We start from the raw sequence: 69,123 nt of genomic DNA, 5'->3' as shown, positions 1-69,123 counted from the left end.
CTGGACTCCCCCACACTCCGTGACAACAGGGAGCTGGGAAACGCCCAGAGAAGGCACACCAGGCCATCCAGCTCTGGTCCAGGCTGGGAACTGGGTCTGCAAAGGTGTCTGCATCACTCACCTGGGACGGGGCCTTTGGGGCTCTCCCTTGCTCGCAGGTCCTGGCCATCCCCGACAGGCGGCTCTTCCCCCCGCTCCAGCTTCGAGACGAGCTCAGGTTTGGGGCTTGCAGAGCCTGGGCCCAGGGGAGAAGCACAGTTGGTTTCTGGCACTGCCCCAAGACCCCGGCTCAGGCTCTCCTGGGCTGCTCTGGCAGAGGGGCGGGGTGTCAGGTGTGAAACAGTCATCAGAGTTGGCGCTAAAGGGCCTTCTTGTGTGAGGCAGTCAGAGCGGTTAATTCCCCCAGGGGCCAGACAGCATCTCCCCCCAACCCTCCATCATCCCCCGCCAGGGCTCCCCACTCCACCAGCACCTCGAGCCCTCAGACAAGCCTGCCCAAGCAATGCATGGACCAGGGCTACGAGGCCAGACCTGGGCATAAGCCATTCCCCGGGGTGGCTCAGTGCCAGGCACCAGGCACAACCGGGGTGAAACAGAGACAGGGACCGAGTGAGACCCACAAGGGGTCAGCAGGGATATCGCAGGTCACAGATGAAGTGCACGGACAGGAGCTTATGCAGCCCCACACTACCCTGCCCACGCCTTGCCCGCACTGGTGCCAGCCCACTCCACCCCAGTGCCTGACCCACGCCTCGCCCACCCTGGTCCCAGCCCATCCCATGCCTTGCCCACCCCAGTGCCCACCCCACGCCTCGCCTGCCCCAGCCTGCCCTGGTCCCAGCCCACCCCACCCCACGCCATGCCCGCCCCACATGGTTCCATGATTGTCACATTCAATCAGATTTCCCCACAGCAGGAACATCCGAGTTGGGGGCTGTTGCCCACGGCCGAGGGGGGCTCACCCAGCGAGGCCACCAGCTGGTAATTCTCCGTCATCACGTGGCGGTACATCTCCCGCTGCCAGCCTGCCAGTTTCTTCCACTCCTCCTTGGTGAAATAGACCGCAACGTCCTCGAAGGTCACGGGCCCCTAGGAAACAGGGCGCCCCTGCTCAGAACCAGCCGCTCCCGCGGCCTGCGGACACTCGCAGCCCAGGCTCAGGGCCCTTCACTTTGACCACGTCGCCCCCTCTTGCTGACCTCCACCGGCTCCTTCTCTGCGAGTCTTCACCGTCCGTCCCACCCACCCGCCATCTCTCCCTCCTGCTACGCTGCAAACAAGCCCCTCGGAGCCGCCACAAAACGACCAGATTATCCACCTTCACACCGAGCCCGCGGCCTGCCCCGCTCAGCGCCGCTGCATTGGCCCCGTGCGCCCCCGTCCACCCGCCTGGCTCTTGGCTGGTACCTCCGTTATCAGTGCGTGGGCTCCCGGGGCCACAACGCGAACGCTAGCGAACAACGGCCGAGCCGAGGCTGGCCGGTTCCCGCGGCCCCGCGGGCTCTTCGCAGTGTAACTCCCAGGAGGCAACATGTGGTTCCAGCATCCCAGGGCCTCTGCCCCCTTCACACCAAGCCCCGCCGGGCTCCACGGGAGGATGCAGGAGTCACCCTTTGCTGCTGAAGGGAAGTGAGCCAGGCACAAGCTTGGCTGTTCCAAGCGGGGTGTGCTGGGGAGCCCCTGCTCCGGAATGGCAGGGACTGCGGCTGGGGGGGCCTCTGCAGAGGTGGGGAGCAGCCGGGTTTGAATGGCAGAGATGCTGCCAGGTGACCTGGACTGAGATGCCCTGACAGGAGGAGGGGAGAAAATTACCCCTTATCTGTCTGCACTGCCCTGCACCATGTGCAGTTATTCACTTATCCCCATTTTACGGAGGGGAAAACTGAGGCACAGAGACAGGCAAGGACTAAAAGAGATCCCACAGCAAGTCAGGAACAACACCCAGAAGAGCTAACTCCCAGCCCCTGGCCCCTCATCCACTAGGCCCCATTCTTCTCCCAGAGTTGGGGATGGAACCCAGGTGTCCTGGCTTCCCCCGGGCCCAGCTGCCGCACAAACGAAGCAGCAAGTGGCTGCTGGCTGGAGGCTCCGCTAACTCTCGGTGCCTCCCCATGGCACCGCCCCTCCCTTCCCGAGGTGCACCCCCATAGCCCCCCGTGTGCCCCCCGGCCTGGCCCCGCCGTGCGCCCCCAGAGTCCCCCCCGGCCTGGCCCAGCCCCACTGTGCGCCCCCAGAGCCCCCCGTGCACCCCCCAGCCTGGCCCGGCCGTGCGCCCCCAGAGCCCCCCGTGCACCCCCAGGTTCCCCCCCGGCCTGGCCCGGCCCCGCCGTGCGCACCCAGAGCCCCCCATGGTCCCCCCCCGGCCTGGCCCGTCTGTGCACCCCCAGAGCCCCCCGTGCACCCCAGGTTCCCCCCCGGCCTGGCCCGGCCCCGCCGTGCGCCCCCAGAGCCCCCCAGGGTCCCCCCCGGCCTGGCCCGGCCCCGCCGTGCGCCCCCAGAGCCCCCCAGGGTCCCCCCCGGCCTGGCCCGGCCCCGCCGTGCGCCCCCAAACACCCGTGCGCCCCCCGGCCCCGCCCTACCTGCGCCGAAGCCCCTGCAGCCATTTTCCCCGCTCTCCCTGCGTGCGATGGCGCCGCGGCCGCCCAGCGGGCACATGCCCGAGCCCGGCCCCGCGGTGCAGCGTCCGGCCCCTCGCCAGGGTCCCCGGGCCCCGCTGGCGGCCGCCTCTCCGCGCTCCGCGCCGGCTGCAGGCGCTGCCCGGCTTAGACCCAACCTGCCCCGGGCGCAGCCGGCTCCTGGCGCACGCTGGGGCTGCAGTCCCGGCCCAGCCTCGCCTTTGTGTCCCGGCAACACCGGGAAGCGGCAGCCCCGCCTCGGGCCCCGGGGGTCCGCGCAGCCCGGCCCGCCCGCCGGCTGGGAGAGGCGATTGCGGCCGGGCCCTGCCCTGCCCTGCCCTGCGGGCTCACAACCCGGCTGTTCCGGCCCCAGCAGCCGGGCTGGGTTACAAATGGCTCCGGCTCCAATTCAAGCTGCAAAATCACAAGCGTGGCCGGGCCTGGAGCCCGCTGGGTCCTCTCGCGCCGTCCCGCGGCCGGCTGGAGAGGCAGGGAAGAGCCGAGCCGAGCCGGTGGAAGTCGCTGGCCGGGCCGCTGGACCCAGGGTTGCGGGGGGCTCGCCCAGCTGCGGACGCGGTCGGGAGAGGGGTTCGTCCGCCTCGCTTCTCCGGCTGGCGCAGCGAGCTCGGGGCCGCGGGCGCCGGAGGCAGCCGAAAAAGCAGGAAAGTTGATTTTCCTCTGGCAACCTACAAGCCCCGAGGTGCGAGAGGAAGAGCCCCGGTGCTGCCCAGTCCGGGCGGCCCGGCTGGTGAGCCGGTCGCTACCCCCAGCCAACGCGGGCTGCGCTCACGGCTCCTGCCGGCCCTCTGGCGTGGCCGGTTCCTTGCGCATCCCGCCCCGGTCGGAGCGTCCCGTGAGCGCCGGGCTCGGATGTGGAGCCAGGAGAGCCTGACCCAGCTCGACAACACTCGCTTCACGCGGGAAGGCGGGATGTTTCCCTCCCCAGCTTCTAGTACAGATGGAAAACGCCAGACTCGGAAGGGCGCTGAGCCAAGCTGCTCCGGGGAGGCGGCAGGCGCGGGGCGCCCTCGGGCGGCGAAGCATCGCCGGACTCCGCGCAAAGGCCACCTGCAGCTGGAGCCCAGCGGCTACCAACCCGCCGGACCCCGCCCGGCTTCAGGGAAAGGAGCGAAAGGGGCAAGGCCCGGGGCCTACAGTGGTGGTTTAAGCTGAGGCTTTAAATGAAGGTTTCCTATGTATGCACTGTATGTAAGGGAGCAGTATGACTGCTCAGAGCTCCGGTACGAAACTGCAGAAAAACCTGAGTGTCTCTGGATTAAGTTTAGAAGTGTGTGCAACAAGAGTGATGTAGTGGTGGGAGTCTGCTATAGACCACCGGACCAGGGGGATGAGGTGGATGAGGCTTTCTTCCGGCAGCTCACGGAAGCTACTAGATCGCATGCCCTGATTCTCATGGGTGACTTTAATTTTCCTGATATCTGCTGGGAGAGCAATACAGCGGTGCATAGACAATCCAGGAAGTTTTCGGAAAGCGTAGGGGACAATTTCCTGGCGCAAGTGCTAGAGGAGCCAACTAGAGGGGGCGCTTTTCTTGACCTGCTGCTCACAAACCGAGTAGAATTAGTGGGGGAAGCAAAAGTGGATGGGAATCTGGGAGGCAGTGACCATGAGTTGGTTGAGTTCAGGATCCTGACACAGGGAAGAAAGGTAAGCAGCAGGATACGGACCCTGGACTTCAGGAAAGCAGACTTCGACTCCCTCAGGGAACGGATCGGTAGGATCCCCTGGGGGACTAACATGAAGGGGAAAGGAGTCCAGGAGAGCTGGCTGTATTTCAAGGAATCCCTGTTGAGGTTACAGGGACAAACCATCCCGATGAGTCGAAAGAATAGTAAATATGGCAGGCGACCAACTTGGCTTAATGGTGAAATCCTAGCGGATCTTAAACATAAAAAAGAAGCTTACAAGAAGTGGAAGGTTGGACATATGACCAGGGAAGAGTATAAAAATATTGCTCGGGCATGTAGGAATGTTATCAGGAGGGCCAAATCGCACCTGGAGCTGCAGCTAGCCAGAGATGTCAAGAGTAACAAGAAGGGTTTCTTCAGGTATGTTGGCAACAAGAAGAAAGCCAAGGAATGTGTGGGCCCCTTACTGAATGAGGGAGGCAACCTAGTGACAGAGGATGTGGAAAAAGCTAATGTACTCAATGCTTTTTTTGCCTCTGTTTTCACTAACAAGGTCAGCTCCCAGACTGCTGCGCTGGGCATCACAAAATGCGGAAGAGATGGCCAGCCCTCTGTGGAGATAGAGGCGGTTAGGGACTATTTAGAAAAGCTGGACGTGCACAAGTCCATGGGGCCGGACGAGTTGCATCCGAGAGTGCTGAAGGAATTGGCGGCTGTGATTGCAGAGCCACTGGCCATTATCTTTGAAAACTCGTGGCGAACCGGGGAAGTCCCGGATGACTGGAAAAAGGCTAATGTAGTGCCAATCTTTAAAAAAGGGAAGAAGGAAGATCCTGGGAACTACAGGCCAGTCAGCCTCACCTCAGTCCCTGGAAAAATCATGGAGCAGGTCCTCAAAGAATCAATCCTGAAGCACTTGCATGAGAGGAAAGTGATCAGGAACAGCCAGCATGGATTCACCAAGGGAAGGTCATGCCTGACTAATCTAATCGCCTTTTATGATGAGATTACTGGTTCTGTGGATGAAGGGAAAGCAGTGGATGTATTGTTTCTTGACTTTAGCAAAGCTTTTGACACGGTCTCCCATAGTATTCTTGTCAGCAAGTTAAGGAAGTATGGGCTGGATGAATGCACTATAAGGTGGGTAGAAAGCTGGCTAGATTGTCGGGCTCAACGGGTAGTGATCAATGGCTCCATGTCTAGTTGGCAGCCGGTATCAAGTGGAATGACCCAAGGGTCGGTCCTGGGGCCGGTTTTGTTCAATATCTTCATAAATGATCTGGAGGATGGTGTGGATTGCACTCTCAGCAAATTTGCGGATGATACTAAACTGGGAGGAGTGGTAGATACGCTGGAGGGGAGGGATAGGATACAGAAGGACCTAGACCAATTGGAAGATTGGGCCAAAAGGAATCTGATGAGGTTCAATAAGGATAAGTGCAGGGTCCTGCACTTAGGACGGAAGAACCCAATGCACAGCTACAGACTAGGGACCGAATGGCTAGGCAGCAGTTCTGCAGAAAAGGACCTAGGGGTGACAGTGGACGAGAAGCTGGATATGAGTCAGCAGTGTGCCCTTGTTGCCAAGAAGGCCAATGGCATTTTGGGATGTATAAGTAGGGGCATAGCGAGCAGATCGAGGGACGTGATCGTTCCCCTCTATTCGACATTGGTGAGGCCTCATCTGGAGTACTGTGTCCAGTTTTGGGCCCCACACTTCAAGAAGGATGTGGATAAATTGGAGAGAGTCCAGCGAAGGGCAACAAAAATGATTAGGGGACTGGAACACATGAGTTATGAGGAGAGGCTGAGGGAGCTGGGATTGTTTAGCCTGCAGAAGAGAAGAATGAGGGGGGATTTGATAGCTGCTTTCAACTACCTGAAAGGGGGTTCCAAAGAGGATGGCTCTAGACTGTTCTCAATGGTAGCAGATGACAGAACGAGGAGTAATGGTCTCAAGTTGCAGTGGGGGAGGTTTAGATTGGATATTAGGAAAAACTTTTTCACTAAGAGGGTGGTGAAACACTGGAATGCGTTACCTAGGGAGGTGGTAGAATCTCCTTCCTTAGAGGTTTTTAAGGTCAGGCTTGACAAAGCCCTGGCTGGGATGATTTAACTGGGAATTGGTCCTGCTTTGAGCAGGGGGTTGGACTAGATGACCTTCTGGGGTCCCTTCCAACCCTGATATTCTATGATTCTAGGATTCTATGATTCTATCTGCTGATTTCAGTCGCTCTGATTCAAATCAGTTCACCCGACAGCGACAGCTGCCTCTCCCCCGGCCGGGCAGCTCCCGGGGCAGCTCCCTGGTGACAGGGGTGGAGGCAGAGAAAAGCCACTTTCCCCCTCACGCCGCTCTTCCTGCCCCGGGTTTCTGCCCCCTTCCAGCGCCGGTTGCTTTCCCTGTAACGACCTGCGAGCCTCGCCAGGGCCAGCAGGGGGCGTGCCGGGCCCTGAAGAGCAAGGGCCTCGCACCTTGTCCAACATTCCTCCAACCTGGGGGAGGGTGCAGTGGGCTGGGAGCCTGGAGACGGAGTTCAAAGCTCCTCTCCCATGGGGTGGTGTTAGCAATTCTGTGCCATTCACAACCCATCAGTGACCAGATCCTCAGCCCCCTACCTTGGGAGGCAGCAACCATCATTCCCACGGGGTAATGGAGAAATGGCACTAGGTCACTTCTGGCAGTTGGGGGACTAGAACCCCTGTCCCCAGCAATGCAGCGTGATGCTCCCCAAGGGCACCCAAGGTTGGGCAGCACCTCACCCCCACCTGCCCTTAGCACAAAGCAGTCTTGTCTGGTCCTGCTGTGGATCAGCTCCCTGAACCCACCAGCCTCTGACAACACAATCACTGCCTGCCAGGCCCCCACAGGCCTTGTCCTCTCTGTATCGGTAACACCAGGCCCACACCAACCCCGAATCCTCAGAGCGTTCCCCGCCACGTCCAGCCCCTGGCCCCCCTCAGACTGACCATGCTGGCTGTTCCCCGAAGGACCAGGACACCCCCGTTGAACACACAGCCCTTTGATACGTTACTAGTGAAAACAAGGGCACGTTTATCACCAGAGATTCAGGGGATGGTGATAAGAACCCTGGAAACAAATGGTTACGTGTAAAACAAACTGTAAGGTGCTTTCTTGAGACTGAGCCTGGCAGGTTACGCACTCCCTGAAGAAGTTCATCTCACCCCAAATCCTCCGCCGTCTTCTCAAGCCAGGTTGGCTGAGACCCTGCTTCCAAATGCGCCTCCATCCCCGTCCTGGGCGCAGAACCCCCGTGTGTCTCCTCTGCCTTTGAGACACACACCCCGAGTTCACCGGCTTTACCCACGGCCCGGACAAGCCCCTGGGCCGGGTGTTTCCTGTGTGCTCCGTTCCTACTGACCTCGGGTCTCCTCAGTAACATTTGACTTCGTATGTGAGTGGGCAGAATTTACAGCCCAACAGAGAGACAGGATCCCTCCTGCCCAGAGGCGGCACCTTTTGGAGACCACTTTGACCTCACCACCTTAAGAGCACAATTGGCTGGCCCAGACCCATAGCTCCTGCGCCGTGTGTGTGAGACACTTCACAGGGATGTTGACCGGCGTGACCCCGGCTTTCGGGTAAGACCGCGCCTGACATTCGTCTGTGCCCCAGAATGTTCACACCTGATGCAGGAGCTCTCGGTAAGGCCCCCCCCCCCTTGTCAGTTGGGCTAAGCAGTTTTGGGGTCACAGGCTGACCCTAGCACCAGGCACAATCGTGCTACTAAGGAATCTTAGCAACTGCCCCAAGCAGGAGAGCCGGTGAACGGCCCCGGCGCGGCCCCCAGAGCAGCAGGCAGTAGAGCCGCTGTAACTACTGTCTAGTGGCATCGTGGCCCAGACGTGAGAGGAGAGATAGGACACGGAGCTTCCCCACAGCTCTCCTGCCCTCCCTGTGCGAGCAGGGCTGGGTCGCGTCAGGGCTAGCTGTTCTCCCCGACAGGCCGGGACAGAGGGACGACCTTTCGCATGTAACACCCCTGTAACTACTCACCGTCCTCGACACCTACCAGATCCCAGAGCTGCCGCAATCCAGCAGCTGGTTCCAGGGGACACGCACAAGCCAGACGACTGTGGGTCGCTGGCTCTGCAGCAGGAATCGCAGCTGGAAAAGCCCCTCTGACAGGAGAACGGACAGCCTGAGTCCACTGCCCACACTCTCGTTATTGGGTGAGTTTTTCACAGCCCAGCAGCCCGGCCCAGCAACCCAAGATGGCTGCCGTGACTTGTTATTTCGGGCCATCGGTGGGTCCCGTTCAGAGGAAGGCAAAGCAGGGAGGCGGGCTTGGAACAGTCAGCACAGGGGAGAGGGGCCGTGTCAAACCTGCAGAGAGCAGCTGGGGACACCAGGGTTCCCGATTGCTGGCAGCTGCCAGGCTGGCTTCACCCAGGGGCCAGCGCCTCTGTCATAGAGTCCCCGGGCGATGCTCTGGATCTGCTTCCCATGAAGCCAGGCAGGACTCTGGGGCAGTCGCCTTCCTGGGAGCAGCCTGTCTGCAGGACACACAGCTCACCCGGCTCCACCTTCCTGGGTCTGACCTCGGAGCATTCAGCCTCCTCTGCCCCTCCGTGCACTTCCCCCCAGCGAGTCCGCTCAGGCGGGGTCCTGGGGAAGCCAGAGGGTCCTGCTCCCCAACTCTGCAGTCAGACGGGACTCTCAGCCAGCCAGTAACACAGAAGGTTTATTAGACGACAGGAACATGGTCTAACACAGAGCTTGCAGGTGCAGAGAACAGGACTCCTCACTGCACACCCCTGCCCTCTAGGGCTCTGCAAGGATCATACACCCTTACCCCACCATGTAGATACTTAAGAACTGCATAGGGGAAACTGAGGCACCCCCACACTATTCAGAGGAAACATTAAGAACAGTCCTGCTTCGTCACAGCTTCCCTGTGGGTTCATTCCCCCAGCCTGCATGTCTGGGGGAGGGGGCGCCCTGGTCCTAGCACCCTGAGGCCTGGGTCTCCCATACACCATGCTGGGGGGACACAGCCCACACAGGCTAGTACAGTATCTACTTAAGCGGCTTCTGCAGCTACTGGGCCAGCTTCAGCCCAGCTCCCAGGCTCGGGCAGTTCAGAGCTCTGCCAACACCTTTGCAAACCAACCCTCGGCTTTGGGCCCCACAGCCAGGAGAACGGCGTTGAAATGCGCTGGCTTTCTGCTTCCTGTTCCTCTGGAGGGCATCTTCCTGCCCCAGCAGACTCCACACACGCCCCTTGGAAGCGAGACCTCTGTCCTGTCCCCGCCCCAGGGGGTTTGGTGGAGTGGAACACGCGCCCCGGGAGGCCTTGCTCAGGGATGCTCGTTTAGACAGTGTCGGCGAGCGCACATTTCCCAAACCACCCAGCGGGGTCGCTCTTGGATTGCTGCAGCACACTGCCACCGCTCACCATGTGGGCACAAATCGTGCAATATCTGGTGTTTTACATAAAGCCCCAGCTCCTGGAGTCATGTGAATATATGGGAAGCACAGGATCATTGAACTGCAGGACTGGAGGAGTCCTCGGTAGGTCATCCAGTTCAGCCCCAGTGCTGAGGCAGGACTAAGTATTACCTACACCATCCCTGACAGTGTTTATCCCACCTGCTCTTAAAAACCTCCAGTGACAGAAACTCCACCACCTCCCTGGGCAATTTACAGGCAGTCCTAACTTTATGACGTTCAACTTACAACGAACAGCACGTACGTTTCTAAACGGACACCCTGATTCGACTTATGACAGTGGTTTCGACCTGACGATGCCCGGTCTCGCAGTGGAGTTGATTGTGGTTCCGAGTTACAACGTTTTGACTTACGACACAATTTTCAGGAACCGATTGTGTCGTAAGTCCGAGGACTGCCTGTTTTCCAGTCCTTAACCACCCTGGCAGGTAGGGAGTTTTTCCTACTGTCCAACCTAAACTGCCCTGGCTGCAATTTAAGCCCATTGCGTCTTGTCCTGTCCTCAGAGGTTAAGAAAAACATTTTTTCTCCCTCCTCCTTTTACATACTTGAAGACTCTGATCATGCCTCCTCTCAGTCTTCTCTTCTCCAGACTAAACAAACCCAATTTTTTAATCTTCCCTCGTAGGTCATGTTTTCTGAGACCAACCTTCGGTGCCTTCAGCACCCCTGTATCACACCATGAGCCCCCGGCAGGGAATCCCCCTGGACTGGACGCCTGGGAAGGACTTACACATCCAAGGGAATAATGCACCCCCCCCAATTTCCATAGATTGGAGTGACTCTCAGCCAGCGCTGTAAAACAGAAGGGTTTATTAGATGTCTGGAACACAGTGTAGGAAGTTCTTAGTTCACATACAGAGTTACAGCATAGTCCATCCAGGCCAGTCCTGAGCCCTCTGACCTCCAGTCCAGAAGAAGGAATCCTGCTTCCAGCCTACACTAACAACTCAACTGACCCCTCCTTCATCCTTTGCTCTCCAGTTGGTCACTGCTGTCTGGCTTCCCCGCAGAGGGTGGGCCACCCATGGTCGTTAGTTGCCAGGTACCAAAGGGCTGTGCAGTTGGAGTGGCCATTGTCCTCCCCGGGCCCCAGAATCATAGAATATCAGGGTTGGAAGGGACCTCAGGAGGTCATCTAGTCCAACCCCCTGCTCAAAGCAGGACCAATCCCCAATTAAATCATCCCAGCCAGGGCTCTGTCAAGTCTGACCTTAAAAACCTCCCTGGTCTACACTAGGACTTTAGGTCGAATTTAGCAGCGTTAAATCGATGTAAACCTGCACCAGTCCACACAATGAAGCCTTTTATTTTGACTTAAAGGGCTCTTAAAATCGATTTCCTTACTCCACCCCTGACAAGTGGATTAGCGCTTAAATCGACCTTGCCGGCTCGAATTTGGGGTACTGTGGACACAATTCGATGGTACTGGCCTCCGGGAGCTATCCCAGAGTGCTCCATTGTGACCGCTCTGGACAGCACTCTCAACTCAGATGCACTGGCCAGGTAGACAGGAAAAGAACCGCAAACTTTTAAATCTCATTTCCTGTTTGGCCAGCGTGGCAAGCTGCAGGTGACCATGCAGAGCTCATCAGCACAGGTGACCATGATGGAGTCCCAGAATCGCAAAAGAGCTCCAGCATGGACCGAACGGGAGGTACGGGAACTGATCGCTGTTTGGGGAGAGGAATCCGTGCTATCAGAACTCCGTTCCAGTTTTCGAAATGCCAAAACCTTTGTGAAAATCTCCCAGGGCATGAAGGACAGAGGCCATAACAGGGACACGAAGCAGTGCCGTGTGAAACTGAAGGAGCTGAGGCAAGCCTACCAGAAAACCAGAGAGGCGAACGGCCGCTCCGGGTCAGAGCCCCAAACGTGCCGCTTCTATGATGAGCTGCATGCCATTTTAGGGGGTTCAGCCACCACTACCCCAGCCGTGTTGTTTGACTCCTTCAATGGAGATGGAGGCAATATGGAAGCAGGTTTTGGGGACGAAGAAGATGATGATGATGATGAGGTTGTAGATAGCTCACAGCAAGCAAGCGGAGAAACCGGTTTTCCCGACAGCCAGGAACTGTTTCTCACCCTGGACCTGGAGCCAGTACCCCCCAAACCCACCCAAGGCTGCCTCCTGGACCCAGCAGGCGGAGAAGGGACCTCTGGTGAGTGTACGTTTTAAAATACTATACATGGTTTAAAAGCAAGCATGTGAAAGGATTACTTTGCCCTGGCATTCGCGGTTCTCCTAGATGTACTCCTAAAGCCTTTGCAAAAGGTTTCTGGGGAGGGCAGCCTTATTGCGTCCTTCATGGTAGGACACTTTACCACTCCAGGCCAGTAACACGTACTCGGGAATCATTGTAGAACAAAGCATTGCAGTGTATGTTTGCTGGCATTCAAACAACATCCGTTCTTTATCTCTCTGTGTTATCCTCAGGAGAGTGAGATATAATTCATGGTCACCTGGTTGAAATAGGGTGCTTTTCTTCAGGGGACACTCACAGGAGCCCATTCCTGCTGGGCTGTTTGCCTGTGGCTAAACAGAAATGTTCCCCGCTGTTAGCCACAGGGAGGGGGGAAGGTTGAGGGGGTAGCCACGCGGTGGGGGGAGGCAAAATGCGACCTTGTAACGAAAGCACATGTGCTATGTATGTAATGTTAACAGCAAGGTTTACCCTGAAAGAGTGTAGCCACTGTTTTATAAAATGTGTCTTTTTAAATACCGCTGTCCCTTTTTTTTTCTCCACCAGCTGCATGTGTTTCAATGATCACAGGATCTTCTCCTTCCTAGAGGCTAGTGAAGCTTAGAAAGAAAAAAAAACGCACTCGCGATGAAATGTTCTCTGAGCTCATGCTGTCCTCCCACACTGACAGAGCACAGACGAATGCGTGGAGGCAAATAATGTCAGAGTGCAGGAAAGCACAAAATGACCGGGAGGAGAGGTGGCGGGCTGAAGAGAGTAAGTGGCGGGCTGAAGACAGGGCTGAAGCTCAAATGTGGCGGCAGCGTGATGAGAGGAGGCAGGATTCAGTGCTGAGGCTGCTGGAGGACCAAACCAGTATGCTCCAGTGTATGGTTGAGCTGCAGCAAAGGCAGCTGGAGCACAGACTGCCACTGCAGCCCCTCTGTAACCAACCGCCCTCCTCCCCAAGTTCCATAGCCTCCACACCCAGACGCCCAAGAACGCGGTGGGGGGGCCTCCAGCCAACCAGCCACTCCACCACAGAGGATTGCCCAAAAAAAAGAAGGCTGTCATTCAATAAATTTTAAAGTTGTAAACTTTTAAAGTGCTGTGCTTAAAGTGCTGTGTGGCATTTTCCTTCCCTCCTCCACCACCCCTCCTGGGCTACCTTGGTAGTCATCCCCCTATTTGTGTGATGAATGAATAAAGAATGCATGAATGTGAAGCAACAATGACTTTATTGCCTCTGCAAGCGGTGATTGAAGGGAGGAGGGGCAGGTGGTTAGCTTACAGGGAAGTAGAGTGAACCAAGGGGCGGGGGGTTTCATCAAGGAGAAACAAACAGAACTTTCACACCGTAGCCTGGCCAGTCATGAAACTGGTTTTCAAAGCTTCTCTGATGCGTACCGCGCCCTCCTGTGCTCTTCTAACCGCCCGGGTGTCTGGCTGCGCGTAACCAGCAGCCAGGCGATTTGCCTCAACCTCCCACCCCACCATAAACGTCTCCCCCTTACTCTCACAGATATTGTGGAGCACACAGCAAGCAGTAATAACAGTGGGAATATTGGTTTCGCTGAGGTCTAAGCGAGTCAGTAAACTGCGCCAGCGCACCTTTAAACGTCCAAATGCACATTCTACCACCATTCTGCACTTGCTCAGCCTGTAGTTGAATAGCTCCTGACTACTGTCCAGGCTGCCTGTGTACGGCTTCATGAGCCATGGCATTAAGGGGTAGGCTGGGTCCCCAAGGATACATATAGGCATTTCAACATCCCCAACGGTTATTTTCTGGTCTGGGAATAAAGTCCCTTCCTGCAGCTTTTGAAACAGACCAGAGTTCCTGAAGATGCGAGCGTCATGTACCTTTCCCAGCCATCCCGCGTTGATGTTGGTGAAACGTCCCTTGTGATCCACCAGTGCTTGCAGCACTATCGAAAAGTACCCCTTGCGGTTTACGTACTCGCCGGCTTGGTGCTCCGGTGCCAAGATAGGGATATGGGTTCCGTCTATAGCCCCACCACAGTTAGGGAATCCCATTGCAGCAAAGCCATCCACTATGACCTGCACATTTCCCAGGGTCACTACCCTTCACATCAGCAGATCTTTGATTGCGTGGGCTACTTAGAATCATAGAATCATAGAATATCAGGGTTGGAAGGGACCCCAGAAGGTCATCTAGTCCAACCCCCTGCTCAAAACAGGACCAATTCCCAGTTAAATCATCCCAGCCAGGGCTTTGTCAAGCCTGACCTTAAAAACCTCTAAGGAAGGAGATTCTACCACCTCCCTAGGTAACGCATTCCAGTGTTTCACCACCCTCTTAGTGAAAAAGTTTTTCCTAATATCCAATCTAAACCTCCCCCACTGCAACTTGAGACCATTACTCCTCGTTCTGTCATCTGCTACCATTGAGAACAGTCTAGAGCCATCCTCTTTGGAACCCCCTTTCAGGTAGTTGAAAGCAGCTATCAAATCCCCCCTCATTCTTCTCTTCTGCAGGCTAAACAATCCCAGCTCCCTCAGCCTCTCCTCATAACTCATGTGTTCCAGTCCCCTAATCATTTTTGTTGCCCTTCGCTGGACTCTCTCCAATTTATCCACATCCTTCTTGAAGTGTGGGGCCCAAAACTGGACACAGTACTCCAGATGAGGCCTCACCAATGTCGAATAGAGGGGAACGATCACGTCCCTCGATCTGCTCGCTATGCCCCTACTTATACATCCCAAAATGCCATTGGCCTTCTTGGCAACAAGGGCACACTGCTGACTCATATCCAGCTTCTCGTCCACTGTCACCCCTAGGTCCTTTTCTGCAGAACTGCTGCCTAGCCATTCGGTCCCTAGTCTGTAGCTGTGCATTGGGTTCTTCCGTCCTAAGTGCAGGACCCTGCACTTATCCTTATTGAACCTCATCAGATTCCTTTTGGCCCAATCTTCCAATTGGTCTAGGTCCTTCTGTATCCTATCCCTCCCCTCCAGCGTATCTACCACTCCTCCCAGTTTAGTATCATCCGCAAATTTGCTGAGAGTGCAATCCACACCATCTTCCAGATCATTTATGAAGATATTGAATAAAACCGGCCCCAGGACCGACCCTTGGGGCACTCCACTTGATACCGGCTGCCAACTAGACATGGAGCCATTGATCACTACCCGTTGAGCCCGACAATTTAGCCAGCTTTCTACCCACCTTATAGTGCATTCATCCAGCCCATACTTCCTTAACTTGCTGACAAGAATACTATGGGAGACCGTGTCAAAAGCTTTGCTAAAGTCAAGAAACAATACATCCACTGCTTTCCCTTCATCCACAGAACCAGTAATCTCATCATAAAAGGCGATTAGATTAGTCAGGCATGACCTTCCCTTGGTGAATCCATGCTGGCTGTTCCTGATCACTTTCCTCTCATGCAAGTGCTTCAGGATTGATTCTTTGAGGACCTGCTCCATGATTTTTCCAGGGACTGAGGTGAGGCTGACTGGCCTGTAGTTCCCAGGATCTTCCTTCTTCCCTTTTTTAAAGATTGGCACTACATTAGCCTTTTTCCAGTCATCCGGGACTTCCCCGGTTCGCCACGAGTTTTCAAAGATAATGGCCAGTGGCTCTGCAATCACAGCCGCCAATTCCTTCAGCACTCTCGGATGCAACTCGTCCGGCCCCATGGACTTGTGCACGTCCAGCTTTTCTAAATAGTCCCTAACCGCCTCTATCTCCACAGAGGGCTGGCCATCTCTTCCGCATTTTGTGATGCCCAGCGCAGCAGTCTGGGAGCTGACCTTGTTAGTGAAAACAGAGGCAAAAAAAGCATTGAGTACATTAGCTTTTTCCACATCCTCTGTCACTAGGTTGCCTCCCTCATTCAGTAAGGGGCCCACACATTCCTTGGCTTTCTTCTTGTTGCCAACATACCTGAAGAAACCCTTCTTGTTACTCTTGACATCTCTGGCTAGCTGCAGCTCCAGGTGCGATTTGGCCCTCCTGATAACATTCCTACATGCCCGAGCAATATTTTTATACTCTTCCCTGGTCATATGTCCAACCTTCCACTTCTTGTAAGCTTCTTTTTTATGTTTAAGATCCGCTAGGATTTCACCATTAAGCCAAGTTGGTCGCCTGCCATATTTACTATTCTTTCGACTCATCGGGATGGTTTGTCCCTGTAACCTCAACAGGGATTCCTTGAAATACAGCCAGCTCTCCTGGACTCCTTTCCCCTTCAAGTTAGTCCCCCAGGGGATCCTGGCCATCCGTTCCCTGAGGGAGTCGAAGTCTGCATCACTTGCATCACAGCAGCCCCCACAGTAGATTTGCCCACTCCAAATTGATTCCCAACTGACCGGTAGCTGTCTGGCGTTGCAAGCTTCCACAGGGCTATCGCCACTCGCTTCTCAACTGTGAGGGCTGCTCTCATCTTGGTATTCATGCGCCTCAGGGCAGGGGAAAGCAAGTCACAAAGTTCCATGAAAGTGCCCTTACGCATGCGAAAGTTGCGCAGCCACTGGGAATCGTCCCAGACCTGCAACACTATGCGGTCCCAGCAGTCTGTGCTTGTTTCCCGAGCCCAGAATCGGCGTTCCACAGCATGAACCTGCCCCATTAGCACCATGATGCATGCATTGGCAGGGCCCATGCTTTCAGAGAAATCTGTGTCCATGTCCTGATCACTCACGGGACTGCGCTGACGTCGCCTCCTCGCCCGGTATTGCTCTGCCAGGTTCTGATGCTGCATATATTGCTGGATAATGCGTGTGGTGTTTAATGTGCTCCTAATTGCCAAAGTGAGCTGAGCGGCCTCCATGCTTGCCTTGGTATGGCGTCCGCACAGAAAAAAGGCACGGAACGATTGTCTGCCGTTGCTCTGACGGAGGGAGGGGCGACTGAAGACACGGCTTACAGGGTTGGCTTCAGGGAGCTAAAATCAACAAAGGGGGTGGCTTTACATCAAGGAGTATTTCAGGCAGGACTTCACGGAGGGTTCCAATAAGAAATGGTGCACCTAAGTTATTGTTCTTATTGGAACAAGGAGGTTAGCCTGGCCACTGATTGATACATGGCTAAATTTACCTCGCTGCATCTTCTCTGTGAGTGACTGCAGTGTGACTTAGAGGAATGAGTCCCCTAGACAGGGGAGGAGGCAAATGAGTACAAAACAAATCTGGTCTATTTCTTGTTTTGATCCACTCCATCTATCTTTTACATCTTTGGCTGGCAGCAGACGGTGCAGAAGGACTGCATGCCATCCACATCTCATGGCTGCTCGGCAGAAGATGGTACAGTACGACTGCTAGCCATCCTCATCTCTTGCCTGCCTGGCAGAAGATGGTACAATACGACTGCTAGCAATCCGTATCACCTGCCTGCTCACCATAAGACGGTTCAATAGGACTGACTGCAGGACTAAAGAGAATGACCTGGTCAAGTCACTCTAAATTAAGTCCCTGCGCCCATGTCTGTCCAGGCGCTCCCAGCCGACGTGGCCAGGAGCACCTCGGACATGACGATGACGGCTACCAGTCGTATTGCACCGTCTGCTGCCACAAGGCAAGGGGTTGCTGCTACTGTGTAGCAATGCCGTACCGCGTCTGCCAGCACCCAGGAGACATAGGGTGACGGTTACCTGAGCGGGCTCCATGCTTGCCGTGGTATGGCGTCTGCACAGGTAACTCAGGAAAAAAGGCGCGAAACGATTGTCTGCCCTTGCTTTCACGGAGGGAGGGAGGGAACGGGGGCCTGACGATATGTACCCAGAACCACCCGCGACAATGTTTTAGCCCCATCAGGCATTGGGATCTCAACCCAGAATTCCAATGGGCAGCGGAGACTGCGGGAACTGTGGGATAGCTACCCACAGTGCAACGCTCCGGCAGTCGACTCTAGCCTCGGTACTGTGGAAGTGCTCCGCTGAGTTAATGCACTTAATGCACTTAGAGCATTTTCTGTGGGGACACACACACTCGAATATATAAAACCGATTTCTAAAAAACCGACTTCTATAAATTCGACCTTATTCCGTAGTGTAGACATACCCAGGAAGGAGATTCTACCACCTCCCTAGGTAACGCATTCCAGTGTTTCACCACCCTCATAGTGAAAAAGATTTTCCTAATATCCAACCTAAACCTCCCCCACTGCAACTTGAGACCATTACTCCTTGTCCTGTCCTCTTCTACCATTGAGAATAGTCTAGAACCATCCTCTTTGGAACCACCTCTCAGGTAGTTGAAAGCAGCTATCAAATCCCCCCTCATTCTTCTCTTCTGCAGACTAAACAATCCCAGATCCCTCAGCCTCTCCTCATAAGTCATGTGTTCCAGACCCCTAATCATTTTTGTTGCCCTTCGCCGGACTCTCTCCAATTTATCCACATCATTTTTGTAGTGTGGGGCCCAAAACTGGACACAGTACTCCAGATGAGGCCTCACCAATGTCGAATAGAGGGGGATGATCACGTCCCTTGATCTGCTGGCAATGCCCCTACTTATACAGCCCAAAATGCCATTGGCCTTCTAGGCAACAAGGACACACTGTTGACTCATATCCAGCTTCTCATCCATTGTCACCCCTAGGTCCTTTTCCGCAGAACTGCTGCCTAGCCATTTGGTCCTTAGTCTGTAGCGGTGCATTGGGTTCTTCCGTCCTAAGTGCAGGACCCTGCACTTATCCTTGTTGAACCTCATCAGATTTCTTTTGGCCCAATCCTCCAATTTGTCTAGGGCCCTCTGTATCCTATCCCTCCCCTCCAGCGTATCTACCACTCCTCCCAGTTTAGTATCATCCACAAATTTGCTGAGAGTGCAATCCACACCATCCTCCAGATCATTTATGAAGATATTGAACAAAACCGGCCCCAGGACCGACCCCTGGGGCACTCCACTTGACACCGGCTGCCAACTAGACATGGAGCCATTGATCACTACCCATTGAGCCTGACAATCTAGCCAACTTTCTACCCACCTTATAGTCCATTCATCCAGCCCATACTTCTTTAACTTGCTGACAAGAATACTGTGGGAGACCGTGTCAAAAGTTTTGCTAAAGTCAAGAAACAATACGTCCACTGCTTTCCCCTCATCCACAGAACCAGTAATCTCATCATAGAAGGCGATTAGATTAGTCAGGCATGACCTTCCCTTGGTGAATCCATGCTGACTGTTCCTGATCACTTTCCTCTCATATAAGTGCTTCAGGATTGATTCCTTGAGGACCTGCTCCATGATTTTTCCAGGGACTGAGGTGAGACTGACTGGCCTGTAGTTCCCAGGATCCTCCTTCTTCCCTTTTTTAAAGATTGGCACTACATTAGCCTTTTTCCAGTCGTCCGGGACTTCCCCCGATCGCCATGAGTTTTCAAAGATAATGGCCAATGGCTCTGCAATCACAGCCGCCAATTCCTTTAGCACTCTCGGATGCAACGCATCCGGCCCCATGGACTTGTGCACGTCCAGCTTTTTAAATAGTCCCTAACCACTTCTTTCTCCACAGAGGGCTGGCCACCTACTCCCCATGCTGTGATGTCCAGCGCAGCAGTCTGGGAGCTGACCTTGTTCGTGAAGACAGAGGCAAAAAAAACATTGAGTACATTAGCTTTTTCCACATCCTCTGTCACTAGGTTGCCTCCCTCATTCAGTAAGGGGCCCAAGCTTTCCTTGGCTTTCTTCTTGTTGCCCACATACCTGAAGAAACCCTTCTTGTTACTCTTAACATCTCTTGCTAGCTGCAGCTCCAGGTGCGATTTGGCCCTCCTGATTTCATTCCTACATGCCCGAGCAATATTTTTATACTCTTCCCTGGTCATTTGTCCAATCTTCCACTTCTTGTAAGCTTCTTTTTTATGTTTAAGATCCGCAAGGATTTCACCGTTAAGCCAAGCTGGTCGCCTGCCATATTTACTATTCTTTCGACACATAGGGATGGTTTGTCCCTGTAACCTCAATAGGGATTCCTTGAAATACAGCCAGCTCTCCTGGACTCCTTTCCCTTTCATGTTATTCCCCCAGGGGATCCTACCCATCAGTTCCCTGAGGGAGTCGAAGTCTGCTTTCCTGAAGTCCAGGGTCCATATTCTGCTGCTTTCCTTTCCTCCTTGTGTCAGGATCCTGAACTCGACCAACTCATGGTCACTGCCTCGCAGATTCCCATCCACTTTAGAATCATAGAATCCTAGAATCATAGAATATCAGGGTTGGAAGGGACCCCAGAAGGTCATCTAGTCCAACCCCCTGCTCAAAGCAGGACCAATTCCCAGTTAAATCATCCCAGCCAGGGCTTTGTCAAGCCTGACCTTAAAAACCTCTAAGGAAGGAGATTCTACCACCTCCCTAGGTAACGCATTCCAGTGTTTCACCACCCTCTTAGTGAAAAAGTTTTTCCTAATATCCAATCTAAACCTCCCCCACTGCAACTTGAGACCATTACTCCTCGTTCTGTCATCTGCTACCATTGAGAACAGTCTAGAGCCATCCTCTTTGGAACCCCCTTTCAGGTAGTTGAAAGCAGCTATCAAATCCCCCCTCATTCTTCTCTTCTGCAGGCTAAACAATCCCAGCTCCCTCAGCCTCTCCTCATAACTCATGTGTTCCAGTCCCCTAATCATTTTTGTTGCCCTTCGCTGGACTCTCTCCAATTTATCCACATCCTTCTTGAAGTGTGGGGCCCAAAACTGGACACAGTACTCCAGATGAGGCCTCACCAATGTCGAATAGAGGGGAACGATCACGTCCCTCGATCTGCTCGCTATGCCCCTACTTATACATCCCAAAATGCCATTGGCCTTCTTGGCAACAAGGGCACACTGCTGACTCATATCCAGCTTCTCATCCACTGTCACCCCTAGGTCCTTTTCCACAGAACTGCTGCCTAGCCATTCGGTCCCTAGTCTGTAGCTGTGCATTGGGTTCTTCCGTCCTAAGTGCAGGACCCTGCACTTATCCTTATTGAACCTCATCAGATTTCTTTTGGCCCAATCCTCCAATTTGTCTAGGTCTTTCTGTATCCTATCCCTCCCCTCCAGCGTATCTACCACTCCTCCCAGTTTAGTATCATCCGCAAATTTGCTGAGAGTGCAATCCACACCATCCTCCAGATCATTTATGAAGATATTGAACAAAACCGGCCCCAGGACCGACCCTTGGGGCACTCCACTTGATACCGGCTGCCAACTAGACATGGAGCCATTGATCACTACCCGTTGAGCCCGACAATCTAGCCAGCTTTCTACCCACCTTGTAGTGCATTCATCCAGCCCATACTTCCTTAACTTGCTGACAAGAATACTGTGGGAGACCGTGTCAAAAGCTTTGCTAAAGTCAAGAAACAATACATCCACTGCTTTCCCTTCATCCACAGAACCAGTAATCTCATCATAAAAGGCGATTAGATTAGTCAGGCATGACCTTCCCTTGGTGAATCCATGCTGGCTGTTCCTGATTACTTTCCTCTCATGCAAGTGCTTCAGGATTGATTCTTTGAGGACCTGCTCCATGATTTTTCCAGGGACTGAAGTGAGGCTGACTGGCCTGTAGTTCCCAGGATCCTCCTTCTTCCCTTTTTTAAAGATTGGCAGTACATTAGCCTTTTTCCAGTCATCCGGGACTTCCCCGGTTCGCCACGAGTTTTCAAAGATAATGGCCAATGGCTCTGCAATCACAGCCGCCAATTCCTTCAGCACTCTCGGATGCAACTTGTCCGGCCCCATGGACTTGTGCACGTCCAGCTTTTCTAAATAGTCCCGAACCACCTCTATCTCCACAGAGGGCTGGCCATCTCTTCCCCATTTTGTGATGCCCAGCGCAGCAGTCTGGGAGCTGACCTTGTTAGTGAAAACAGAGGCAAAAAAAGCATTGAGTACATTAGCTTTTTCCACATCCTCTGTCACTAGGTTGCCTCCCTCATTCAGTAAGGGGCCCACACATTCCTTGGCTTTCTTCTTGTTGCCAACATACCTGAAGAAACCCTTCTTGTTACTCTTGACATCTCTGGCTAGCTGCAGCTCCAGGTGCGATTTGGCCCTCCTAATTTCATTCCTACATGCCCGAGCAATATTTTTATACTCTTCCCTGGTCATATGTCCAACCTTCCACTTCTTTTGCTTCCTCCACTAATTCTTCCCGGTTTGTGAGCAGCAGGTCAAGAAAAGCTCCACCCCTAGTTGGCTCCTCCAGCAGTTGCGCCAGGAAATTTTCCCCTACGCTTTCCAAAAACTTCCTGGATTGTCTGTGCACCGCTGTATTGCTCTCCCAGCAGATATCAGGAAGATTAAAGTCGCCCAGGAGAACCAGGGCGTGCGATCTAGTAGCTTCTGCGAGTTGCCGGAGTTGTGAGTCAGCCACACCTGGATCTCCGCAAAGAGTAAACCTTCCCCCCAACTCATTAACCATGCAGCACATGTGGGAAACTGAGGCACACACACTATTCATCCAGAATAGTATGACAAACTCCCACTCTGTCACAACATCCCAGAACTTTGGGGGTTTTTTGCACCAGTGTTTTATTATTGACTCCTTTTTAGTTGGAGGCCCCTGGCACCCCCAGATCCCTTCCTGCAGTGCAGCTTCCTCGGCAGTCATTGCCCAGTGTGTGTGTGCAGCAGCCCGCTCCTACCTAAGGGGGCACTTATTGAATTTCAGCCTATTTACTTCAGACCATTTCTCCAGACTGTCCAGATGCTTTTGAATTCCAATTCTGTCCTCCAAAGCACCTGCAACCCCTCCCAGCTTGGTATCATCCGCACACTTTATCAGCGTTCTCTCTCAGTCACTAGCCAAATCGCTGATGACAATATTCACTAGACCGGGCCCAGGGCAGATCCCTGCGGGACCCCACTCGCTATGCGATTCTAGCTTGACTGTGGCCCATTGGCACGGACTCTCAGGGAGCGGTTCTCCAACCAGTCCTGCACCCGGAGGCTCCTGGAGGCTGTTTCCCTAGTGTGCTGTGAGGGTCTGGGAGACAGGTCACAAACCGCATTCAAGCCGAGCTCTGTAATCTCCCCCCCAGCCTTGGGACCCAGCCAGAGAAGGATACGAGGGTGGTTTGACACAGACTGTAGCTCAGCCCCTTGTTACCTTTGAGGTGCTCACAGAGCCAATCTCAGCTGTCATTAAAAACCAACCTTTCTGCCCCCCGCAACATTCGAGCTTGTAAATGTGGCACCCCCCAAAGCTGCTTCTTAATGAGCCCCAGCTGCCGGCCCTTCTCCCAGCACCTAGCCCCAAGGCAGGTTCTGCTCCCCGCTCCCCCGGGGGAGGCTGAGCACACGCCCCGGCGTGGCCTGTGATGCCGGGAGGGGTTTGATACCCACACATGGCCCCTGACGCCCAGTGGCTGGCGATCCCCAGCGCGAGGCTGCAGAGCCTGACCCAGAGCCCCAAAGGCCCCGGGCGAGAGACACCCTGGTCGTTACAGCAGATCAGAGTCAGTCGGATGGGAGAGGACAGCAGGGAGGGCCCTACTCCCCGCCGCCCGGGGAACGTCCTGGTGTTGCCATTTCGCTGCGGTCTGGGCTCTCACGCCGTCCCCGGGCTGCACGGCAGGGCTGGGTGTTGCAGGCAAGGTGCTGGGGACTCATTTGAGATCAGAACGGCCACACGGGGTCGGAGCAACAGTCCAGCCAGCCCAGGAGCCTGGCTTCCGACAGCGGCCAGCGCCAGGTGCCCCAGAGGAAATGGGCAAGGGACCCATCAAAGAGGAGGCCCGCAGGGCAGGCCACGGAAGCCGTCCGAGCCCACTCACGCAGGCTGCCCAGACCCCTCTCCACTCAAGGCCGAGCTCCAAACCTGCCCCCAGGGCTCCTCTCCGCTCTCTCACGTACGTCTCCACACAATGCCACAGACGCCACCCAGGCCTCGTGCCCTCCCACCGGGAGCGGCACCATTCACCCTATTTTGCAGGTGGGGATGCCACAGCCCAGGCTGGCGAGGGGCCGGGCCCAGGACCGCTCGTGGAAGGGGTGGCAGGGCCAGGCACGGGGCCCAGCTCTCCGGCGGGGCCCAGCTCTCTCGGCGCCCGGTGGAGGCACTGGTGCTGTGCCAGCTGCAGGCGGCAGCGCTGGCACCCTGGGGGCAGGCGAGGGGCACCATGTATCTGTCCTTGCGCCTCAAGCCCTTCCCGCACTGAACGGCTTCCGGTGCTCGTGCTCCAGCCGGTGAGCGGCCCAGGCCTCCCTGGAGCCGAAGGCCTGTCCGGCGCGTGGGCCCGCTCGCTGCCGAAGCGCTGGCTGCACTAGGCGCAGGGGTGCGGTGGCGGGCGCGGAGGTGGGCGGTCCGGGAGCCGCGCCGGGGGAAGTGCCCCCCACTCTGCGCGCAGGGGAACGGCTGCTCCGGCGCGTGGCTCTCCCGGGGCTCCTGCCGGGTGCGCTCGGCGCAGGGGCCGGGCTGCTCGGCCGAGGGGGCCGGTGGTGCTTGCCGAGCGCGATCCTCCGCGGCAGACTCTTGCCGCACTCGGCGCAGGGGAAGGACGCCTCCCCGGCGTGCCGCAGCGGGTGGCGTTGCAGGAGGTAGATGTAGGGGAAGAGCTGGGGGCAGTGGGGCAGGGGAAGGAGCCCCTCCCGCGCTCCGCCGGCGGCTCCACCGGCAGGATGATCCTGTCGCTGCACTTGGTGGCACTTGAAGGGCTTCGCTCCGGCCAGCTCCATGCGTACCTTGTCCACCAGGTGCTCGCTGTAGAGGACGCTGCGCGTGCAGGCCACGCAGGTGACCGTCCGGTCCCGCAGGTGGGCTCTCTGGTGCACCGCCAGCCTGCCCACCCGGATAAGATCTTCCTGCACTCCCCGCAGGGCAGGTTGCACTCCCCGAGGTGGGTCCTCAGCACGTGCACGATGAGGAGGCCCCGTTCCGAGAAGCTTTGCCCGCCGTCCTTGCAGGTATTCGGCACCTTCCCCTGGGGCGCTGGGAGGGCTGCTGCTCCTCCCAGGGACTTCTGGGCTCCCCACGGCTTCTCCTCAGCCCCAGCCCAGATTCCATCACCTGCCGGGCACAAAGAGAGAGACCGGCCGTTACCGCCAGCGCCGTGAGAGGGAAGGAGGCTGGGTCCACAGCAGATTATCCGGGGGAGATTAGCTAGGAGGAGAAGGGGCAGGCGAGATTTCCCATCCAGGATGTCACAGAGAGAACGGCCAGCGCAGTGCAGCCAGTAACTAGCCAGCAGTGATGAGGTCTGCACTGCGGCCGTGGTGGGGAGCTTCGTATCGCAGGGCAATGAGCCCAGCCCCAGACGCTGTCTCAGGAAACGAGACAGCCAGGGAGAGCGTCTCAGCGTCTGAGCGTCCACTCTCAGCCCCAGCCCCTCCCAGCCTCCCCTGACCCGAGCCTTTCTGGGGGAGCCCCTGGCATCACTCACCCGTGCTGGGGGGCTCAGGAATCGCTCTCTCCTGCCCCTGCTGGGGCTCTTCCCCTCACTCCAGTTCACAGCTGTTCTCTGGCTTGGGGGCCGCAGAGCCTGTGCGTGGAGGGGAGTCACAGGCATGCGGGGTGTTGAGACGTGTCAGGCCTCAGACACGCCAAGCCCCTTGGCCCCCGTCCTGGAGAGGCAGAGCCAGGCGTCACCCTGGATTTCCGGGGCAGGATCACGTCTGCAGGGCTTGCTACAGCCACGGGTATCATGGGGAGCGCAGAGTCGGTGCCTGGGTCTCTCTGGGAGCCGAGGTCCTGGGGCTCTGAGGACACAGGGCCCATGGACAGCTGGGGTTTTGGCCAGAGGTGCAGTCTGGGTCCCAGGCATCGAACCTCCCTGAGCTGCTCGGAGCCCCAGCCCCAGCGGATGTTGCTCTAGGGCTGCTCCCAGGCCAGGTCCCCCCAGGGCAGCCGGGCTAAGGCCTCGGAGGCACCGAAATGACAGAGCTGGTGAACCAAGCTCCTGGCTCTGTCCCCATGCTCAGGCCACGATGGGAGGTGGAACGGGCACTACCTGGCATTTAGCGACTGGGCACAGGAGCTCCCTGGGGAACCGTGACAAGATGTGCCTGGTCCGCGGGTTGGTCGCTCCCGGCGTGGAGTGCCCAGGAAGTGCCTGGGAGGAGGAGGTCGCGGTCTCTGCCATGGCAGAACCTTTCAACCTGCTCATGGATCCCGGGGCCTATGGGCGGCGATGGTTGCCTAGCCGGCAGGCCAGGCAGCAAGCCGGACTCCTTGGGGGAGCATTGGCCAGGCCCAGCCAGAGACGGGGCAGTGGCCGGGGGGGCTTGGAGCGGTGCCCAAGCCTGGGGCTGATGGACGTGGCTGAGCCCTGCTGCCCTGCATGGGGTGGGAGGGGAGGACCGGCTGTCAGGCCCTTCGCTCAGTCACGGGCCCCCTGCCAGGAGTTCGGAGTGGGGGCCAGGACAGGGGATAACTGGCTATTTGTGCTGCTGCTAAAGAGATGGACAGGGAGCCTCACCCACCGAGGAGACCAGTTCGAAATTCTCCCTCCTCACGGCCCAGGACAGCTCCCGCTGCCATTCCCCTAACGCCGCCCACTCCGCGGGGAGAATCGGACCCCCACGTCCTCCAACGCCACCCGCAGCACAAGCCGCCCCCCACAGCGCCTCCTGGATGGCCGCGCCCAGGCCCTGCACGGTCACCACCCTCCCAGCTGCATTCCCAATCCCCATCTGGGAGCTCACCCCGGGCCCTTGGGAGGGCGAGGCCCCTGGGAAGGAGGGCAGCCGTGGGAGCAGCGCAGGGGTGCTGGAGCCAGACGGTTTCATGGCACTGGCCTCTTCGTCCCCTGCAGTCAAGCCGACAGCAGATGCCCTGGCAAGGGAAGGCCGAGTCTCACGACAGGCTGCCCTGCATGGCAGAATGAGCCAGCAGCTGGGACTGTGGACTGGGACGGAGAATCGAGGCAGCCAGACACCGGCCTGGAACTTGGCTCTGCCTGCGTTTCCAAGGCGACATGGGGTAGGGTGTTGGATCATATTAAAGAAGTTCTGTATTAAAATCACAAATGAGTTTGATTCCCCAGAGTTTCAATTCCAGGGTATTACTAATTAAGACGTCTCTTGGTTTTTGGTGCTGTTTCTCTCCCTCTATGTGTGAAACCTGCAAGCTGCTAACTGTGTTAGTACATTCTAAGACAGAGTCTGTTCTCAAAGCAATTCACAGAGAGAGAGACTCAAAGCAATACTCTAACAACAGAAACAGCACCCAGAGACTCCCCGCCCTTTTGTTGTATTAACCATTGTGATTAAAATAGAGATAGAGGATGGATGTGGATGGATGCTTGGTGTGGATAATAACTGAATGATCAGGGAGGTGCCAGCCTAAGAATCCAGTGTCCATCGGCTGAAGAAGGCGTCAAGTGGAAATAACCAGAGGACCCCCCCACCCCAGGGCAGACTGGAATCCACCCAACAGCCTCAAGAATGGGAGAACCAAAGAACAAGATAACATCTTGGAGCCGTCAGGAATGTGCTATCTGCTGATTGATTCAGCAACAGCATGATGAAGCAATTCCCATAGACTGGCATAGGAAGAAATTCCTATAAAAATAGACTCTAAAAAGTGAGAACTTTGGGGTCTGATTCTGCAAACCAACTTCCAGGAGCATCAGATGAGCATCTGACAAGGCCCTGCTCCCTCCTCATGTCCAGGCCACCTGGACAGTGGCTTGGCATGAGCAACTCTAAGGCTGGTAACTATGATAACAACCTTGCAGAACCTGTGTGTGTGTGTGTGTTTGTATGAATGAATGTGTGACTAAATATGAGATTGAATGGAATGTTATAGCTATAACTAACTAACTGCTTACTATGATTCTTTCTGTATTCACAATAAATGTGGTATTTTGCCTTTTTCCCTTTAATAAGATCCTGCTGGTTTTTATTTTATTGGTACAACAAGGGGAGCCCTTGGAGCCACCAGCCCAGGGCACTGCCAGGAGCACCGCCCAGGCCTGGCACATCTGTCCCGAGCACCCGTCCCTCGCCCCTTACCCGCGCTGGTCGCAGGTCGCTCTGCGTCTCGCACACCTGTCCCCAGTGCAGGAGGACCCTGGAGAGCCGAGGAGCCCAGACAAACCGACCATCCCCGACACAGGGCCCGGCTCGGTGACTCGCTGCAACCCAACCGTCCGTCATCGGCGCCTGCCGGGGGGCAGAGAACGGCACCGCGTTATCTGAGCGCGCGGGAGAGGCCACCTGGACGGAGCGAAGGCGCGAGCTCTGCGTGGTGACACCGCTCGCAGCGGATGGGGAAGGGCCAGGTGCACCTAGCCCACCTTGTACAACATGGGAAGGGGCTGCAGAGGCCGGGCTCCCAGGTGCACAAGCGTCCCATGCTGGAGGGTGTGAAAAGCCCCCACAGCCAGCAACAGAACAGGCTGCCCCAGGCCGGGGCTGCGGGACACCAGAGCAGCTGCCTGCCAGGGGACACCAAGCCTGGAATAGAGGGGGCTGTGGGTCAGGAGAGAAGGGTGTCAGCAGAGCTTGGGGAAGCCCAGGGCTGGGCTAGCAGGGGGCTGTGGGTCAGGGGCACCGTCAGAGCTGGCGGGGAGCCCAGGGCCGGAATAGTGGGGGGCTGTGGGTGGGGAGTGAGGGGCGTCGGCAGAGCCGTGGGGAGAGCCCAGGGCCGGGCTGGCAGGGGCTGCGGGTGGGGAGTGAGGGGCGTCGGCAGGGCCGGGGGGGGAGCCCAGGGCCGGGCTGGCAGGGGCTGCGGGTGGGGAGTGAGGGGCGTCGGCAGGGCCGGGGGGGGAGCCCAGGGCCGGGCTGGCAGGGGCTGCGGGTGGGGAGTGAGGGGCGTCGGCAGAGCCGTGGGGAGAGCCCAGGGCCGGGCTGGCAGGGGCTGCGGGTGGGGAGTGAGGGGCGTCGGCAGGGCCGGGGGCGGGAGCCCAGGGCCGGGCTGGCAGGGGCTGCGGGTGGGGAGTGAGGGGCGTCGGCAGGGCCGGGGGGGGAGCCCAGGGCCGGGCTGGCAGGGGCTGCGGGTGGGGAGTGAGGGGCGTCGGCAGAGCCGTGGGGAGAGCCCAGGGCCGGGCTGGCAGGGGCTGCGGGTGGGGAGTGAGGGGCGTCGGCAGGGCCGGGGGGGGAGCCCAGGGCCGGGCTGGCAGGGGCTGCGGGTGGGGAGTGAGGGGCGTCGGCAGAGCCGTGGGGGGAGCCCAGGGCCGGGCTGGCAGGGGCTGCGGGTGGGGAGTGAGGGGCGTCGGCAGGGCCGTGGGGGGAGCCCAGGGCCGGGCTGGCAGGGGCTGCGGGTGGGGAGTGAGGGGCGTCGGCAGAGCCGTGGGGGGAGCCCAGGGCCGGGCTGGCAGGGGCTGCGGGTGGGGAGTGAGGGGCGTCGGCAGGGCCGTGGGGAGAGCCCAGGGCCGGGCTGGCAGGGGCTGCGGGTGGGGAGTGAGGGGCGTCGGCAGGGCCGGGGGGGGAGCCCAGGGCCGGGCTGGCAGGGGCTGCGGGTGGGGAGTGAGGGGCGTCGGCAGGGCCGGGGGGGGAGCCCAGGGCCGGGCTGGCAGGGGCTGCGGGTGGGGAGTGAGGGGCGTCGGCAGGGCCGTGGGGGGAGCCCAGGGCCGGGCTGGCAGGGGCTGCGGGTGGGGAGTGAGGGGCGTCGGCAGGGCCGTGGGGGGAGCCCAGGGCCGGGCTGGCAGGGGCTGCGGGTGGGGAGTGAGGGGCGTCGGCAGGGCCGGGGGGGGAGCCCAGGGCCGGGCTGGCAGGGGCTGCGGGTGGGGAGTGAGGGGCGTCGGCAGGGCCGTGGGGGGAGCCCAGGGCCGGGCTGGCAGGGGCTGCGGGTGGGGAGTGAGGGGCGTCGGCAGGGCCGGGGGGGGAGCCCAGGGCCGGGCTGGCAGGGGCTGCGGGTGGGGAGTGAGGGGCGTCGGCAGGGCCGGGGGGGGAGCCCAGGGCCGGGCTGGCAGGGGCTGCGGGTGGGGAGTGAGGGGCGTCGGCAGGGCCGGGGGGGGAGCCCAGGGCCGGGCTGGCAGGGGCTGCGGGTGGGGAGTGAGGGGCGTCGGCAGGGCCGTGGGGGGAGCCCAGGGCCGGGCTGGCAGGGGCTGCGGGTGGGGAGTGAGGGGCGTCGGCAGGGCCGTGGGGGGAGCCCAGGGCCGGGCTGGCAGGGCGTCGGGACTGAGGGGCGTCGGCAGGGCCGGGTGCTGATCCAGGACTGGCTAGTTCGTTAATCCACAGGTCAGGCGCAGGCCAGGCCTAGCAAAGTGGCCGCCCCAGGTGACTGAGGTGAGGCAGACCCGCAGCCGGAGCAGGGATGCTCGCTCAGCTGCCAGGACTCCCCGCTCCCGCAGAGCAGCAGTGACCCAGCCCGCCGGCATGCGGCACCAGCCCATCCCGGGACAAGGCCAGGTCCCTTAAGGGGCGCAGGGCCCCGCCTGCGTGGGGCAAGCTTCGCTCACCGCCCACGTGCAGTCACATGACAGGCAGGCCACGCCAGGAAGGTCTTGCCCGCTGGGGCAGAGACAAAATGGAAGCCGCTGCAGGGCCCGAGTGAGGCTCTATTGCTGGGCTGGAATCCAGCTGCTGGTGGGCCGGGGGCGCCGGCGTGAACCTCTGCCCAGCGAGAGAACAGGCACCGCGGAGATCACCGGGTCCCTGACCGGGCAGCCCCAACGCAGCCCCTTTAGCTACCCCGGGGGCGCCAGCCAGCCGGCGCAGAGCACAGGGCCCCAGGGCTTTGCCTCCTCATCCTCCACCACTACTGAAGTGCCACGGGGGCCTTGCACAGGCGGCTTTGCTGCAGCTGGCCCTGAGAACATGGAGACCTGGGCCAGTGTCCGTGGAGCTGGGCACAGCGTCCTGGAGCCCCGCTGGGTCCCACGGGGCAGCAAGGCTGTGACCGAACGGCACACACCCGTCTCCACAGGGAGGTGCCCTCCCCACTCTAGCCGCGCCTCTTGGCGGGCGGCCCAGACGAACGGGGCACTGAACCCAGCAGGTTTGCAGGGCACACAGCGCCCAACGCAGAGCACCCATTCCCCGAGTCCCCCAGAGAGCAGGGCTGGCGGTGCCTGCGAATGGCCAGCAGCGCGGTTCACACAGAGCATCCGCCCGCCGAGGGGGCCCAAGGCAGCTGCCCAGCAGCAGTCTGAGCAGCTCAGGTGCCCGAGGGGACCAGGCCCGGCAGCTGGCCGGCACAGAACCCAACACACCAAGGAGTTATCTGCAGGCCTCCCCACTCCGTAACAGAGCGGCTCAGGGGCGGGCTCAGCATCACTCAGCCCTGCTGCGGGATTCCTCCCCCTTCCCCTGGGGAACCCTCACGTTTGGCTCTTCGTCTTTATCCGCCTTCCAGGCGACCTCCACTGCGGTGCCTGCAGAGCCTGTGTGGGGGAAGAGAACCACAGGCTGGATTTCCTGTGGCCACTGCGGGCTGGGACGGGGGCCACATGGGGAGACAGGAGGACAAGTGTTCCCTTCCGTCCTATGGAAGAGGCTGCCTGGCAGCCCCGGACCGGCCACGCGATGGCCCAAGGAGCTCTCTGACAACTGTGGGGTGCCATTTCTCTTGCCCCCCAAGTCCCGGGGCTATTCACGGCACAGTCTTGCTCTCTCCTGCCCTGGGAACCCCTCTTGTGCGCAGACAAAGGCAGAGCGCTCCCCAGACGCAGAGCACACTGCGGGGAGGCCCAGCTCTGTCCTGCCTTTATTCCAAGGCTCACCACAGCAGGGTTTTCACTACCCCTTCCCCAGAACTCGAGGAAACCAGCCCCTTTGATAGGTTTTCCCTGGAGGGGAAGTGGGGCTGCTGAATTCCCATGCGCACAGACAGGCCCAGGCGGGAGAGCAGATGAGGCAGCTAGACGTGCAGCGGGACGAGGACTCTGCACAGAGATTGGAGCCAGCAAGGATCAAAGCCCAGGCCTGAAAGCCCCAGCTCCCGGGTTAATGCGCCAGGACGGTTACAGAGCAGGAGACGAAGCCAAGGCAGCCGAGAGGGACACGTTACTCAGTTACCAGCAGGGCTTTTTGGGTGGTGGCTCAGCCCGGTTCATGCCCCCAGACAAGCCCCTTGATGCAGGAGCTTCCTCGCCCGGGGAGCCAGGGGCAGCTGCTATGGGGGGTCCCAGTCCTGCTGCTCCCTCCAGCGCCCCGTGGAAGTGGCTGCCCCAGACCCTGGTCAGCCCAGCTGGGAGCAGCTAATGCGGAGGCCTTGTGGGTACTAGCTTGGAGACCAGGAGTCTCCCCATTTTCAGGCCAATCTCATGATTTCTGGGGTCTGCCTGGTGGTTTCTGAACTCCTGGGGCTGGCGATTCTGGGCCATACCCCGCCGGGACCCCATTACCGCAGCAGCAGGCCTGGCTGGGTCAGTGCTGTTCCCACAGCACTGGGCCGAGGCCCCCAGTATGGGCTCAGCCAGGACAAGGATTGGACCAGTCCTGCCCCAGCCTCTGGACGTCTTCCCCACTGACTAGCCCCCGGGATCGCATCTCTCAGGGAGGATGCCCCACTAAGAGCCCACGGCCCGAGGGAAAACCCCTCCCCCAGTGCTCCTCGCCCTGGCCTGGGGATCTCGGGGGACCTGCGTCGCTGTTGGGCTCTGACATTGGGGCTGGTCTCTCCGAGTCAGGGATTTTCATGTGTGCGGCAGCAAAGAAAGGGAGCCTCACCCAGCGAGGTGACCAGCTCGTAGTTCTCCTTCCTCACGGCCCAGTACAGCTCCCTCTGCCAGTCCGCTAACGCCGCCCACTCCTCAGGGAGAAACCGACCGCCACGTCCTCGAATGCTACCGGCACCTGCAACAACACGCGGCCCCATCTCAGCACCGCCGGCTCCGCCGGGATTGAGATCTCTAAGGGACTGAGAATAGTGATGCTGCTCCTCAAACAGCACCGATTTTTGGTCTCTAGCGAAGGGAGGCCCCTGGGACCCGGGACCCGGGACCCAGGACCCGTTAGAGGGGAAAAGCCCTGTCCCCTGCCCCCCTGAGCCAGCCATTCCCCTGACCCTGGGGCGAGCTCAGAGCTGGTGCTCCCTAGAGGGGAAAGGACCCCCGCTCCCCAGGTTACACTGGGCTGGGCAGGTTCTCGGACAGCTGGGCAGAGAGGAGCCGCGAAGGGGCCCGGCAGGGGCTGTTCCCTTCCACCTCCGGAGAGGGGAGCGATGATTCGGGCAATGCAGGAGAAGCCAGGGGCCTGTGAGCCACGGAGAGGCCAGCGGCCTGGCCTAGGAATGGGGCCATGTTGCTGCACCCGAGGCCCACAGCCCACGCCTGGCACGCAGGACGGAAAGGGCTGGGGAGGGGCAGCCGGGGGCCGTCTCAGCGAGGGAGCAGCCAGGGCCAAGTGTGGGCAGGAGCAGGTTCTGGGCAGGGAGCGCTGGGCAGGGCCCAGGGTGGCGGCTGGGGCGACTCTGCCAAGGGGAGCTTGGTGAAACTGAGCACAGTAGATACAGGAGGAAAGAAATGGGCACAAAGTGACCCCCGCTTGCGAAGTGTCTTCTGGTTATTCTGCCCCCCGGGACGTTAGCGGCCTGCCAGCCCCCAGCCCAACGCAGCCCAGTGGTCGCCCTGCCCAGCCCTGGCACTGCCCAGCCCTGGCTCCCACCTGTCTCTGGCCTTTGCTCACCGCGTGCCCTGGGGCTCGAGCTACATCCGCACCGAGCTCTCGGGGCAGGGCCCGGCTGTGGGGGGTCCCGATCCCTGCAGACACCAGGACACGCAGCACTGGGGTGTGTGAACAGGGGCGGGAGCGCTCCTGCGAAGCAGCTGTGCCCGAGCTCCGGCTGCTCCCGGGGGGCCTCCCCGGCCCGGGAGTGGGTCTGCGGGGGCAGATCCCTCCCTGCGCAGGGCGCGGAGCCGCGGACCCCATTTCCTGGCCTCCCTGCGCGGTGGGGACGGAGCCGCCCGGGAGCGCAGGGCCCGGGGCGCCTCCGGGAAGAACAGGGCAGCGTGGCCCTGCTCGCGCTCAGGGCATGCCGGGAGCTGTGGTCCGGTCTGGTCCGGTCCGGTCCGAGTGTGTCGTGGGAAGGAGCCGAAGAAGCCCCCCGAGTTCCCATGGAAATAGACGTTGGTGTTTCAGCGACCCCAGCTAAATGAGTCGCCGCCCCCGCCCCGCCCCCAGGTACTTTCCTTACCAGGGTTTTGTTTTTTAAAAATGAGTTTTGGTTAAAAACCGTCGATTTTCCCAAGCCTGCCTGCGAGCAGCACTTGAGAACCCGGACCATGGGGCTGGCCACATTCGGGTGCCAGGTTTTCATTTAAAACAAGCATCAGAAACCTCCCCCCTCGAGGGGTCCTGCAGGGGGAACTCCCACTGGGTTTTCATTGGAAACAGGAGTGTAACACACAAAGCCGGCAGCCCCCCTGTGCCAGGCCCGCCTGCCGCCAGCTCGGGCTCCCCTGGGCTGCCAGAGCGAAACAGGCTCCAGGGCCAGGATCCGGCCAAGATTTGGCTTCCAAGCCCTAGGGGTTTCTACCCCCTGGACCTCATTCCCACTGGGCCTTGAGCCTGGCACTCACTGACTCCTGTGCCAAATGGGCACCAAATGCTACTTCCCCTCTTGCCTCAAAATCTTGTGGCGCCAAGTTCCACTGGTTAACAACACTGCCTTTAGTCAGGTTTAAACAGGCTGCCTCTGATTTCCACGGGGTGTCTGTCTCCCTTCGGGTTTTCTATCACATCCATCAGTTGTGAAATGAACGGCCATTCAGTCCCATCGGAGTGATTTCCCTGCCCTCCTCCCCCGCCAGCATCACATCTGTCATGGAGTGTGGGGGAGTCCAGGCCCTGCACCTCTCTTCCAGGGATTCACTGAGACTCTCAGCCAGCCAGTAAAACAGAAGGTTTATTGGACAACAGGAACACAGTCCAAAACAGACCTTGTGGGTACACCCAGGACCCCTCAGTCAAGTCCTTCTGGGGGAGCAGGGAGCTTAGACCCCAGCCCTGGGGTTCCCTGCGTTCCTCCACCCAGCCCCAAACTGAAACTAAACCCCCCCAGCAGGCTCCCTCCTGCAGCCTGTCTTCACATTCCTGGGCAGAGGTGTTACCTCCCCCTCCCCCTCCTGGCTCAGGTGACAGGCTCTCAGGTCTCCCATCCCCAGGGCACATTCCCAGGTCAACACTCCCCCCTCCCTGCTGCGTCACATCGTCACAACATCACCTGCTAATTTGGGGTCACCGTGGTGGCTGTCGGTAACTTCTTGATCTGCCCAAATGCCTTGTTGAGTTCTGCAGCCCCACACCCACTGCAGCCCCCTTTTAGTGATACTGGATTGTTTGGCTTCTTCCTGTAACAAGTTTGGTAGAAACTTTCCTTGTTAATAAGCCAAAGCTAAAAAGGACCCAGTTCAGGGGTTCTTAACCAGGGGTCCGAGCACATTGGCCTTCCCTGCTGCTGGATAGGAGTGGGGTCCTGCTGGGAAAAGAGGGTCATGCAGGACCCCCATCTAGTCCAGTGACCTGGTGCCTGGCACACTGCCAGCGTTAAAGCACAGGACTGTGCCAGGCACAAGAGTCCCTGGGTCAGAGCTTCCCCCATCTGTCAACCACCCTGAATCAGACGCTGGGGTTTGTGAAACACCCATTTCTCTGTTTCCTTCTGCAGTCCAACCCCTGTGGTGATCAGCCCTCGGAAAGGCCACAGCCGCCAGCTGTCCAAAATGCACCGCCTGGCTCCTAGCCTGTGAGACAGCAGCCGTCCCTGAGGCGTGTTCCTTGAGTAAACCACACACCTCCCGGGGGGGGGCGGCTGACCCCTCTAGGGGCACCGAGACCACTTAGAGATTAATGGGTCTGCTACAGCCTTAGTTAAGGGCCATGTGGTTTTTAGCTCATTGGTTCATGCATTTAGCACCAGAGGTCCCAAATTCGATCCTGCCTGATGGTGACCGGGGTCTGTCGGCGTCACACTAGGAAGGTGTTTTCGAGGCTCACCCAGGAGCCCCTTCCTGCTGCTAAACGCTGTTTCATAAACTGTGGGCCCCCTTTTTATTTATGCAACCATCAGCCAAGTGTCCGAGGCTCCATGGTGATCCGTGTCCACGCAGGGGTGGGTTACTGCACCTCGGACTCACTGCAACATAGGAATTGCCAGATGGGATCAGCATGAGGTACGTCTAGCCGGGTCCCATCTTTGACAGTGGCCAGAACTAGGTGCCTCACAGGAAGGTGTTGAAACCCCACAGCAGCAGGTGTGGGATAGTCTGCTTTGCACATGGATCTGATCCTGTCTCTAATAGCCAGAGCTTGGCTTGAGCCCAGAAGCTGGAGGTCTAGTGTCCCTGCCAACATTTTCACCATTATTTCATTCACTGCTCTGCCTATTCTTGTTATCCAGAGAAACATCCAATACCCTTTTGAATCATGCTCAATTCTTAGCCTCAACTAGGTCCTATGTCAGTGAGTTCCGCAGGCTAGTTATGTCTCCAGTAAACAAGTATTTCCACTGATCAGTTTTGAATGTCTCAACTTTTAATTTCATGCAAAGTCCCGGCATCCTTGAGTGAGGAGATGAGGGAACGAGGGGACAGCAGACCCCAACTTCCTTGTCTAGGCCAGTCGTTATTTTATAGACTTTGGTCACGTCCCCTCTCCTGCGTCTGCTCGCTGCGGTAACCCTCCGAGTCGGTTCAATCTCTTTGCAGGGGAGTTTTTCCTTTGATCCCTCTCGCTGCCCTTGACTGACCTCCTCTCGTTCTGCCCTAGGCTGGCTATAAGGGGAGCCCCGGGCTGAAACAGGATCCAGGGGTTGGCAGCACCACTGATCGGTGTGAAGGGAGTCAAATATTCCCTGTCCATCCCAAGCCTGTTGAATCCCGACATCACACGAGTGTTTCTGAACCCCGGCGGCATGTGGAGTGAAGATCTCCGTCGAGCTGTCTGGGGGGATGCCCAGGCCCTGTCCAGGGCTGAGCTGGGTCATCTGGACCCCCGCAGGCAGACGGGGAGGTGCTCTTTCCCCATCTAGCATGTCTTACTCTGCATTCAATGAGTATGGGTGTGACGAAGTGGGACTGTTCTTAATGTTTCCTCTGAATATTGTGAGGGTGCCTCAGTTTCCCCTATGCAGTTCTTAAGTATCTACGTGGTGGGGTAAGGGTGTATGATCCTTGCAGAGCCCTAGAGGGCACGTGTGTGCAGGGGTCTGGACACAGAGAATGGCCAACACCCTGTTTCCTGGCAACTGATGGCCTGGCCCTTCCCACCTAGAAGGTGAGAGCTAAAGGGTTGGAGAAAAAGGAATCAGGTGCCCTCTTTGCTCGGGGAAAGGAATAAAGCCCAGGGGAGAAGGGGCTGGAGGGAGTTTCAGTTGGGGGCTGGCTGGGACATGGAGTGAAGGGCAGACGTGGTTGTCTGGCTCACTGCCCCCCCAAAATGGACCCAGCTGAGGGGTCCTGTTCTCTGCACCTTCAAGCTCTGTTTTAGACCATGTTCCTGTCGTTTAATAAACCTTCTGTTTTACTGGCTGGCTGAGAGTCACATCTGACTGCGAAGTTGGGGTGCAGGATTCTCTGGCTTCCCCAAGAGCCCCGCCTGAGCGGACTCGCTGTGGGAAGCGCACGGAGGGGCAGAGGAGGCTGAATGCTCCGAGGTCAGACCCAGGGAGGTGGAAGCCGGGTGAGCTGTGTGTCCTGCAGACAGTCTGACTGGCTTCACAGGGATCAGTTCCAGCGTATCGTCTAGGGACTCCGTGACAATGGGTTCCCTGTGTGCCCGTTCGCCCAGCTGGGTCCGGGGTCTCTGAGCCCCTCACGGCCCCTTCTGCACCTAAGTAACCTCCACGCCTTTGTGTCACTGGCAAACATTGCTGCTCCCATGCCGCACCCCCAAATCACTGGTTAATATACTAGCCACAGGCCCCAGAACAGAGCCCACAGGCCCTGCTGGTACCCTTCTGGCGGGAGGAAAGCTGGCCACTCCTTCTGACACTGAAGACAAGGACACGCCAGCCTGTCCTGAACACACAGGGCCTGGCCCTCCCCTGCCCTTTGCTCTGTGACCTCCCTCATGCTGGGCACCAGATCAGAAAGCGCCGGACCCCTCTCAGCACTCCTGTAGGTGGCTGCACAAGGAGCAAGACGAGGAAGCACCAGCCCCCGGGTAGGGAATGTACCACGGCCGACAGGGAGCCTGGGTAACTGTCTCCTCAAGCAGCGATCTGCCCGCCCAGGCCCTGGCCTGGGCTCTGTGGGGCACCAACGCATAGGCCTGGTCACAGCCCCCATTAGCCGGCTGCAGGCCGTGCAGCCCGACAGCCCGAGCACAGGAGAGCTGGTGCCTCCATTCCTCGCCTGCAAGCCCCTAAGTTTGGGCCCCGTGTTCCTGCTGCAGGAGCTGATGGCATCGCCAGCCACAGGGCAGGGGCAAGCCGGCAGCTCCCAACGTGGTTTGAGAGCGGGGGGGAGAACACGACCATCCCTGGGATGGGGGCGAGGAGGAGGGGGAACCAGGTAACACCCTGTAGTGTCTGCCCCTGGGAGCACCTCCTTGCTGCTGACTGCTGCCATAAGCCCTGCCCTTCCCAGCCAGCCCCCTACCCATCTCTCCCCTCCTCCCCAACCCCGGATCTCACCGTCTGCTCACACTAGGAGAGCGCACATTAGTGGGACAGGTGCTGGCTGGCTCCAGGGGGCCCCTGCGGGAAACCCAGCACCCCGGGAACAGGTTCTGGAAATGGGCAGCGTGATGCAGTCCCTGTCCCCAGCCAGCCCCGCAGGGCTGGCGAGCTGTGCCCTGCCAGAAAGCACAGGCACGAGGACCATTGCCCAGGGGCAGAGCGGAGAGCAAGGCCCCTGTCCTTCAGTGGAGCTCTGACCCCATTGATATCCCCTATGCCCTGCCAGCCACGCTGCCCTGTGCCGGTCAGCAGCCACGTGGCTCAGACACACCCTCATGGCACGCTCCCAAGCCGGCCTGGCACAGGGGGTTCAGTCCTTTCTGCGGTTTGCAGTGACATGGACCTGACCCCTTGGGAACATTCCCTGCACCCCAGCCAAGCCACTTCTCGGCTGCACGCCGCTCGCCTCGTTTGCTCTCCAGAGCCATCTTGCTTTCCCTGTATCCTTCACACATCATCCCAGGACAGCGCCTGGAACCCGGCCCCGGGCAAGCGCTGACAGGAGCTGCCCACTGGGGACCCCTTCCAACCCCCTCAGTCCAGGCTCAGCTTGTGCCCCCCAGCAGGGGGGCTCAGAGCCCTTCCTCCTCTCTGCCCTTCAACCCCCCTTGATGTAACCCAGCCCGCGAGAGCCCTCTGGTAGCATCAGCACGTATCATGGGTGTATTTTTCTGGGAAGGGAGTGGGGAACAGGAGCCAGGACTCCTGGGTTCTATTATGGCTCTGGGAGGGGAATGGGGTCTAATGGTTAGAGCAGGGGGTGGGGGGGACTGGGAGCCAGGACTCCTGGGTTCTATTCCTTTATTTGCAGCGTCATCAGTCACTCCATGTGGCCCGTTTGGCATTCGTTTCCTCCCCCGCTGCCAAGGCGGGAGGTGCTGTGCAGCCGGTGTATGGGGTGGAGGGCTCCCGTTCACACACAGCTCGCTCCCTGCAAGCACCAGCGATCCCGTGGGACCAGCAAAGACAGACACTCATGAGAGACCGTTTATTTCCAAGCAGCTGGCTGCCCTAGTCAGAGCAGGGCCTGGGAAGACCCTCGCCCTAGTACAGTTGGTACAGGAGAGGGATCAGTGGGATGCCCCAGCTCCAGAGCCAGGACAGGGAAGCGGGGCGGCGTGGGAGGGATGCAGGCTGTGCAGAGCAGTTACTCGGCAGAGCGAAGCTGGAGCCTGGCCGGGTGCTCAGATATCCTGGACAACCTGGGCTTTCTCCTTGTCCGGCGGGAGGATGGAGTCAGAGGACAGGAGCGGCTCCTTGCCCCCCGTGGCCTCGGCCCAGTCCTGAAAGCAGGGCAGAGGTTTAGGGCTCCAGCGGGCTCAGGGCTCCAGAGCCGAATAGCGCAGCCAGCTGAGGGCAACGACGCCCGTAGCTCCGCACTGCCCCAGCGCATATCGCCTGGGCAAGCTGCTGCCCCCCGGGCAGAGAGGAGAGTCCTGCCGCGGCCTGGACCCCTCTGCTGAGGAGAAGCCAGTGAGCAGATGGGTCCTGACCCCTTCTCGCTCTGCCCCCGCAAGATTCCCGGGGCACTGAGGGTCTCTGAGCTCGGGGGCTCAGAGCGCGCGCCCCAGGGGCTGGCCTGACATGCAGGGCCGGCGGGAGAAGCAGGAAGGGGTCCCCAGGACTGCCTGCCCCTTCCGTTATCACAAGTAGCCTTGTGATGCAAATGGGATGGGGGCTACCCTACAGCCCCAGGCGAGGTAGGCTCTGCCAGCCAATCAGACGGCTCCTTCCGCTCCACCCATTTTGTACTGAGCAGGGCAGGTCAGGTTACACTGCAGCTTTCAGGAGCTGGCACTGATGGGGCAACAGGCCCACTGCTCCCCGACTTGTGCCCCATGCTGTGGGGACCCCCAAGGGGGGGTCCCCTGGATCTCCACAGAAGCCCAGGGAGGGGTCGTCTCAGCTATCCAGGAGCCCTGCTGGGACGTCTCCCCATATCACTGACCCACCAACCCTCATGCCAGTCCTGGGGAGGCAGAAGGAAGCCCCTGGCCCAGGGTCCCCCGCTCCTGGGAGTTCAGCCGGGGCTGCCCTGGGGCCCAGCCAGCCTGCCCTAGAGATGATCCCGCTCCCCCGTTACCTGCTTCCTGCAGCACAGGGCCCAGCAGCCGTAGAGGAAGGAGTAGAGGGTGATGCAGAGGCCGGTGGCCATGATCAGCAGCAGGAGCAGCCGCACGCCCCGGAACAGGTTCTGGGAACAGCGGAGGGGACAGGCAGCACCACGGTCACGGGGCCCCACCCTGCCCGGGGCCAGGAGCCACCCAGCTCCCAGGGCTCCGTGCTCGGACAGCAGTTGGATCGGCCAGAGCAGCCCGCACAGCTCTGTCTGGGAGCTCTGTCTGGGGCCTGGTCCCTCATTTCAGACCCATGGGCCTCATTCTAATGATCATGCTCCTTGCTGGGGGGCAAGCCCCTCGTAGGCCATCCTGGGGGCTGCCCCCAGGGGGCAGTACGGAGCCTGTGAGTCAGATCCTTCCAGCCAAGGCTCACCCAGCACTTCCCCAAGGGACACCACGATCAGGAGGAGGGACCCAGCCCCAAGGTCACATGGCAGCTGGTGGCAGAGTCAGGATAGAACCCAGGAGTCCTGGGGCTCGGATCACTGCAGCACAGCTGCCTCCCACTCCTGCAGGAGGAGATGCACGTCGGGTAAACTCTGCCTCTCAGTGACCCAGACATCCAGCCGGACTGAGCCTCCTCTGCACAGGATCTCTGGGGCAGGAAATAGCACCCCTGGAAGTGACTGTTGGCCAACCAGCAGGTCACAGCCCCTGCAGAGGCTCCAGTCCCCTGGACCCCTGCAGAGCTGCGGAGGGCGGGGTCTCCTACCGGGCGGGGCACCATGTGCGCACCTCTGCCGGCCGGGGCGAGGGACCGCCCAGCTCCACGCTGGTGCCTGCAGAGAGGGGGCCCGGGACACTGTGGTGACCATGCCAGGGGGGCTGCTCACCTCAAGCCTCCTGAACTGGAACCTGCAGTCCTGCGGTCTCCAGAAATCTTCGGAGCCCGTGGGCGACGGTGAGGCCGGGCCACACAGGTAAGAGCCTTCGGTGAAGGTGAAAGACCATGCCATATCCCGCGCCCCGATGATCACAGCCACGGTCGCCGAGACAACGCTGGCCAGGGTGAACAGCAAGGCTAGCCAGACCTGCGGGGAGGGGACCCACTGGGTGAGGCACAGATGCACCGGCTTCCCCGCCCTGCCCTGCCCGCGCAGGACCATGGTCCAGCCCCAGGGCTCGGCAGGGGCACACGGCCTGAGGCTGCAGGGACGGAGGGGACACTGCAGGGCAGGGGGCTGCCCAGCCCCACCCACCGGCAGGTGGGGCGCTAATGAGGGAGCATGGCACATGGGGGGTCCATCGGAGCCTCCGGGGGGTAGGTGTACAGAAATGCAAGAAGAGGGTGGGGGCATCAGGGCAGTAAGACTGGCCACCTGACACACAGTAGAAGGGATTTTGTAGATTCCCGGCACCAGGACCGTTCTGCCCACCCCGCTGGCACCCTGGGCCCGATGAGCTAGAGCGGGGCTGTTAGAGACACGCGTGGCCTGGATTCACTGGCTCCTTATTCTCAGCCGGGACGGGTCCGGTTCCGCTCCAGCCAGCGGCTCTTGTCCGGTCCCTGCCTGTCGGAGCCAAGGGCCGTCTGCCACAGAGCCCCCTCCCCTGCACAGACCGGGCTCCGGGCACCGCCAACCCCTCCCCTGCACAGACCGGGCTCCGGGCACCTGCAGACGGCACGCACGGCACCGCCGACCCCTCCCCTGGAGACACTAACCCAGCGAGCTCTGGCAGCCCCTCACGGGAGGCAGATTTCCCAGCCCCCGGCTCGTCCCTGTGGCTCCTTTCTGACCCTTTCCCACTTGCCACCATCCTTCCGGAAGTGGCACCACCAGTCCGGAATGCTCCCCCCCATCCGGGCGTCGGGGTGCAGACAGCGCGGCTGCCCCCATGGGGAAAAGGGGGCAGGCTGGGAGTAGCCGGTCGTTGGGACCCACACCCAGGGCACTTCCCTTCAGTACAAAGCAGAGCCCCCTGGAGCCAGCAGCCGGTGCCCAGCGCCCCGGGCACGCACTCACCCAGCAGCCAGTGCCACGCTTTTCGCTCACAATGCAAAAGACTCCGGAGATGATGAACTGTGGAAGGGAAACCAGGGTGAGCGCCGTGTGGGCTGGGGCATTGCCAGGAGCAAGACCTCATCCCCAGCACCCACCCCAAGGTGCCCAGCAAAGGTGCAGGGGGTCGCTGTGCAGACAGTAGCCCTGGGGCTTCCTCTGGGACTGCCTGGGCCAGGGCTGAAGGCGCGTGCCGGCCGACTGTCCCTGGGGCCCACGGGAGCACAGTGTGGTGGGGATCAGGACAGACAGCGGACTGGCCCATGCCAGAGGGGACCGGAAAACAGGTCACTTGCTGACGAGCCACGTCCCTCTAACGAGCCCCAACAGCCACTGGAGCCTGAGAACTGCAGCCGCTTTGGGCATTACAGAGAGACCCCCGCGTCCCCCCCGAATCCCAGTCCGAGAGCTCACGCCCGGGGAGAGAGGTCCAGCTTTGGGCCGAGGAGCAGCTGCAGAAATCCCGCCCCACAGGCTCTTCACTCGGGCCTGTCCCTGGCAAACGGTGTCTGGAGCGGGGGAGCCAGTGACTGAGCCAAGCTGCTGCTCTGGGTGGCAGGGCTGCGTGCGACTCACCAGAGCGCCTGTCCAGAACGGGGATCCCGACGAGATCTCCTCCATGTGCGGCGCAAAGCAGAGCATCACGCCAATGGCCCCACACACGATCCCGAGCAGCACCTGGCAGGCCTGCAAGATCAGCCCACAGGATTCAGCAGATGGACACAGCAGCCTGCCTTGCCTATCCCCCCCGTCGCCCATCTCCCCTCCCACCCACAGCTGGAAACAGTTCTCATGGAGGCAGGACCAAGTAAGCCCAGCCCAGCCCTGACAGGGGTTTGTCCAGCCTGCTCTTGAACACCTCCAGTGACGGGGATCCCACATCCTCCCTTGGGTGCCTGGTCCAGAGCCGAGCTCCCCTGAGAGCTAGAACGATTCGCCAGCGTGGAGCCCAACTCCCCCTTGCTGCAGATGGACCCATTGCTCCTAGTCCGACCTTCAGTGGCCATGGAGAACAACTGATCCCTGTCCTCTTTCTAACCCTAACTCCAACCCCCAACCACCCAGCACATATTTAAAGGCTCCCGTCTTTATCTTCTTTTCTCAAGACTAAACAGACCCAGTTTTCTAGACCTTTGATCGTTTTTATTGCTCTTCTCTGGGCTCTCTCCAATTTGGCCACATCCTTCCTGAAGTGCAGCGCCCAGAACTCCAGCTGAGGCCTCACCAGTGCTGAACACAGCAGGGCAGTGACTTCCCGTGTCTTACATACGACACTCCCGTTAATACGCCCTAGAAGGAGGTTAGCCATTTCCACCCCGGAATCATGTTCTCGAGGATATTCACTTTGTGACGCTCTCTAGCCGCCAGCTCCCCCCAGCCAGGTGTTCCCCATTTTGTGCCTGGGCAGTTGTTTTTTCCCTCCCACGTGAAGTTCTTCGCACTTGCCCTTATTGAATTTCATCGGTTTGAATTCAGACCAGTTCTCCAATTTGTCAAGGTCATCTGGAAGTCTCATCCTGTCCTCTAAAGTGCCTGCAGCCCCTGCCAGCTTGGGGTCATCCATGGTAAGTAAATACTTTCCACGTCATTAATGAGACTATTGACTCGTACCCGCCCCAGGACTGCCCCAGCGGGACCCCACTGCATGTGCCCTCCCAGTTTCACAGAGAGCCACCGACAGCTACACTCTCAGTCTTTCAACCCCCTGATGGTAATTTCATCTCAACATCTCCCTACTTCGCTTATGAGGGCATCATGTGAGACAGCGTCAAAGTCTTGCAAAATCAAGATCTATCACGTCTACTGCTTCCCCCACCCAGGAACCCCGTCCCAGAAGGAAATTCGGCTGATCTGGGATAATTTATCCATGACAAACCCAGGCTGGCTGTTCCTTAAACCCTATTTTCCTCGAGGTCTTACAAACAGATTGTAAGCCGCACTCCCGCTCTAGACGTGCTCCTGCTCACTGGGCTCTCCCCACTACACATCTGCGTGTCCCTGCGGCGCCCTGATCTCAGCCCCGTCCTGCCACGTTGGCACTTACCCCAAGCACTTTCTGCTCCCCGCGGTAGCGGCCCTTGGCAAGGCCCTGGCTGGTGGGTGCCCAAGGCTTGGCCCTTCTCTGGAGCATGGACCTGACCAGGAAGGCCAGGCACGACTCCTGGTTGACGGTGATGTTGATGACGGTCTTGTCCGAGCCCTCAGTGGAAACCTCCATGTCATTCACCTTCACCACGCTGGTCGGCATCCTGAGCCCGCTCTGAAACAGGGAGGGGAGTGAGAGCAGCGCCCAACCCGCGTGCCTGACCTGCGCAGCCCCCGCGCCAACAGGAGGTTCCCCTAGCACAGCCCCAGACCACTCTGCCCCACTGAGCACAGCGATGCCAACACCTCCTGGCCGCCTGGGAAGGGGCCGTTTCTAAGACCCCTTTTCAAAGAGGCCTGGAATGGTCCAACGGTTGCTGGATGTCATAGGGCTTACCAGACAGGATCAGCTCTGGGCCCATCTCCAGTAGTGGCAGGGAAGGGGCTGCAACCCCTGCAGTGGGCAGGGAAGGGATAACCTGAGACAGGATCACCTCACAGGGTCAGCTCCTTCCTTTCCCCCATTCTTAGGGGTCAATTTATGCCCCGAAACAGGCGGGTTCATACCCCTTCCCGCACTAATCCTCACCACACTAACTCTGGATGTTCTCATTATCCATAAATATGGCCAGTCTATTCTGAATCATGCTAAATTCGGCCTCAGTTAGATCCTGTGGCATTGAGTTCCACAGGCTAGCTTGTGTGGTGTGAAAAACTATTTCCTTTCATCCTCCCCCTCCCAGCACTATCTTATTTTCTTTCCATTATGCCAGCAAATTTCTAATCACACTTAAAAATGACCAAGATATTATTAGTGATTTGGTATGTATCCTGTGGACACTCGATGTGCCAGGACCCCAGTGTGTAAGGTGCTGTACAAACACAGAACAAAGAACGTCCCTGCTGACAACCTAAGTATAAGACAAGAAATGGACGGGGAGCACAAGGAAACAGGGACCAGACCAGATGGGATTCACTCAAGAGTTCGGAAGGCACTCAAATGTGAAGTTGCAGAACTACTAACTCTAGTAGGAGAGGTCTCGGAGTAGCAGCCGTGTTAGTCTGTATTCGCAAAAAGAACAGGAAGCCTTGTGGCACCTTAGAGACTAACACATTTATTTGAGCATAAGCTTTCGTGAGCTACAGCTCACTTCATCCACTGCGTGCATCCGATGTAGTGAGCTGTAGCTCACGAAAGCTTATGCTCAAATAAATTGGTTCGTCTCTAAGATGCCACAAGTCCTCCTTAACTCTAGTATGTAACTGTGACATAGCCAGGGCAAGATCCAGACCCATGAGTAATTGTATCCCCTGCCCTCTAGCCTGGGGTGCCTTTTTCACTGCTGAAGCCACCTGCCTGGTCTGCTCACCCACAGCCTCCAGCAGGTAAGTCACTCCCAGCGAGGTCTGGGTGAGTTGCAGCCAGCCCGACTCACGCTGGCTTTTCTATTGCAGGGTGACCCCACCACACTCCCAGTCCCAGATTTCCCCCCAGAAATGCAGGTCTCGTAGAGGCCAGCCATTTCCAGGACAATTACGCTGATATAAAGTGTGTCATTTAATTCATAAAAACGAGAAGCACATTCTTACTGTCCCACATGGAGCTTCCCAAACACTGCACTTCAAAGACAGGATTAGATAAAACAATAAACAAGTTTATTAACGACTGAGAGAGAAATTTTACATGAGTACAAGTAAGGAGGCATAAAAGGCAGAACCAGTTACAAGGAAAAGAAAAGTGAAATGCAGCTCCTGCCTAACTTAGCCAACCAGGGTACTTTGAAGCCAAGTTGCTCTCACCACGTTTCGGCAGTTCTGCGGGTGAACTTCTTTCAGTCAGGATCCCTCCCCCACTCCAACGCTGCTTCCTTCGTTCTCCAAGTGTCATGAATGCCCACGGGCAGAGAGAAAGGGAAGAAAGCTTTGGTGTATCTGCCCCCCGGCTTATAGTTCCGCCCCCCTTTGAGTAACGTTTCCAGGGGAGATTCAGGAGACAGTCTACGTGGAGTCTATAGTCCAAGTACACTATATTACTGCATCACCAAAGGCCACATGCTTGTTGACCCTTCAAAGAATTATAGTAGATTGCTGAGGCATGATTTCCCTTGACAAAAGCAGTGTTAACTCTGCCCCAACAAATCTTGTTAGTCTCTGCTTCTGACAATTCTGTTCTTTACGAGAGTTTCAACCAGTTTGCCCGGTACTGAAGTCACGCTGACCGACCTGTAATTGCCGGGGTCGCCTCTGGAGCCCTTTTCAAAGATCAGTTTCACATGAGCTCTCCTCCCATCATCTTGCACTGAGGCTCAATTCAACGATAGGTTTATCCTCCTGCTGATAATAGCCGATAAGGACTCCTCCTTGTTTTTGCTGATACAGACTAACACGGCTACCCCTCTGAAACCACAGTTTGTAGTTCTGGAATTTCACATTTGAGTTCCTTCAGTACTCTTGGGTGAATCCCATCTGGTCCTGGTGACTTATTGCTGTTTAGTTTATCCATTTGCTCCAAAACCTCCTCTGATGACACCTTAATCTGGGACAGTTCCTCAGATTGGACACCTGAAAAGAATGGCTTAAGTGTAGGAACCTTCCTCACATCCTCTGCAGTGAAGACTGACACAAAAAATTCATTTAGTTTCTCCCCAACGGCCCTGTCTTCCCTGAGTGCTGCTTTAGCACTTGGATCATCCACTGGGTCCCGGATTGTTTAGCAGGCTTCCTGCTTCTCACGTACTTACAAAAATTGTCGTTAGTTTTTGAGTCTTTTGCTCGTTGCTCTTCAAATTCCTTTTTGGCCTGCCTAATTATACTTTGACATTTGAATGGGCCATCAATGGCTATAGCCAAGATAGTCAAGGATGCAATCCCAATGCTTTGGGTGTCCCCAAACCTCTGAGTGCCGGACGCTGGGAGTGAATGATAGGGGATGGATCACTCACTAATTGCCCTGTTCTGTTCACTCCCTCTGTAAGCACCTGGCACTTGTCACAGGAGACTGGCCTAGGTGGACCTTTGGTCTGACCCAGTCTGGCCGCTCTCATGTTCTTAACGAGCCAGTGCTGGGCGGTCTCTGCACATCAGCTGCCTACCCACAGTTACTTCACCCACTCAGCCATTTACACATGCAGAGAGCTTTACTCTCATTCTATTAGGGTGACCAGATGTCCCGATTTTATAGGGACAATCCCGATTTTGGGGTCTTTTTCTTATATAGGCTCCTATTACCCCCCAATCCCCTTTCCTGATCTTCCATATTTGCTGTCTGGTCACCCTACATTCTCTAGCAAGATTTTTCAGAAGAGCCATTCCACGCAGAATGCCAACAGGACAGCTCGGCCGCGCATTTTAACATGGAAATAGCCAAAAGCCGTTAGTGGGTCCTCATTGTTAACACGTTTCAACTCGCTGGGCCCGTGTCCCTCTCAAAAGGCAGCCGTACAGCTCCTGGCAATGTCAGGTCTCCTGCATGCAAGGATCTTTTCCCCAGCCCCACATCCTGCAGGCTGCTCTTTAGAAATGGACATGGCACAGTCCCAGCCGGATACTCCGGGTTTGCTTCCTGATCCACCCACACGCATCCAATTGCAGGGCTGGGTCCCTGGAGTTCAATGGCACCGAGCCTGTCCCCGCCAGATGTACTGCTCAGCTCGCATGGCCCAGCCTTCAGGCAAGCAGGGCTCGGGCGCTGTGCAGGAGCCGGAAGCAGAACAGAGCTCTGCGGTGGGAAAGCCCCAGAGGCCTCCTGGAACTTCTCGTCCAGTCCCGCTCCTCCCTCTGGCAATCCCCCCCCCCAGGCCAGCGCCTAGAGCCGAGCCCTGCCCCCCCCCCCCGAGGCCAGCGCCTAGAGCCGAGCCCTGCCCCCCCCGCCCCCGAGGCCAGCGCCTAGAGCCGAGCCCTGCCCCCCCCCGCCCCCGAGGCCAGCGCCTAGAGCCGAGCCCTGCCCCCCCCCCGCCCCCGAGGCCAGCGCCTAGAGCCGAGCCCTGCCCCCCCCGCCCCCCCCCCGAGGCCAGCGCCTAGAGCCGAGCCCTGCCCCCCCCGCCCCCCCCCCAAGGCCAGCGCCTAGAGCCGAGCCCTGCCCCCCCGAGGCCAGCGCCTAGAGCCGAGCCCTCCCGCCGAGGCCAGCGCCTAGAGCCGAGCCCTGCCAGCGCCCCGGGGGGGGGGGGGGTCAGCAGGGTGCAGCCCGGCCCCAGCAGGTCTGCCCGGGGCCGTGCCAGCCGGGGTCACGTTCCACCCCCCGACGGGCTGTTCCCCGCTCGCAGCAGCGGCGGGAGCCGGGCAGGTCCCTGCCCCCCCGGAACGGCCAGGCTGAGACAGGGGCGCAGACAGGCGGGGGGGCCCCAAGGCCGACGGGCCCCCAGCTCGCAGCGGGAGAGGAGGGTGTGGAGGGGCCCGGACCAGCACCGCGGCTTTGGGGGGCGCTGCCCCCGCGGGTCAGAGGTGGGGGGCCGCCCGGGGAGCGGCTGGAGGTCGCAGCAGCAGATTCCCCCAAAGCGGAGTCCAAGCCAGCGGCTGAAAAGCCAAGCCCGGCCCGGCCCCGCGACGGCCCCGCACTCACCGCCGGCCGCTCCGCGACAGCTGAGTGCGCAGCGCCGCGCTCCTCCCTGCCTCGGAATGCGCGGCACGGAGCATGCGCGGTTCGCCCGCCTCCCCCGTCGGCGTCTGCGGGCGGCTCTCGGCGCCGGGGCGAATCGGAGCCGGGGGGCCGGGTCTGAGCGGGGGCGGCCATGGACCGGGGGGTCCAGCAGCTGGAGGCAGGGTTAGGGGCGGGGCTAACGGGAAAGTCTGGGCGGGGTTAAGACCAGGGGCGGGGCTTAACACACCCCTGAGCCAGCACATGAGAGCACTTTAAATTGCCGGTGCAGATAATCCCTGAGATTTCATTCAGTGAAACATTTTACCTATATCCCCATAGAAACAAAGAACCCCTGAGCACCTCGGTGCCTGAATGCATGGCGTCTCTGAGCAGTGTCCCAAGTTCTCTTATTTCCTGCTGGGATTCCCTGAATTCCCTGAATTTTTAAATCTAATTTTTTGAGCAGATGTTTATTCTGTTGGAGCTGACTTCCACGCGGACGGAATTTCTGGCCTAGTGTCAAAACTTCGTTTTGAGTCACTCCACCAATGGGGGTTGCATTTTTGCAACTGTTATTTTGCCTCTCAGTCTAGGCCTTAGTGGTTTTCCGCATGCCGTTGTGTACAACTTGATTCTCAAATATTCAATAAAGGCCGTATACTGTCTCCTATAACGTCTTTCTCCCCGGAAAAAAATCTATTGTAATTTTTGCAGACAATTAGAACTGCCATCGTGGGTCAGACCAGTCGTCCGCCTCATCTAGTGTCCTGTCTGGTGACAGTGGCCAATGCCAGGTGCTTCTAAGGGAATGATCAGACCAGGCGATGACTCAGTGAACCATCCCATGGTCCCCTCCCAGCATCTGGCAGTCAAAGGACGGGTTAGGGACATGCAGAGCTTGGGCCTGCATCCCTGATTATCTTGGCTAATAGCCAATGTACTTATCCTGAGGGACTGATCGAATTCTTTGTTCAACCCATTCATAGTTTTGCCTTTCAAAATATAATGAACACACATCTACAACCCCAGGATACCTTTACAACCCCAAGGATTCTAAAATCGTGAGTTATACACCCTCGAGTCAAGACATTGTAATAAATAAATGATTTCTTTTTTTATGTGCCTCTTTGTTCCTGAGCCTGTGGGGTGCAGCAAGGCCAGTTCCAATGCCTTGAGCCTAAACACCTGAATGAATCTTCGTCTACCCTCATACTCCCAAACATTTCATATACCTAAGGCCATTTCTGCACTTTAAGTGTGGGTTAACTCAAGTTATGTCAGCATAGAGTCACTACGGTGGGTTCTAGCCCACGAAAGCTTATGCCCAAATAAATTGTTAGTCTCTAAGGTGCCCCAAGGACTCCTGCCTGCTCTTTTTGCTGAGACAGATTAACACGGCTGCTACTCTGAAATATGTCACTTGTGTGCATGCCTCCTGGACTCCTTGTCTCAGCAGTCAGGGTACTCACCAGAAGCACGTGTATAGTTTCAGAGCGAGGTGCACCATGAATAGATATCCTACTGTCCACCCACTGTATTTTGGGAAGCTTTGGTGTGGCAGTGTATGCTGGGTACCAAACAGGTCAGACAGGGCTGGTTGTGGCCAGGGGATCCAACTGCTTAGAATGCATTGTTAACATCCACTCATTTTACATGTAGCCCATACATAAACTTGTACATAATGTTTACACGTTTTTTTCTAAACCCACTAACCTGCCTGGCCCTCCTCACTGTCTGCCATCTCACACAGACTCAGGGAGCTTGCACGGCTCTGCACTATTGTCACAAGTGTTTGCACCCAAAGCTGCATGCCCCTTTGCTATTTGCAGATCAGCAAACATACATGTGGGGTGTGACATTATACTCTACATGCTTTATGAAAATATGCATACGGTACGGATAGGACATAGGTAATATAGACTTTATGCCGGATGGCTGATGTGGGGTAGCCACATCACAGTGCCGTGTTACAGGGAGCACATCCCTATAGTTTGCAGGGTCATTCATGTGTGTGTGTGTGGAAATGCTGCCTGCAGCAGCGACAGGTCCTACTTTGCTGACAAAGGTATTTCAAGCAGTCTCACACGTCAAACCAACTGGATCGCCCCCTTTAACCAACAGTGGAACAAGCCTGCAAGCGGTAGAGGTGGTCTATCTTGCCTTTAGGAAGGCTTTTGGTACTGCCTCCCATGACCTTCTCATGAACAAACTATGGAAATGAAACCTAGATGGAGCTAAAATAAGGTGGGCACAACGAGTGGGGCTCTGCAGGGATCAGGTCTGGACACGGTTTGATTCACAATCTGAATGGCTGGGATAATGGCACAGAGAGTACACTCAGACAGCTTGTGAAAATGTAAGGTCTAGAAAACATGAGCTATGAGGGAAGGCTGAAACATGGCAACAGGTTTCAAGTATGTACAAATAAAGTAGCATCCTTTTGCAGAAGCTGTTTCTTACAGTCTAGACGTCTCACCAACTGCTACAGAAGCACATTTCTACACAGAGCAATTTCACCTACATCTGGACGCATTTGCTACATCAGGGTGCAGTTTACTACAGCAGCAGGTTCTTACAATCTATACGTATCAATAAGTGCTACCGGGCCCGGCCCCAGCTCGCTGCAGTTCGTTCCCAGGCTGCAGGGGGCAGGCTTGGGGTGGTGCAAAGCTCTGCATCTCTGCCGGCGTTCGTCTGGGGGTGGCCCTGGCCATGGGCCCCCTCTGGAAGCTGAGCGAGTCCCGGGATGGTGCCGCACGCAGGGGGCTCGGCTACCCAGAGGCAGCCCTGCAAGGAACCTGCAGCCCAGGTCCGGCTGGGCTCGCTTCCTCCCAGGAGAGCTCCCGGCAGGGCGGACAGGGCTGTGGGGGCCGCCCGGGTTGGGTGTGGGGATCCCGGTGCAGAGAGGCGAGGTGTGGAGCTGGGGGTGCAGCCCTGGCGGGGGCGGGGTTTACCCACTGCACCTGGGGATCATGAGCCTCCCTGGCCCACGCCAGACTGCGGGCCGCCCCGGACACAGGCCACTGTGGTTTGCAACCCAGGACGGTGCAGGCCTGTACTGACTCCCCAAGGTGCAGGGCAGAGGCGAATGGGGCAAAGCCGGGGGAAGGTGAGAGCTGGTGGGGGACCCTGGTGCATCCTCCTGGATAGAGTTAGGGTCTGATGGGTCTCTCTTAGATAGATCACCAGTAGGGCGATGGTTCCTGCTTGAGTTTTCCCAAGGGAAGCCCCATTTTCCCGCTCTGGGCACCCCCTTTCTATAATGAGATTCTGCCTATTCCTACATTCTCCACATGTGCATGAAAGTGTCAGCTCTCTCTTTTCTTTTTGGTCTGGTGTCCCCTAAAGACGCAAGGGACCCTGATTTCTATAGGCCGTGTGGGTTCTCTTTATTCTCATTAACACTGATGCACAACCTGTATCCAGGGGTGAGCTGGAGCCTGTTCTCAATGGTTCGCGCGAACCGGTTGTTAAATTTAGAAGCAGTTTTAGAACCGGTTGTTAGGGCTCCCTGAGCTCCCGGCCAGGGAGGCTCCCCCGGCCCCTCCGCCGCCTTCCCCCCTCTTGCAGGGCCTCAGCGTGCCATGCCACCGGCACCAGCTCTCCGGACCGCTCCTGGGCAGCTCTGCAGCGCCTGCCACGTTGGGCAGCATGGGGGGAGGGCTGCGAGCTCCAGCAGGCCACGCGGCATCCCGACACACTGCCCTGAGCAGCATGGTAAGGGGGCTGGGCTGGGCCTGGGGCTGGGAGGAGGGGTTGGATAAGGGGCAAGGAGCGGTTGGAGGGGGCGGAGGTTCTGGGGGGGCGGTCAGGGGATGGGGAACGGGGCGGGTTGGGTAGGCAGTCGCAGCCCCAGAAAGTCCCAGCCAGGCTGGGGCTCGGCTGGGGCAGCCCCCCAGGCCAAGGGGGCCCCGACTTGCGGCGCATGGTGTAGGGCTCAGTGCTTTAGAAGGGGGCTGTTGGAGACAGGGCCGGATCTAGGCACCAGCAAAACAAGCAGGTGCTTGGGGCGGCCCATTTCTAGGGGCGGCATTCCGGCCCCGGCCATGCTGCCCCTCGCAATGTGCCCCCGCCCCCTAGCTCGACCCCACCTGCTCCCCTGAGCGTGCCGCAGCCACTCCGCTTCTCCCCCTCCCTCGCAGGCTTGCTGTGCGCCAAACAGCTGTTTGGTGCGGCAAGCCTGAGAGGGAGGGGGGAGAAGCGGAGCGGTGGCGGGTCGGGGGAGCAGGCAGAGCAGAGGTGAGCTAGGGCAGGGTGTTGCAGGGGGGAGCCGTCGGAAGCAATGTGGGGGTGGGAATGTGGCAGGCCCGGGGGAGGAGGCCAGACTGGGGATTTGGGGAAGGGGTTGGGAAGGGGCAGAGCCAGGGGCGGGGAGCATGAAAAAAAAGTGGGGGCGATCAAAAATTTTTTTGCTTGGGGCGGCAAAAATCCTGGAGCCGGCCCTGGCTGGAGAAGGGGCTTGGTGTTAGAGGAGGGGGTGCATGGAGCAGCACCGTTTGGGGGGCACGGGGCTATGGAAGGGCTGCGGGGCCCCGCGTCCTGTCTCGGGCAACCGCTCCGGGGCCCCGCGGGCAGAGGCTGATCTGATGCCGCCTCGCTCAGCAGCCGCAGCCGAGCTCCATGCCTCTTCCTGCCTGGCCCAGGAAGCGTGACCGGCTGCGCTGGGCAGGGAGATCAGGCACCATGTGACTGGGCGGCGCATAGGGCCAGGGAGCCAGGCCCTTGGCAGCAGCAGCCTCCTCTGCCCCAGGAGCCGGGCAGGGCCGGCTGGTGCCATGGCTGGGGGCTGCCTTAGATGTGCTGGGGTGAGCCCCCCCAGTCTCTCCCACTCCTGCGCTGTGGGGCTGTCCAGCCTCTGCCGCTCGGGGGCACTCGCATCCCGCGGTGGGGAGTCGGGCAGACGGCAGCCTTGCCTGCAGGGAGCTGCCGCCCCACATGCCAGGAGCGACCCCACTGATGCAAGGGCTGCAGGACTCCTGCGCCACCATAGAATCATAGAATAGAATCGTAGAATATCAGGGTTGGAAGGGACCTCAGGAGGTCATCTAGTCCAACCCCCTACTCAAAGCAGGACCGATCCCCGACTAAATCATCCCAGCCAGGGCTTTGTCAAGCCCGACCTTAAAAACCTCAAAGGAAGGAAATTCCACCCCTCCCTAGGTAACACATTCCAGTGCTTCACCACCCTCCTAGTGAAAACGTTTTTCTTAATATCCAACCTAAACCTCCCCCACTGCAACTTGAGGCACCTGGGATGGAGAACGGGCCTGGGGAGGGGAGGGGGCAGGACAGAGCCTGGGGCGGGTGGGAGGGGGCAGGACAGAAATCAGAACTTTTTATCGGGAACCTGTTGTTAAGATTTTGGCAGCTCATCACTGGCTGCGTCCCATGGTTCAGGCACATGGTGGAGACAGATGCGCCCCGACAGCAGTTTTTCAATTAAAATTAATCTTCCAGCTGATTTTTTCACAGTATCACCACTTGGTTCCTCTTTTCCCCTGACCTCAGGGCATCAGGTCATTCTTCGGTCACTTACTTCTGTCAGCATTTCTTAGCTCCAAGGCCTAAAATAGCGAAGCTAAGATCTTGCAGCCTCAGCCTACAGGCCTTGCGTTTCATCCCTACTCACTCAGCATGGGTCGACGCTATGTGGTTAGGTTGAATTTAGCTGCGTTAGGTCTATTTAAAAATGACTGCGTCCACACAACCAAGCCCCTTCCGTCGACCAAAAGGGCTCTTAAAATCGACTTCTGTACTCCTTCCCGACGAGGGGAGAAGCACTAAAATCGACCTTGCTGGGTCAAATTTGGGGTAGTGCAGACGCAAATCGACGGTATTGGCCTCCGGGAGCTATCCCAGAGTGCTCCATTGTGACCGTTCTGGACAGCACTTTGAACTCCGATGCTGTCAAGGTTCCTTCCCCACTCTGAACTCTAGGATACAGATGTGGGGACCTGCATGAAAGACCCCCTAAGCTTATTCTTACCAGCTTAAGTTAAAAACTTCCCCAAGGTACAGACTTTGCCTTGTCCTTGAACCGTATGCTGCCACCACCAAGCGTGTTAAACAAAGAACAGGGAAAGAGACCACTTGGAGACGTCTTCCCCCAAAATATCCCCCCAAGCCCTACACCCCCTTTCCTGGGGAAGGCTTGACAAAAATCCTCACCAATTTGTACAGGTGAACACAGACCCAAACCCTTGGATCTTAAGAACAATAAAAAATCAATCACATTCTTAAAAGAAGAATTTTAATTAAAGAAAAGATAAAAGAATCATCTCTGTAAAATCAGGATGGTAAATACCTTACAGGGTAATCAGATTCAAAACATAGAGAATCCCTCTAGGCAAAACCTTAATTTACAAAAAGACAAAAAACAGGAATACACATTCCATCCAGCACAGCTATTTTACCAGCCATTAAACAAAAGAAAATCTAATGCATTTTCTAGCTAGATTACTTACTAACTTAATGGGAGTTGGAAGACTTACATTTCTGATTTGTTCCCGGCAAAAGCATCACACAGACAGACAGAACCCTTTGTTCCCCCCCCCCCCCCCGCGCTCCAGATTTGAAAGTATCTTGTCCCCTTGTTGGTCATTTTGGGTCAGGTGCCAGCGGGGTTACCTTAGCTTCTTAACCCTTTACAGGTGAAAGGGTTTTGCCTCTGGCCAGGAGGGATTTTATAGCACTGTATACAGAAAGGTGGTGACCCTTCCCTTTATATCTAGGACAGATGCACTAGCCAGGTACACAGGAAAAGCCCCAGGAACGTTTGAATTTCATTTCCTGTTTGGTAAGTGTGGGAACTTAGCAGCACTCAGCAGCACAGGTGACCATGCAGTCCCCCCCGGAATCATAGAGCATAGAATGTTTGTACACTCCCCCATCATCTCTGTCCCTGAGGTTATCACAGATTAGAAGGCAAAAAAAAACCTCACTCACAATGGCATGTTTTCCGAGCTCATGCAGTCCTCCCGCACTGATAGGGCACAGCCTAATGCCTGGAGGTATTCAGTGGCAGAGGCCAGGAAAGAATTAAGTGAGTGCAAAGAGCGGAGGTAGGACGCGATGCTGAGGCTAATGGGGGAGCAAACGGACATGATGAAGCATCTGTTGGAGCTACAGGAAAGCCATGAAGAGCACAGACCCCAGCTGCATCCACTGTATAACCGCCTACGCTCCTCCCCATGTTCCATAGCCTCCTCACCCAGATGCCCAAGAATGTGGGGGGGAGGCTCCGGGCACCCAGCCACTCCACTCCAGAGGATGGCCCAAGCAACAGAAGGTTGTCATTCAGACAGTTTGATTTTTAGTGTGGCTACAATAAACAATATGGCCTTGTCCTTCCCTGCTCCCCCACTTCACTCAGGCTACCTTGTCCATTATCTCATTTTTAAAAAAAAAATTAATAAAGAAAGAATGCATGGTTTCAAAACAATAGTTACTTTTTTTCGAAGCAGGGAAGATGGTTGGCTTACAGGGAATTAAAATCAACAAAGGGGGCAGGTTTGCATCAAGGAGAAACACACACAACTGTCACACCTAAGCCTGGCCAGTCATGAAACTGGTTTTCAAAGCCTCTCTGATGCGCAGCGTGCCTTGCTGTGCTTTTCTAATCACCCTGGTGTCTGGCTGCTCAAAATCAGACACCAGGCAATTTGCCACAACCTCCCACCCCACATTAAACGTCTCCCCTTACTCTCACGGGTATTATGGAGCACACCGCAAGCAGCAATAACAGTGGGAATGTTGGTTGCACTGAGGTCTGACCAACAGCACCAGCGAGCTTTTAAACATCCAAAGGCTCATTCTACCACCATTCTGCACTTGCTAAACCTATAGTTGAACTGCTCCTTAGTACTGTCCAGGCTTCATGAGCTGTGGGAGCAAGGGGTAGGCTGGGGTAGGTGTGACCGTGTGGTGCTGCTGGCTGGGAGAGCAGCCTGAGGCAGGAGCCTCCAGCTTGCAGGAGAGCGGAATTGCAGCAGAAGCGGTGGAGCCATATGCCATGCCCTGGAGGTTGCTAGGAACCGGGCAGGGAAGATGTTCCCAGAACCCCCAGCCAAGCTACATGTCCGACAAGGACGGCTACCAGTCCTACTGCACCATCTGCTGCAGAGTTGTAGGAGAGCAAGAGAGCAGGAGAGCAGAGTTGCAGCGGAAGTGGTGGAGCCGTACACCATGGACAAGGACGGCTAGCAGTCCTACTGCACCGTCTCCTGCGAAGGCACCAGGAGCAGCTGCTGTGTAGCAATGCCAGCTGCTGCAGATGCTTCTGTGTCGAACGCTTGGAGGTCCTGGTAGGGCAAGGTACCATGGCCAAGGCAAAAGAGCAGAGCCCTGGAGCTGTTACATGTGTCAACCACAGAAGTGCTATGGGGTGTTACAGCGCCGATCGGACTGGAATGTATGGCTGCAAGACTTCTTCACCAGCGACAAAGCACAGGAATATGATGCACCTAAAATCTAAAAAGGCCCGCACATTTCCCAGAGTCACTACCCTTGATAACGAAACATCAGTGATTGCATTGGCTACTTGGATCACAGCAGCCCTCACAATAGACTTGCCCACAACAGCAGCGGTGACGGTGAGGTGAGCGGGCTCCATGCTTGCCATGGTATGGCGTCTGCACGGGTAACCCAGGAAAAAAGGCACGAAACGATTGTCTGCCGTGGCTTCCACGGAGAGAGGGGCAACTGATGACGTACCCAAAAGCACCCGCGACAATGTTTTTGCCCCATCAGGCATTGGGAGCTTAACCCAGAGTTCCATGGGTGGCGGAGGCAGCGGGAACTGTGGGATAGCTACCCATAATGCACCGCTCCTTAAGTCAATGATAGCCACGGGAGTGAGGACGCACTCCACCGACATAATGCGCTTAGTGTGGACATACGCAATTGACTGTATAAAATTGAATTCTAAAAATCGACCTAATTTCGTAGTGTAGACATACAGATACCTAATACATACTTATCCCTTCCAACGACTGATCAGTCTGATACTTCTGTATGTAAGAGCAGCCACACTGGGTCAGACCAAAGGTCCATCTAGCCATAGGCACCGACTCTGTGGGCTGGAGCATCCACAGGGAAAAATTAGTGGGTGCTCTGCACCCACCGGCAGCCAAGCTCCCCCCGCCCCCGCCCCCACCCCATCCTCCTCCTCCTCCCCTGAGTGCGCCGCGCTCCCACTCTTCCACCCGCCTCCCAGTGCTTCCCACCCAGCTGCCGTCAAACAGCTGTTTGGCAGCATTAGCGCGCTCCAGGAAGGAGGGAGAGGAGCAGGAACGTGGGGCACTCAGGGGAAGAGGTGGAGCCGCGGCGGGGATTTGGGGAAGGAGTTGGAATATTGGCAGGGAGAGGGCAGAGTTGGGGTGGGGACTTTGGGGTGGGAAGAAGCAGGGGTGGAGCCTCATGGAAGGGGTAGAGGGAGGGCTGGGCCGGGGACAGAAGGGGGTCGAGCACCCATGGGAAAGTGGGGAAGTCGGCGCCTATGCCTCTAGCCCAGTATCCTGTCTTCTGACAGCGGTCAATGCCAGGTGCCCCAGATGGAATGAACAGAACAGGGAATCATCCAGTGATCCATCCCCTGTCGCCCATTTCCAGCTTCTGGCAAACAGAGGCTAGGGACACCATCCCTGCCCATCCTGGCTAATAGCCATTGATGGACCTCTTCTCCATGAACTTACCTAGTTCTTTTTTGAACCCTGTTATAATCTTTGCATTCACAACATCTTCTGGCAAGGAGTTCCACAGGTTGACTGTGCGCTGTATGAAAAAATACTTCCTTTGTTTGTTTTAAACCTGCTGCCTATTAATTTCATTGAGTGGCCCCTAGTTCTTGTGTTATGAGAAAGAGTAAATAACACTTCCTTATTTACTTTCTCCACACCAGTCATGATTTTATAGATCTCCATCGTATCCCCCTTTAGTTGCCTCTTTTCCAAGCTGAAAAGTCCCAGTCTTATTAATCTCTCCTCATACGGCAGCCGTTCCAGACTCCTCGTCATTTTTGTTGCCCTTTTCTGAACCTTTTCCAATTCCAATATATCTTTTTTGAGATGAGGCGACCACATCTGCACACAGTATTCAAGGTGTGGGCGTGCCATGGATTTATATAGAGGCAATATGATATTTTCTGTCTTATCTCTCCCTGTCCTAATGATTCCCAGCATTCTGTTCGCTTTTTTGACTCCTGCTGCACATTGAGTGGATGTTTTCAGAGAACTGTCCACAACGACTCCAAGATCTCTTTCTTGAGTGGTAACAGCTAATTTAGACCCCATCATTTTATACGTATAGCTGGGATTATGTTTTCCAATGTGCATTACTTTGCATTTATCAACATTGAATTTCATCTGCCATTTTTGTTGCCCAGTCACCCAGTTTTGTGAGATCCTTTTGTAGCTCTTCGCAGTCTGCCTGGGACTTAACTATCTTGAGTAGTTTTGTATCATCTGCAAATTTTGCCACCTCACTGTTTACCCCTTTTCCCAGATCATTTATGAGTATGTTGAATAGGACTGGGCCCAGTACAGACCCCTGGGGACACCACTATTTACCTCTCTCCTACAACTGAACTCTATTTAGCATACAATGATTCTACATGACATGTTAATTAATCAGAACAGCACACAATAAATGAATGGTTTCAGAGTAGCAGCCGTGTTAGTCTGTATTCGCAAAAAGAAAAGGAGTACTTGTGGCACCTTAGAGACTAACCAATTTATTTGAGCATAAGCTTTCGTGAGCTACAGCTCACTTCATCGGATGCATACCGTGGAAACTGCAGCAGACTTTATATATACACAGAGAATATGAAACAATACCTCCTCCCACCCCACTGTCCTGCTGGTAAAAGCTTATCTAAAGTGATCATCAGGTTGGGCCATTTCCAGCACAAATCCAGGTTTTCTCACTCTCCACCCCCCCACACACAAATTCACTCTCCTGCTGGTGATAGCCCATCCAAAGTGACAACTCTTTACACAATGTGCATGATAATCAAGTTGGGCTATTTCCTGCACAAATCCAGATTTTCTCACATCCCCCCCACCCCCATACACACACAAACTCACTCTCCTGCTGGTAATAGCTCATCCAAATTGACCACTCTCCAAGTTTAAATCCAAGTTAAACCAGAACATCGGGGGGGGGGGGGGGGAGGAAAAAACAAGAGGAAATAGGCTACGTTGCATAATGACTTAGCCACTCCCAGTCTCTATTTAAGCCTAAATTAATAGTATTCAATTTGCAAATGAATTCCAATTCAGCAGTTTCTCACTGGAGTCTGGATTTGAAGTTTTTTTGTTTTAAGATAGCGACCTTCATGATTTTAGTTTAAGGTGTGTGCGTTTGGCTTGCCAGCTGGGTCTCCTGCTGCGTTCTTAGGGGGGAGAGCATTTCTGATCCCTGAGTGCGCCAGGCTGGGGTGTGGGTCTGTTCTAGGGCAGGGATGGGCCCGGGGATTTGGATTAGCAGGGGGCTCGTGTAGGGTGACCAGGTGTCCGGAACAAAAGGGACCCTGGCGGCTCCGGTCAGCACCGCTGACTGGGCGGTTAAAAGTCTGGTTGGCAGCGCTGCGGCAGGCTAGTCTCTACCTGTCCTGGCACTGCGCTGTGCCCCAGAAGTGGCCAGCAGGTCCGTCTCCTAGGCGGCAGCCGCCCGAGGTAAACCCGCTCCCCAACCCTCTGCCCCAGCCCTGAGCCCCTCCAAACCCAGACTACCCTCCTGCACCCCAAACCTCGCACCCCCAGAGCCCGCATCCCCAGCCCAGAGCCCTCATCCCTCTGCAGCCTGCACCCCTACCTCTGCCCCAGCCCAGAGCCCCCTCCCACACCCTGAACCCCTTATCCCTGGCCGCAGCCCAGAGCCTTCACCCCCTCCCACACCCCCCTCCCGCACTCCAAATCCCTCGGCCCCACGCCCTACTCTGGGGCCACGGGGAGGGGGCGGGGCTAGGCTGTCCGGGTTTTCTGGGACTAGAAAACTGGCAACCCGGGGGGGGGGGGGGCAGGATCTGTGGAGCTGCTGCTTTCCCTGGGCCGCAGGCTTCATTACTCTGATTTCTCTATTCCCCTGGCGCCAGGAGCCCAGGCACGGGCCGGCCCCGCTGCGCCCGGCGCTGCACACACACACCACGGAGACGAGACTCCAGCTGGAGCCGGGCTGCGGGGGGAGCGGTCGGGGCGCTGGCCGGGGTCTCCCCTGCGCACTGGGGGATGCTGGGAGATGTAGTTCTGCCCTTCCCACCGAGCAGGAACAAAGCCCCAGCTGCGAGCCGAGCTACAGCTCCCGGCTGCGGGCTCCGGAGCGCCCCGGGGCCGGTTCCCCTGCGCGCTGGCTCCCGGGGCCCAGCCCATCTGCCGGGCCCACCGCTTCCCGGCCCGCTGCCCGGCGCGGGGACCGACCGACCCCCGCCCCGCCGCGCCGGGCAGCCGCCTCCCCCGGCCCGGCCCCTGCGCCCTGCCGTGCGCCCAGGGCGCGCCGCGCTGGTCCTGCGCCGCCATTCGGGGCGCGTCGCGGCTGGGAGCGGAGCCGGCCGAAGGCAGCGGGCGGGCCATGCCGGCGCAGGTAGGGGTAGGGCTGGGGCTGGGGCTGGGCCGGGGCCGGCGGCTGGGCTCGCCCCGCGCCAGGGGACGTGGGGCTGGAGGGAGCCGAGCCCGGGATGCGGGGAGCGGGTGAGCCCGGCGCCCTGTGCGCGCTCGGCCCCCAGCCCGGCCCGTGGATGGTCCCTGGCGTGGCCGGCGGCCCCGGCACCCCTCGCCCTGCCTCGATTGGTCGGTCTCCAGCCCCGGGCGGTCACGCCGCGGCCGGGCGAGAATCAGGCCCTGGGCCTGACCTGGCTGCTTTGCTTGTCCCTGCCCGGGAGCAGCTGGCAGGCTTGTTATCGTCGGGTAGCGTGGAAGCGCTGGGGCTGTGGGCGCCGCGGCAGGTGTGAATATCGGGCCCCACCCTTGTCTTTAGGGGAGGGTCCCCCTCTGCCTGCAGGGCCAGCCCAGCCTGGCGGGGTCTCCCTGGGAGTGGAGCGAGGAGCCGCCTGAGAAAGTCTCACCTCCAGGGGCCTTCTGGCAACCACAAGGCAAAATACAAAGGGCAGACGCTGGTGCCAGGGGGTGGATCCCATGGCACAACTCAGGGCAGCCCCAGAGCTGCTCCTCTGGGATCCTGCCTGGCCAGACACAGAGGGAGGGAGCCAGACCCGCTAACAGATGAGCAGGCTCTCCGGGGAGACACCCCCCTGCAGAGGCACCTGCCCCTCCTCAGGGGTGGGTCTGCAGCAGCAGGAAGAGGTGTTTGGTCTGGAGGTGCTTCTCGTGCATCAGTGTAAATCCAGGGGACCCACAGTCCTATCCCCCTCCCCAGCTCAGGGTTGGCCCCAGCCCTTGGGAATTCTATGCATTGGGGCATGGTGCCAGGACTAGGGGCTTGTTAGCCTGACTAGCCTGTGTGAAAGAGGCTAATATAAAATGAAGCAGAAGCCTGCACTTAGGTCAAAATGCCCCCCACAGCCCTGCCGTCCCTGGGAGTTTGGCCGGACCCAGGCGCCAAGCTGGGATCATCGTTATTCTAACATACGCTGTAAGTCGTGAGAGGTTAGATACGCGCCTGGGGTAGCCTGCGTGTGTCTAACCCCTGCTTCTGCCTGGCTGGACTGGAGCCCACGGTGCTGGAGCCCACGGTTGCATTGCAGGTGCCGGTGACGTTTGAGGACGTGGCGGTCTATTTCTCCCCGGAGGAGTGGGCGGCGTTAGCGGAATGGCAGAGGGAGCTGTACCGGGACGTGATGATGGAGAATTACGAGCTGGTGGCATCTTTGGGTGAGGATCCCTTTATTAGCAGGAGCAGCAGCATCTTGGGCACCCCAAGATCTCACGTTCCCTGGGGACCCTGGCCCTGATGTACGTGGGGAATGCCCGGCGTGTGGCTGAACATCGGAGACTTCCCCCTGACGAGGGGCTGCAGTGCCGTGCTCCGTGGCCTGGGTCCAGGGCGCTGTGTCTGGCAGTAGATCCATCGCTTTCAGCCCCCGTTTGTTGGCGCCATCCCAGCAGAGGTATGCTGATGGCCGGGGCTGCCTCCTAATGGAGGACACGTCCCCCCACCCTCCGGCATTAGGGTGCATAGCCTCCCTGTCGGTGCTTAACGGGTCACGAAAGACACGTTGGCGCTGAGCCCCAGCACTAATGAAGCACTGGCTGGGCGGCCGGACGGTGGCTGCTGGCCCGACGCCCAGCTCGGAAGGTGGCATGGGGTACGATATCGCCACCCTGACTTCTGCGCGGCCACTGGCAGCGGCGCTGCCTTCAGGGCTGGGCGGCCGCAGAGAGGCAGCTGCTGCCTGGGAGCCAAAGGTGCCAGGGCGATGAACTGCCAAGCCTGGAGGTGCTGGGGCCCGGCTTGCTGTCCCATTGGACCCAGCTCCTGGAGTCTCAGGATCAGCTACTCAGAACTGTTCACAGTGATCCAGGCCCCTGTGACCTCACGGCTCGGTTACTGCCAAGCTGCCTCCGTGCAGTTCCCAGGGGCTCGAGCTGGTGAAGGACGCAGTAGCAGCGGACGTAGGCACGTACCCTGTGCCCTGCACCAGCTGCCTGTTGACTCCCAAGTGCAATCAAAGGGGCTGGGTGCTGTCTGTGGGCGCTAGATGGCCCAGGACCCAGCTGTCTGAAAGGCAGCCAGTATCCTATCACAGGAACTTCCAGCCTGGGGGCTCCTCGCAAGAGAAATTCCTGTTGCAGTGGCTGGCACAGTGAGTCCTTCTCTTGCCCATGAACAGGCTCCGTGGGCCCCAAGCCCAAGGCATCAGCTAGAAAAGCAAAGCGAGAGAAGGCGCCATATGTCTGGGACCACCAGTACTCGAGAGCGAAAATCCTGATGCTTCCGGCACAGGGGAACGACACCCCTAACCAGGTGAGACCTGCTCCGGTAAGGAGAGCGAAGTGCTGGAAACTCAGAGGCTCTGGGCAAGAGGGGACTAAAGGAAAGGCCCCAGAGCTGGCCAAGGCATGGGGCATCGGAGAGAGACGCCACGGTGTCAGCTAGGTTTTAGGCCTTTGGGTAGCGGAAAACTTTTTTTAACAGCAGCAGGCAGCCTAATGCCCCGTCAGTGCCTGTGGCTTCCTGTCTCCGAAGGGCTTCCCCGATTTCTGCTTTATGAGCACCGTTAATTGCTGGCTCATAAGCATGTAAGCCTGAGTCTCCCGGTATCCGGGCTGTTCCCGCTCTGCTCTGGCGGCCGGGCCCGTGGTGCTGGACGGGCTCTGGTGCAGGCTGGGCCCTGCGTTCTGTGCCAAGGCGTGGGCAGCGAATTGGGGACGTGCTGAGCCCGCGCTGCTTGTTAGGAGAGGGTGATCCCTGGGGGGAAAGGCTGGTGGGAAGTGCTGCGTGCCGTGGACTCTCTGGCTGTGGAGGGCGGGCACTGCTCTGATTCTCTGCCCGTTTGCAGGGACATTGCAGGAGACGTGGGGCGCTTGCTGGCATCCTGCTCTGGGGGAGGAGGAATTCAGGTCTCTCCCTGCCCAAGAGCCCTCAGGCTCCAGCTCTTAAAGCAGCAGCCTCCCTAAGGTGACTTTCCCTCCTTTAGCAACTGGCTAAGACGGCTCAGGGCCTTTTCCTTCCAGGCGGCCAGCTGCCCTGCCGCAGGGGTTGAGAACAGAGGGTCGCTGCGTGCAGCGGCCTGGGGAGTGGCTTAGCAGGGCTGATCTGTGCTGCAGGAGCCGGCGACCTTCGAGGAGGTGGCGGTCTATCTCACCACCGAGGAGTGGAAGGAGCTGAAGGACTGGCAGCGGGAGCTGTATCAGGACGTGATGAAGGAGAATTACGAGCTCGTCACGTCTGTGGGTAAAGATCCCGTTATTGGGGCAGTGGCCCGGCCTGTTACCCCGGCCCGGCTTCATAGCTTGCTCTTCTGGAACGTGGGCAGAACGTGCCCCGATTATTCTTAATTAGGCAGGGGGACTTGGTGGCTTCCTAAGCCAGGTGTGTCATAAACACACCAGCCCCGACAGAAGGCAGCCAGCGTGCGCGTTCGACTCCTGGCGGTGGGCTGGCTAGCTGAGCCATTTGACAGGCTCGTAACAAACCTTGCCTTCCATCGAACAGGAGGCACTATGGCGAAACCAGAGATTGTCTCTAGGCTAGAGCGTGGGGAAGAGCCATACAACCCCAGAGAGACGCATGTTCCTGGTCCCCACGGCATGGGTGAGTGAGGCCAGCAAAGCTCCTAGAGTCGGGGTCCCTGTGCTGGCTCTTGGCACGTGGCACTTGGTTGTGTTGGACACAGTGGTGCCCAGTTCATGAACGTTTCCGGCCCTGCCAGTGCGGTGCCCGGCGCTGAGGAGGGCATGGGCCTGAGCTTCAAGCAGCGGGTCAGTCAGTGCGTTTGTCATTGCCAGGGCAGACCCCACAGGGTCCCTCTGCCCCCTCCTGCCAGTGCCAGCAGGGGGGACCATTCCTGTGGGAGGTACAGACAGAATTGGGAGGAGTTTCCCTCTCTCCAGCAGGCACCGTCATTGCAAGGCGGGCAGAGGCTGGAGCCTGCAGGCCCTGGGGAGTTCCCAGTGGGGCAGGCCCGGGGGAAGTCTGGCTAGCAGGGACACAACAGGACCTTCCCTTGGTAAATAGCGGGTGTGGGTGAGACACACCTGAGGGCAGGGGCGGCGCATGAGGGAGGATCCAGGGGCAGGCTGTGGACTGGCAGCGCTGTAAACACTGGTCCCGGAGGAGTTTCCACAGGAGTATGTCCCCCAGAGAGGCCCTGGGGGCCGTAGCTGTGCCCCCAGGCTTGGCTTTACCCCCAAAACCCCCCAGCTCACCGGCACATGGAATAACGCCTGGACGCTCCTCTCCCGGCAGGTGGTGGGACCCGGGGGACTGATGAGGAAGAGCCGGCAGAGCTGGACCCGAGCGAGATGCTAACGGAGCGAGACGCAGCGAGAGTTTCCCTGGGCTCGGCCGGGACCGGAGCCAGCGCGAGGCCCGGGGGGAACAGACACGATGAACCCGCGTGGGGCGAGAGGCGGGTCAGGGACTCCCCAGCCAGCGCTGAGCCCCAGAGCAACGGGGCCCCAGAAAGACTCCGCCCAGCGCCCGAGAGCCAGGGGGGCAGCCTGGGGACGGGAGCCGTGACTGTAACCCCCAGCGCAGCGGGGCCGTGTGGGGGGAGCCCTGGGCAGCGGGGGAAGCCAACAGAGGAGCACGCCGCCCCCGGGGGCGGGAGGCCCTACAAGTGTGGGGAGTGTGGGAAGGGCTTTGGCAGCCAGGCCTCCCTAGCCAAGCACGGGTGGCAGCATGCCGGGGCGGGCGCCTTTCCCTGCAGCCAGTGCGGCAAAGCCTTCAGCAGCAAGGGCAACCTCCTGCGGCACCTTACGCTGCACAGCGGGGAGAAGCCCTTCGGCTGCGCCGAATGCGGGCGCCGCTTCCGCACCAAGCAGGCCTCCCTGTCGCACCGGCGCGTGCACAGCGGGGAGAAGCCCTTCGCCTGCCGCCAGTGCGGACGGAGCTTCACACGCAAGGAGAACCTCCTGCGCCACCAGGAGACCCACGTGCCCAGAGAGCCCCAGGCTTGCCCCGAGTGCGGCAAGAGCTTCCTGCACGCGGGCTCGCTGCTCCTGCACCGCCGCGCCCACGCCGGGGCCCGGCCCTTCCCCTGCGCCCACTGTGGCAAGAGCTTCAACTGGAAGACGAACCTCACCGCCCACCTGCGCAGCCATGCCGAGAAGCAGCCCTCCGCCGGCCGCCAGCGCGGCCAGGCTTCCAGCGACCGCGGAGACCTGCTGCGGCACCAGAGGGCCCACGCGGGCGGCGGGCTGCCGATGGGCTACGGCCACGGGGCGACCTTCAGCGAGTTCCTCCAGATCCACGAGATGCTGATCTCCCGCACGCATGCCCGCAAGCCCCTGGGCGCCCTCACCAAGTACAAATGAAACCTGGCTGCAGGGCCCGGGCAGCTCTGCCAGCGCGGGGCAGGGGAGGACGCCCAGCCCCGTCTCCCAGCACGTGGCCGGGTAGAGGACCCTGCCAATGCAGGTACGCCAGCGGGGTTACGGCCCGGCCAGAAAGCGTGGCCCTGGTGTGGGGAGCGCTCTCCAGAGCTCTGGCTCCTCGCTGCAGGCTCTTCCCCCAGGATTTTTCCTTTGGCTGGTGGCTGGTTCCCATCCAGCGTATTCCGGCGGCTGCTGCTGCCAGCTGTAAGGTGGCTGCTGCCCCCTGGGGTGCACTGGTGCCATTGTTTAGGCCCCGACGGCTGGTGATGAAGTCCTGCAGCACGTTCACAGTCAGGGCTGCTCTCCGAGCTCTGATGTTGCCGCCCCTTGCAGGAGAGGCTGCTCGGACGTGTCCCGATAGCCAATAGCTAGCAGAGAAGAGCAGGGCCTAGGAGAAATCTTCCGGGTCAGCCCCAGGTAGCACGCGTGGCTCGGTGCGCTGGCCAAGGGGGCCCGAGTGGCAGATCTCGCTGCAGCAAGGCCCGCGTCCGGGAGAAAAGGCAGCATCGCAGAGGAGGCGCAGACTGCAGCTTGCTGACTCCAGGGAGAGGTTTCAGGGGAGTGCATGGTGACAGCAGGCTGGGTTAGCCTGGGGCTGGAGAACCAGAGAGTCTGTCCAGCAGCCTCAGTCGGGAGTCTCCGCAGTACGTGGGCTGCCGAGAGCAGCCTGGCTCGCTGGTAAAGGGCCTGTAGCCGCACTGGCTAGAGGCGCCATTGACCAGTCTCAGGTCTCGTTAATCAGCCAGGATCGACTCACCGGTGGGTGCCTGTGAATCCCAGCTGCCCGCTGGGATGTCTTAGCCGCATTGCTAGCCTTGCCCATCCAGCCTAAGGTCCCACTATTCTGATTACCCTCTTGCCTTGTATAGAGCCATCGAAATGCTGGGCTGGAAGGGACCTCAAGAGGTCCCTGAGTCCAGACCCCGGCGCTGAGGCAGGACCAAGAAAACCCAGCCTGGTCCTGACAGGTGTTTGTCCAACGGGTTCTTAAAAATCTCCAGTGACGGGGACTCCATGACCTCCCTTGGTGGGAGCCTGTGCCAGAGCTTTGCTGCTCTGGGAGTTTTTGCTACTATCTAACCAAAATCACCCTCTTGTTCCCCACTTCCCTTTGAAGCTGGCTTTATCTGCAGCTCTCTCGGCCTGGCTAGAGCCTGAGCCATTGTTGGCTCCCCTCTGAAGTCGGGGAACACCACGTTTCGCAGGGTCTCGCTGTGTACCCCTCTGGGCTGGTTTGGCGGCTCCAAGGATGCTGGAGTTCCAGTGGGCGAGGAGGGAGGGCCGAGGCGTGTTCTCAGCACGAACGGGGTCCTGTTTAAAGAACGTTTTCTTGACTAGGCCTAAATCACCAGCTCGGGTGAGGAGCGTGCCACCTTCACGCAGGCTGACCGAGCAGCGTATGCAGTGACATTCTCCGCGCGGTGCGGAAATACACCCTCTCCCGCTGTCAGACCAAGTGTCCAATAAACCAGTCCAGTTGTCGCTTGCTGCCGCTGAGGTGTAGCTAGCATTTTTGTGAAACGGGCGAGTCCCCTGGGGGCGCAGGAGAACTTGGTGCAACACGGGCCGTGAGCCGGTTGTGTTGGGCATGAAGCTTTTCTGGGTTCTCCACCTCCCAGGCAAATGTCAATCGGCTTTCCTCCAGTTCGTGCTGTATTTCCGTTGGGCTGAGCCCCTACCCAGGCCGCTCCCTGCATCCCGGGCGTGACCCACCCCTCCTGGGAGCTCTGTGCGTCTCTGCTGTCCTGGGGTGATGGTACAGAGTTGCCGAAAGAACGGCTTTCCAGCAGCAGGGGCCAGGGAACTGTCTGAGAAAGGGCTCTCCGCACGGCCAGTGACTCAGCCTTCCAAGGATGGTGAAGCAGGGGATGCAGATGTGCGCTGCCTGCTCACTAACCTGGGCTCCCTGGCTGCCCAAGCCTTTATTTCCCCTGCCCCGTTACGCCTGCAGGGCTGGGTGAGAGAGAGAGCC

The 69,123-nt window shown here is 58.3% G+C and overlaps 3 protein-coding genes across 3 annotated transcripts; 2 read left to right on the top strand and 1 right to left on the bottom strand.

Moving 5' to 3' along the window:
* The first annotated feature begins 10,113 nt into the window (after nt 1–10,113).
* On the top strand, nt 10,114–13,099 carry LOC140906096 (myb/SANT-like DNA-binding domain-containing protein 7). Its single transcript, XM_073329605.1, has 2 exons — nt 10,114–11,899; nt 12,488–13,099. Exons 1-2 carry the CDS (start codon nt 11,317–11,319, stop codon nt 12,526–12,528), a joined length of 624 nt encoding a protein of 207 aa, XP_073185706.1. The 5' UTR covers nt 10,114–11,316; the 3' UTR covers nt 12,529–13,099.
* Nucleotides 13,100–39,354: 26,255 nt separating this feature from the next.
* Nucleotides 39,355–49,305, bottom strand: LOC140907908 (transmembrane protein 176B-like). Its single transcript, XM_073334949.1, is given in 8 exon segments — nt 39,355–39,663; nt 40,464–40,574; nt 41,334–41,531; nt 42,465–42,521; nt 43,077–43,187; nt 44,545–44,760; nt 49,112–49,156; nt 49,158–49,305. Coding segments are annotated over 8 exon segments (897 nt in total). The 5' UTR covers nt 49,218–49,305; the 3' UTR covers nt 39,355–39,564.
* A 7,930-nt stretch (nt 49,306–57,235) lies between these two features.
* On the top strand, nt 57,236–68,643 carry LOC140906207 (uncharacterized). Its single transcript, XM_073329699.1, has 7 exons — nt 57,236–57,338; nt 61,424–61,737; nt 62,858–62,984; nt 63,944–64,077; nt 64,881–65,007; nt 65,269–65,367; nt 66,022–68,643. The coding sequence occupies exons 1-7, from the start codon at nt 57,236–57,238 to the stop codon at nt 67,089–67,091; spliced, it is 1,974 nt and encodes a 657-aa protein (XP_073185800.1). The 3' UTR covers nt 67,092–68,643.
* Nucleotides 68,644–69,123: the final 480 nt, after the last annotated feature.

The sequence above is a fragment of the Lepidochelys kempii genome, chromosome 2 (assembly GCF_965140285.1).
Source record: "Lepidochelys kempii isolate rLepKem1 chromosome 2, rLepKem1.hap1, whole genome shotgun sequence".
Taxonomy (NCBI): Eukaryota; Metazoa; Chordata; order Testudines; family Cheloniidae; genus Lepidochelys; species Lepidochelys kempii.
This window is presented reverse-complemented; position numbering and strand designations above follow the sequence as displayed.

Excerpts from the sequence above, each read along its gene's own strand:
- LOC140906096 (XM_073329605.1), top strand. The coding sequence starts at position 11,317 with ATGCAGAGCTCATCAGCACAGGTGACCATGATGGAGTCCCAGAATCGC. Across the intron at positions 11,900-12,487 it reads AGGCGGAGAAGGGACCTCTG|CTGCATGTGTTTCAATGATC; the intron begins GTGAGTGTACGT and ends TTTCTCCACCAG.
- LOC140906207 (XM_073329699.1), top strand. The coding sequence starts at position 57,236 with ATGTCCGACAAGGACGGCTACCAGTCCTACTGCACCATCTGCTGCAGA. Across the intron at positions 61,738-62,857 it reads GGCGGGCCATGCCGGCGCAG|GTGCCGGTGACGTTTGAGGA; the intron begins GTAGGGGTAGGG and ends GTTGCATTGCAG. Across the intron at positions 65,368-66,021 it reads TCCTGGTCCCCACGGCATGG|GTGGTGGGACCCGGGGGACT; the intron begins GTGAGTGAGGCC and ends CTCTCCCGGCAG.